Here is a 72,089-nt window from a genome sequence, read left to right as displayed (position 1 = left end):
GAAAATAAGGAAAAACAAGAGTTCAACAGTTCTTCCTTTTTTGTTGTCAGGTATAATTGTCCCATTCATCTAAAAAACAACTCTATCCCTTCTTTGATCTTTCTACTTTCCCTAATCTAGCTCCTTAAAGACATCTTTTTAAAAAGGCTTTTTCGTAAATTTAAGATTATTCTAAACTTTGGTAATCCTGCCACTATTTTATATTAAAACTATAGAGTAATCTTAATTCCACCCTATTTTATACATATTTGCTTCTATCGTTACTAAATTTCTTTTAACAATCAAAATTGGTCCATGCATCATATCAGTCCCCGATAGAGATTTTTTTTCCTTATTAGTGTCATCTCCTGTTATCTTCAGAATTTCATTTTGGAAATTTCAAATTCTTCCTGGACTGACATACTGTACAAAATTTTAACCTTACCTAGCCTTTCTCCTTTTGTTTGCTCTCCCCAATTCCCGGTCATATGCCAGACTATGTCTAGTTTTCTTCTCTATATCCTCTTCCAAATGACTGTTCTGCATATGGGTGAAGCTAACTGTATCCTTTCTAAGCCTTTTGTTTTTGTGGGGGTTAAACATTCCCCCTAATTTATTTACCTGAATAAAGAATATTTTCTAGTTGTTTCACTATCCTGGTCATTCTTTTCTAGATGTGAAAGTTTTTTTCCCACTCAAATCCCCCCCCCCCCAAAAAAATACTCAACACCAAACACAATACTCCAGTTGTCACTGATCCAGATATATTAGAATTTCTTTCATGATTCTCTGTTATGTCCTAAGAAAGAATATAATGAATTTCTTCCTTTTCTTGAACATTTCTCTTTGAGTAAAGAGTATAACAGTATTACTTTTTAAGCTACCACTTTACACTAACTCCTTGAACTTTCATTATATTAAAATTCCCAGATTTTTTTTTTTAAGGGCACTTTCTGTGTAACCTTATCTCTTTCATTCTTTACATAAAGTTGAAAGTTTGTTTGTGTAGAACATCATATTTTTTCCTATTAAATTTCCTTAATATTAGATTCTGCTCAAGCTTCTATTCTGTCCAAATTTGAGAGAGAAATATTGAAGTTTCTTACTTGTATTACTAACTTGGAATCTCTTTCCTATGGTTAATTTTGGCATAATATAATTTCCTTGTTTATCTCTATGTTGTAAATTCTTCTTTTCTTGTTCTTTTTTTTTTTTTTTTTTTTTTTTACTAATTTCAATTCCTGCTTTTAAGATTCATCTGATAACATAGGAAATTCTCTTTCAGCTTTTTTTTTCTTTTGGTCTCTGCTTTTTTAACATTTTTTTTCTTTCAAACAACATTTTGTTGGGCTTTGTTTTCCTATTTAATCTATTACTTTCTTTTGTTTTGCTAATTAATTTTTTTTACTAATGTTTTATTTAAAATTTTTTTTACTAATTAAATGTTTTACTAATTAAAAATTAAATTATGAGAGTGAAATTTGTATTAAGATTGTGCCTAGGGGCTGCTAGGTGGCAACAGCCCTGAAGTCAGGAGGACCTGAGGTCAAATCTGGTCTTAAACATTTGATACTTCCTAGCTGTGTGACCCTGAGCAAGTCACTTAATCCTAATTGCCTCAGCAAAAACAAACAACAAACAAACATACAAACAAAAAACACATTGTGCCTATCCATGATCATTTTCTTTCTCATTTGTCATGCAATCCTCTTTCTAAGTCAATGCCTCTTCACCATTTGGAATGACAATTAATTCTATCAGCTCTGGTTTTTCTTCTACTGATTCAAAATATTGTTCATAGAAATACATTACTCTCCAAGAAAAAGTGAGCAGTCTTCTTGAGCATAAAATTTCTACATATCAGATGTATTGTAATATCTCCATCTTACAAAATCTCTCTTTTACCATGCATGGAAATATTTGTTAGTGGGACTCACTCCTACTACTAAGTTGAGATCTTTCCATTTCATGTCTCCTCTTTAAATCCCTTTGCCATTTCATCTATTTTCTTGTAGCCCCTTGTCCTTCAGAAATGCAACAGAAATTATTTTTCTTTGGTTGTTTATCTTGGATTGATTAAGGTGCATTATATTCTTTACTTGTCCTCTACCACTTAGAGTTGGGAATAGGGAGGACAAAGTTTAATGTCCTCAGTGCTTTAAGCATGATATTTAATGATGTACCACCAACATTTCCCCCATCTCTTTAAGTTCTGCTTTGATCCTTATGTCGCATACTTTTGTGAAGAAAACTATGAATGGTTTCTCTGTTGTTATTTTTCAAATTCATAGATGTATTTGTCTTTCTATTTTTTTTTTGAAATAATCTCTAGAGATGAGTTTATTAATTATTTTATTTCTTGTACTTTCCTTAATTGTTTTATGTATTTCTCCTTCTTCTGTTTCTGCCATTTAAGGTATTTTGAAAATTAATATATTCACATATTTGTTTTATTTTCTTTTAAATAGTAATATTTCAAATGCCTTTCTTTGAACAACCATAGTTGTTATTAGATTAGGTTCAGGTATGCATTTTGGTTTGTATCTTATCTCTTTTGCTTTGCAGAATGTATTATTTCATTCCATTCTGTGGTTTCTGATGGATTCAAAATAGTTTAGTAATATTTTAATCTCCTTTCATTTATATCTGAGTGTATTTATCCTAGTTGCTTGCAAAATTTTTAATTTTTTTCCTTGGAATTAATAAATTTAACTATCTTGAATTCTGAAGTTTAGGTTTTTTATGGAAGTGATATATGTATGCTTTGTTTCCTATATTCAAACATTCAAAAATTCTTTTAAAAAAACTTTAAAATAGCATTTTATTTTTGCAAATACATGCAAAGAGTTTTCAATATCCAGCATTGCAAAATCTTTTGTTTCATATTTTTCTCCCTCTCCCCATCTCCAAGACAGCAAGTTATCCAGTATAGGTTATATATGTGCAATTCTTCTAAACGTATTTCCCTATTCATCATGCTTCCCAAGAAAAATCCACATCCAAGAGGAGAAAAAAACACAAGAAACAAAAGATCCAAGCAAATAAACAACATCACAAGTGAAGATACTATGCTTTTATCCATGTTCAGTCTCCATCGTTGTCTCTCTGGAAACAGATGGCACTTTTCATAGAAGGATATCAGAATTGCCTTGAATCACTTCTTTATTGAAAAGAGCCAAGTCCATATAGTTAATAATAATATTATTTTGCAATGTTCTCTTGGTTGTGCTCAGTTCACTTAGCATCAATTCATGTAAGACTTTCTAGAATTTTCTGAAATCAGCCTGCTCATTATTTCTTATAGAACAATAATATTTTATTACATCCATATCCCATAACTTATTCAGTCATTCTCCAGCTCATCTGCTCAATGTTTAGTTCCTTGCCACTATAAAAAGGGCTGGTACAAATATTTTTGCATATATATGTCCTTTTCTCTGTTTTCTTATCTCTTTGGGATTCAGACCTAATAGAGAAACTATTGGATCATAGGGTATGCATAGTTTTGTAGTCCTTTGGACATAGTTACATATTGCTTTCCAGAATAGTTGGATCAACCAAACATGCATCACTGTCCCACTTTTCTCACATTCCTTCCAATGTTTATCATTATCTTTTTCTATCATCTTAGCCAATCTGAGAGGCATGAAATGGTACCTGAGAGTTGTCTTAATTTATATTTCTCTAATCAATGGTGACTTATAACATTTTTTCATATTACTAAAAATGGTTTCAATTTCTTCATCTGAAAATTATCTATTCCTATCCTTTGACCATTTCATATTCAAACATTCTAAGTAGTTTCATTGCATTATCTCTGGCATTGTAGAATGTATTTTTAAAAGCATATCTTCAGAGAGGTTTGTGATCCTTATATTATCTTATGCACTGTCTTTAAGAGCAATGTGATTTACTTATATAGAAATCATGTGTTCTTTCAATGTTACTCTTCTTTGTTTCTCTTTCTCTAAATCATTTTCCACTTCAGCAAATTAATGCCGCTAAAAAATTGTTTTGTCTTTTACTTCTTTAAAGAGACTCACAATAGATTGAGGTTTCTTTTATTCTTCTAAGTTAAGCTAAAAATTCTACATTTCCCTCTCTTAAATTTTATCAAGATCCTCATTTCTTTCTTGAGCCATTTGGGATTTTTTTTGAAATTCCAGGATCTTTTGGAAAAATTTACTCTTCTGTGTTTCTTCAGATATTGGTTCAATTTCATTTGTCTTGCAATATTTACTTTCTTTTCGATACCTTGCCATCTTCACTTATGTTTCTATCTTATCTATTAATATATCTGCTTGTATTCTAAGTCTTTAAGTAAATTTTATTCAAAATTTTTGGTGATATTTTGGTAGTTTTTAGTCTTTTTCCTCCTTTGATTCCCTTGTCATAAACTTTCTTAATTTTCCCTTTTCCTAGCATGTTTACTCCTGAGGATTGGAATTTATAGTTGATTTAGTCTTTTCTCACATTGAGGTCCATTTTTCATTGATCTCACACCTTACTCCAAGTACTTCTCAGAAGATAGAACTGAACCCAGCAAGATCTTAGTATTTTTTTCCTTCAGACCCAGTTCATCCATGAATGCTGAGTCCCTGATTGAATTCTTGCCATTCACTAGTTCTCTGGCTAAATGACATCACTATAGGCAGAGAATAGTTCTGCTGTTCTATATTCCCCACTTCTCCACAGGTAAATGGGCAGATTTGAGGTCTGCTTCTTATTGTCACAGGACAGTGAAATGAGGTCAGAAAATAGATCAAGAAAATTGTTAGCTAAATACCAGAAAAAGAGTGTATAGAACAGACAATACCCACCAATGAAGCTAGAGAAGTGAAGAAAACATTTAGTTCTATATCTTGTAGATTAAGTGAATTAGTCAGCCTTTTCAAAATGCATTTAATTTCACTAATCTAGACCTCTCTTCATCTTCTATAAGAAATTTCATCAAATACTTTGTTAAAGTCTAGGTAAATTCTTTTTTTTTTTTTTTTTTTTTTTTTTTTTTTATAATAAATTTTATTTTATTTAATAATAATTTCGCATTGACAGAATCCATGCCAGGATAATTTCTACACGACATTATCCCTTGCAATCACTTATGTTTCGTTTTTTCCCCCTCCCTCCCTCCTCCCCCCCCCCAGGATGGCAAGCAGTCCTATATATGCTAAACATGTTGCAGTATATCCTAGATACAATACATATTTGCAGAACCAAACAGTTCTCTTGTTGCACAGGGAGAATTGGATTCAGAAGGTAAAAATAACTCGGGAAGAAAATCAAAAATGCAAATAGTTCACATTCATTTCCCAGTATTCCTTCTTTGGGTGTAGCTGTTTCTGTCCATCATTTCTCCAATGAAACTCAGTTAAGTCTCTTTGTCAGGGAAATCCACTTCCATCAGAATACATCCTCATACAATATCGTTGTCGAAGTGTATAATGATCTCCTGGTTCTGCTCATCTCACTTAGCATCAGTCCATGTAGGTCTCTCCAAGCCTCTCTGTATTCATCCTGCTGGTCATTCCTTACAGAGCAATAATATTCCATAACATTCATATACCACAATTTACCCAGCCATTCTCCAATTGATGGGCATCCATTCATTTTCCAGTTTCTAGCCACTACAAACAGGGCTGCTACAAACATTTTGGCACATACAGGTCCCCTTCCCTTTTTCAGTATCTCTTTGGGGTATAAGCCCAATAGAAACACTGTTGGATCAAAGGGTATGCACAGTTTGATAACTTTTTGGGCATAATTCCAGATCGCTCTCCAGAATGGCTGGATTCGTTCACAACTCCACCAACAATGCATCAATGTCCCCGTTTTCCCGCATCCCCTCCAACATTCATCATTGTTTTTTCCTGTCATCTTAGCCAATCTGACAGGAGTGTAGTGATATCTCAGAGTTGTCTTAATTTGCATTTCTCTGATCAATAGTGATTTGGAACACTCTTTCATGTGAGTGGTAATAGTTTCAATTTCTTCATCTGAAAATTGTCTGTTCATATCCTTTGACCATTTATCAATTGGAGAATGGCTTGATTTTTTATAAATTTGAGTCAGTTCTCTATATATTTTGGAAATGAGGCCTTTATCAGAACCTTTAATTGTAAAGATGTTTTCCCAGTTAGTTACTTCCCTACTAATCTTGTTTGCATTCGTTCTGTTTGTACAAAGGCTTTTTAATTTGATATAATCAAAATTTTCTATTTTGTGATTGGTAATGGTCTCTAGTTCATCTTTGGTCACAAATTTCTTTCTCCTCCACAAGTCTGAGAGATAAACTATCCTGTGTTCCTCTAATTTATTTATAATCTCGTTCTTTATGCCTAGGTCATGGACCCATTTTGATCTTATCTTGGTATGTGGTGTTAAGTGTGGGTCCTTGCCTAATTTCTGCCATACTAATTTCCAGTTATCCCAGCAGTTTTTATCAAATAATGAAATCTTATCCCAAAATTTAGAATCTTTGGGTTTGTCAAACACTAGATTGCTATAGTTGACTATTCTGTCTTGTGAACCTAACCTTTTCCACTGATCAACTAATCTATTTCTAAGCCAATACCAGATGGTTTTGGTGACTGCTGCTTTATAATATAATTTTAGATCAGGTACAGCTAGACCACCTTCATTTGATTTTTTTTTCATTAATTCCCTTGAGATTCTCGACTTTTTATTGTTCCATATGAATTTTGTTGTTATTTTTTCTAAATCATTAAAATATTTTCTTGGAAGTCTGATTGGTATAGCACTAAATAAATAGATTAGTTTAGGGAGTATTGTCATCTTTATTATATTTGCTCGGCCTATCCAAGAGCACTTAATATTTTTCCAATTATTTAAGTCTGACTTTATTTGTGTGAAAACTTTTTTGTAATTTTGCTCATATAATTCCTGACTTTCCTTTGGTAGGTAGATTCCCAAATATTAGTTATTTTGAATGGAATTTCTCTTTGTATCTCTTGCTCTTGGATTTTGTTGGTGGTGTATAAGAATGCTGAGGATTTATGGGGATTTATTTTGTATCCTGCTACTTTGCTAAAATTATGAATTATTTCTAATAGCTTTTTAGTAGAATCTCTGGGGTTTTCTAGGTATACCATCATATCATCTGCAAAGAGTGATAGTTTGGTTTCCTCATTGCCTACTCTAATTCCTTTAATCTCTTTCTCGACTCTTATTGCAGAGGCCAGTGTTTCTAATACAATATTGAATAATAATGGTGATAGTGGGCAACCTTGCTTCACTCCAGATCTTACCGGGAAAGGTTCCAGTTTTTCCCCATTGCATATGATGCTTACTGAAGGTTTAAAATATATGCTCCTAACTATTTTAAGGAAAAGTCCTTTTATTCCTATGCTCTCAAGTGTTTTTATTAGGAATGGCTGTTGGATTTTATCAAATGCTTTTTCTGCATCTATTGAAATGATCATATGGTTTTTGTTTGGTTGGTTGTTGATATAGTCAATTATGTTAATAGTTTTCCTAATATTGAACCAGCCCTGCATTCCTGGTATAAATCCTACTTGGTCATAGTGTATTATCCTGGGGATGATTTTTTGTAATCTTTTTGCTAATATTTTATTTAAGATTTTAGCATCAATATTCATTAGGGAGATTGGTCTATAATTTTCTTTCTCTGTTTTCAGCCTACCTGGTTTAGGTATCAGTACCATATCTGTGTCATAAAAGGAGTTTGGTAGGACTCCTTCAATCCCTACTTCTTCAAATAGTTTATTTAGCATTGGAGTTAATTGATCTTTAAATGTTTGATAGAATTCAGATGTAAATCCATCTGGTCCTGGGGTTTTTTTCTTAGGGAGTTGATTGATAGTTTGTTCTATTTCTTTTTCTGAGATAGGAGTGTTTAGGATATTTACTTCTTCCTCTGTTAGTTTAGGTAAGCTATATTTTTGGAGGTATTCTTCTATTTCATTTAAGTTGTCGAATTTATTGGCGTAAAGTTGGGCAAAGTAACTCCTAATTATTGCTCTAATTTCCTCTTCGTTAGTGGTGAGTTCTCCCTTTTCATTTTTAAGACTAACAATTTGATTTTCCTCTTTCCTTTTTTTAATCAGATTTACTAAGGGTTTGTCTATTTTGTTGGTTTTTTCATAGAACCAACTCTTAGTTTTATTAATCAATTCAATAGTTTTTTTACTTTCAATTTTATTGATCTCTCCTTTTATTTTTTGAATTTCAAGTTTAGTGTTTGATTGGGGGTTTTTAATTTGTTCCTTTTCTAGCATTTTTAGTTGCAAGCCCAATTCATTGACCTTCTCTTTCTCTATTTTATACAAATAGGCCTCTAGAGATATGAGATTTCCCCTTATTACCGCTTTGGCTGCATCCCATACATTTTGGTATGATGTCTCATTATTATCATTTTCTTGGATGAAGTTATTAATTATGTCTATAATTTGCTGTTTCACCCAATCATTCTTTAGTATGAGATTATTTAGTTTCCAATTATTTTTTGGTCTACTTTCCTGTGGCTTTTTATTGAATGTAATTTTCAATGCATCATGGTCTGAAAAGGATGCATTCACTATTTCTGCCTTACTGCATTTGAGTTTGAGGTTTTTATGTCCTAATATATGATCAATTTTTGTATAAGTTCCATGAACTGCTGAAAAGAAGGTGTACTCCTTTCTGTCCCCATTACATTTTCTCCAGAGATCTATCATATCTAATTTTTCTAGTATTCTATTTATCTCTTTGACTTCTTTTTTATTTATTTTGTGGTTTGATTTATCTAATTCTGAGAGTGCAAGGTTGAGATCTCCCACTATTATAGTTTTACTGTCTATTTCTTCTTGCAGCTCTCTTAATTTCTCTTTTAGGAATTTAGATGCTACACTACTTGGTGCATATATATTTAATATAGATACTTCTTCATTATTCATTCTACCCTTTAGCAAGATATAGTGCCCTTCCTTATCTCTTTTGATTAGATCAATTTTTGCTTTAGCTTGATCTGAGATCAGGATAGCTACCCCTGCTTTTTTGGCTTCACCTGAAGCATAGTAGATTTTGCTCCAACCTTTTACCTTTAACCTGCATGTATCACCCCGCTTCAGGTGTGTTTCCTGTATACAACATATTGTAGGATTCTGGCTTTTAATCCATTCTGCTAACCGCTTCCTCTTTATAGAGGAGTTTACCCCGTTCACATTTATGGTTAAAATGACCAATTCTGTATTACTTGCCATCTTGTTAACCCCGGTTTATGCTTTTCTCCCTTCTTACTCCCTTACCCCCTCCCTTACCCCCCTTCCCAGTATTAAGCTTGTGAGCTCCCCTTGCTTCTCACAGCCCTCCCTTTTTCAGTATCCCTCCCCCCCCTTAGAGTTCCCCCCCCCCAACTTACCCCTTTCCCTCCCAGTTACCGTATTCCCTTCCACTTAGCTTATTCCTTCCTTTTTCACTTTTCCCTTCTCACTTTTCAATGAGGTGGGAGAAGTTTCACCATAGATTGAATATGTCTAAAATTCTTCTCTTACTGCCAATTCTGAAAGCAGTAAAATACTCACTATTTTCATTCCTCTCCATTCTTTCTCTCAGATTTACTAGGTTTTCTTTGCCTCTTCATGAAATGTAGTACCCCCACTTTCCCTTTTTTCTAGTACAATGTCCTTTCCACAACTAGTTTCTAGAACAAGGTATACATGTATTCTTTATACATCTTTACAGCCGAAATATAGTTCCCAAGATTAATCTTTACCTTTTTAGATTTCTCTTGAGTTCTGTGCTTGTAGATCAAATTTTTTGTTAAGTTCTGGCTTTTTCATCAGAAATAGATGAAATTCGCTTATTTCGTTGAATGTCCATCTTCTTCCCTGGAAAAAGATGCTCAATCTCGCTGGGTAAGTTATTTTTGGTTGCATACCAAGTTCCTTAGCCTTTCGGAATATCATATTCCAGGCCCTTCGATCCTTTAATGTGGATGCTGCCAGATCCTGGGTGATCCTTATTGTGGCTCCTTGATACTTGAATTGGGTTTTTCTAGCCGCTTGCAGTATTTTTTCCTTTGCCTGAGGGTTCTGGCATTTGGCCACTATATTCCTTGGTGTTTTGATTTTAGGATCCCTTTCAGTAGGGGATCGATGAATTCTTTCAATGTCTATTTTACCTTCTGTTTCTATGACTTCTGGGCAGTTCTCTTTGATAATTTCCTGGAAGATAGTGTTCAGGCTTTTTTTTTCATCATACTTTTCTGGAAGTCCGATGATTCTCAGGTTGTCTCTCCTGGATCTGTTTTCCAGGTCTGTTGTCTTCCCCAGAAGGTATTTCACATCCTTTTCCATTGTTTGATTTTTTTGGATTTGCTTGACTGATTCTTCTTGTCTCCTCGAGTCATTCAATTCCAATTGTTCGACCCTGATTTTCAGTGAGGTATTTTCTTCACTCACTTTTTAAAGATCTTTTTCTAATTGTCCAATTGAGTTCTTTTGTTCTGTGGAATTTTTTTCCATTTCGCCAATTTTGTTTTTTAGAGAGCTGTTTTCTGTTTCCAGTTCACTAATCCTATTTTTCAAGGATTTGGTTTCTTTATCCACTCTCTCTTTAACTGACTTCTCCAGGCTCTTTTGCCAAGCCTCCCTCTCCTTTTTCAGAGCCTCCCTCTCCTTTTCCCATTTTTCTTCTAGCTCCCTTGTGAGAGCCTTTTTAATTTCCTCCATGAGATTCATCTGTGCTGAGGGACATAAGGTCTCTTCCTTCGGGGATTCACCTGGGGACTGTTTGTTTTTAGTCTCCTCAGGGTTTGGAGTCTGCTCTTTATCTGTATAAAAGCTGTCCAGGGTTAAATTCTTTTTCAGTTTCTTGCTCATTCTGTCTATTTATCAAAGACAAACTATCAAAGAAACAGAATGAAAAAAAACCCCTTGAATGGAGGCTGCTTTCTTTGGGGGAGGGGCAGGGTATTCGTGAGGCACAAGTCCTACTGTGCTATGGCGCCTGCGCACTGAGATCCGAGCGCTCTGAGATCCAAGCGGGCTAAGACACTGTGGGGGAGGGGTGGCCAGGTCCCGAGAAACTCCAGCTGTTTGGGGTTTTATTCTTCACCCCGGTGTTTTTAGCTTCTCTGCTGGGCTGCTGACTTGCTCCTATAGCAAAGCTCTCACCGCAGAGACGGCTGCGATCGCGCCCTGCCCCCACTCCGCTCCACCCGGTTCTGAGCTGCTATCTGTGCTCTGGTTGCCGCTGCTGCCCGCAGACTGCTTCCAAATACCGTCCCCGCCCTCGCGCAAAAACAGACCTTTCTTGACGAGTCTCAAGGATGGTTTCTCTTGGTAAGTAATTGTATGGTTTTTTTTTCAGTCGAGCATTAATTCAGAGGCATGAAATGAAATGAATAGTGAGAGAAAAACACGGAGATTACACAGAAGTGTATTTCCTCTCCGCCATCTTGGCCGGAAGTCCGTCTAGGTAAATTCTTACTCTAGAAATCCTTATCTGAAAACTAATTTAGGTTTTGGAGGATTTTAAAAAATAGATTTGCAAGCTTATTGGAATATGAAATTTCCAATGAGAAAACTCCCCTTCCCTATAGATTAACAATTATTTTGCAACTTGTAGTCTTAGAGAATTTCCTATAGGCAATGAGAGTTTAAGGTACTTGTTCAGGGTCATACACCATTATGTTTCAGAGACAAAATTCAACCCATCTCTTTGTTGTGTGCTTCCTACTGTAATCTGTCAACAGAAAACTAGAGGAAATAGGGCTTCTAGCCTTAAAAATAATAATTAATAATAGTAATATATACTATAGTAATATCAACTACTAACATTTATATAGCAAAATGCTTTACAATGTTTTATATTTTATCCTCTTAACAACCTAGGAAGTAGGGACTGTTATTATCCCCACTTAACAGAAAAGGAAACTGACAATACAAAAGAACTTAAATGACTTGCCCAGGGTCACACAACTACTATATAAGGACAAATTTGAATTCAAGTTTTCCTGAATCCAGGTTTAGTGCTCTATCCTCTGTCCCTATTATATGTATCCTACCTTTTATTTTTATGAGAATTTTGACAATATCTTTAATTTGTGTCACAAAATTTAGCAATCTATTATTTTCTCTGAAAAGTTTTATCATGTGTCATTTGCATTAGTTTGTTTTCCCCAAATGGATTATAAACTCCTGAGGGAAGGACAATGCCTTAGACTTCCCCATTTGTCATGGTGGCTGCCAGAGAAGGCTGAGGAATGAATAGTTTTTAGTTTTTTATATTTAGGTCAATTTTATAGGTCTTTATAGCATAAAGTATTTAGAATTTTCCAGTTGTAGATTTGGGGGCATGGAAAATTGCCTTGGTATGTGTTGGCTTTTTGTCTAATAAATGGTTGTTAGTTGATTACAGGAAAATTGGAGCTTGTGCTATCCTTTACACTAAAGAAATGTTTTGGTACAACAGGTGGAAAGAAGCATAATTTGTTATTATTGGTTACTGGTAAAATTGATCTGGATCAGCCAAACCTTTAAGCAAGGAGATACTGAAATTTAGGATTTCTATAGAATGTCTAAAAAGTCTTAGTGAAGATTTAATTGTTTTAATATGGATATGAGTTTTAATCTACTAAACATTAGAAAAGACTAGACTATGGAAAACTAAGATATAACTATACCTTTATATTGGGACAAGTCTGACCATTGGCAATGGCCTTAGGGATTTAGTACACTCTTAACTCATTATTCATGGTGATCCTGGTGACCCTAGAAGTTTTAATGGGGTCTCAGAACTCCTAAAAGTTTGAATTTCCCTATAGTAAACCTTGAAATGCTAAATATGGAGCCAAAATTCCAGTCTCTCTCAATATTCAAACCCCAAGTGTAATAGATATAGCTGAAAAGCCTGATTAGCTGCTGAGTACATATACTCATCTATGGGATCTATTCTGAGGTTTGCAATGGTTTCTGTTCTATCCATTGTCTGTTGCTACTTCTGATTACTTAAAAATTTTTAACCTTTAAAGTCTCATGAATCTTTTGGGCAGTCTGGTGAAGTGTAAATAGATATATCTGAAAAGCCTGATTGGCTGCTGAATACATATACTCATCTATGGGATCTATTCTGAGCTTTGCAATGATTTCTGCTCTATCCATTGTCTGTTGCTACTTTTGATTACTTATTAAAGTTTTTTAACCTTTAAAGTCTCATGAATCTTTTGGGCAGTCTGGTGAAGTACCCTATTCAAAATAATGCTTTCCAATGCATAAAATAAAATATATAGAATCACAAAGGAAAACAATTATATTTAAATACAATTTTAAAAATATTTTTTAAAAGTTTACAAATGCCAAGTTAAGAATTCCTCCATAGAATATACACCCTTCTTCCCAGTAAAAGGAAATAAGTGATTTAACAGAACTTTTTTTTTTCACTGAATGAATTACTTATTTCAGTGAATATACTAAATTGACTGTCTGTAGTTATCCTGAGATTTTTCTCTAAGAACATTTCCTTCTCTCCCTCCTAATTTCTTATTACTTCTTACCAGGATGGTCTGTATGCCACTGCTATTTGCTATTGGCTCCCTGCTACATCTGTCACACTTTTGGTACACTGAATTCATTGAGGGATAACTTTGGTTACATTTGATTTATGGATCATCTCAAATTAAAAACTATCATATCCAGTTATATCCCACTGTGAAAACCACATTTATAAAACAGAATTATACATAACTAAATTCCCTTAGTATTATTTGTAGCTATTTTTCCTAGGATATCCTTCCAGTGTTTATAGAGAAATAGCCAGCATTAGAAATTGCCTCCATTTGAATAATCCTCCTACTTAGCTTTATTTTTTTTTAAATGGAGATATCTCACAGAAGTCTTGAAAAGAGTCACACTTCTCTATGCCATAGCAATCCATAGCACAATAGTAAGTTGGTCAATAAATCTTTATTAAGAAATCTTTGTATTATAAAATAATTTAGGAACATGGGATTTTGAAATAAAAAGAAATCCGTCCTTTTTATGAATAAGGAAACCGAGGCTCACAGAGAAGCAATTTGTTCTGTCACAGAGGTAATAGTAGAACAAAGAGTTGACTAGGCTTGCTTCATAAGTAATTTTTGTTTTTGTGTAGTTAATAGCTAAATAGCATTTACATATTGCTTAGAGTTTATCCTAGTTATTTATCTCCCATTTTACAGATAAGAAAATTGAGGCTGAGAGAAGTTGATCAATTTGCCTTGTCTAACAAGGTAGTAAACGATTTAATCATGATGTGAAGCCAGGCCTTCCTTTTGCTGAGCCCAGTGTTTTAATCATTATGCCATGTAGGTGACTAGCTAATGTAGAATGCATTTTACAATCTAACCAACATGACCTTCATGATATTCCATTTCCTACTCCTATGACTTTACATAGATTGCCCCTAATTTCTGGAATGAAATCCCTTCTCACTGCTGGCTCTAAGAATTCCCTAGGTGCCTTCAAATCCAGGTCACACAATGTTTCTTATGAATTCTATCCTGATACTCTCAAGTTTTAAGTGCCATCCCACTAAATATTACTTTTTATTCAATACACACACACACACACACATACACACACACTACATTTACTTATGTGGAGGATAGGAACTGTTTTGTCTTTGTAGTCTCTAATACCTAATAGAGTGCTTGGCATATAGCTAATGCTTGATAAATGTTTAGTGAATGAATGAATAATGCCATATATTTCAGCTACTCTTTGTTGCTTCTACATATTAAGTGTTCAAATGAAGGTTAAATGATCATTTGTTGGGATGTCTTAAATGAAACATACTTTGTGTATGAATTGGAAATGAAACTTTGATCTAAATGTTAGCTCTCACATTTTATGATTAGATAATAGGATAAAGAGAAAAAGAGCATCCCTTCTAAAAAAAGATTTATCATAGTCCTCATCTTGAAACACTACAAATTGTTAGAGCACTTACTTCATTCCCTCACCTCAGACCAGCTTTGTTGGTTTTAAAACTTTTTCCCTCAATGAATAATAATCTACTTTTCTCCCTTTCCACCACCACACTGAAAAGGAAAGAAAAAGAAAATCCTTGCAACAAAGATATATACACACATGTATATGGGTATATACACATATATACTTACAAACAAAAATATAAATTCCTGAATTTCCAAGTCCAAATACATATTTGTCTCCATCTTCACACTTTGTCCATCACCCTACTGTCAGGGTGTGGATAGTATTTTTTTATAATGCATTTTTGAAATTGTGGCTGCATTGCAATTGTGACTGTTTGCCATTACAATAATATTGCTATCACATAAAATGTTTTCCTTATTCTGCTCACTTTACTCTACTACATCACTTCATACAATTCTTCCCAGGTTTCTCTGAAATTGTCTCCTTTATCATTTATTACTAGACAATAATATGCCACAGATATCTAAATGATGTAGCACATAAATCACTGAACCTCGAGACAGGAATAGACACTTGCTAACTGTATGATCTTGGGCCAGTCATTTAACCTCTGTCTGGCCCATTTGTAAAATGAGTACTATAATAGTATCTTCCTAACAGGGTTATTGTGAAAATTAAATAAAATAATACTTGTAAAGTCCTTACATGCTATAACCTTAACATACATGATAATGATGATCATAATTATAATGATTATGGACTAGACCACTCCTTAATTTCAAGGTCTCTGCCACCACAAAAATAGCTGCTAAAATATTTCTGTACAAATGGATATTTTTTTCTTTCATTGGTGTCTTTGAATTATGGACTTAGTAGTTTCATTACTAGGTAAAAGGATATATGTTGCTGGATAATCTATTGGGCATAATGCAAAACTGGAATGACTGAATAAGTTCATAGTTCCCCCAAAAGCACATTAATATATCTGGTTTTTTTTTCAGCCGCTCCAGTATTTGTCATTTTCCTTTTCTTGGCAAGTTTGTTAATCTGAAGGGAACGAAGCTGAAATTCAGAATTTCCTCAATTTTCATTCTTTAATTATTAATGATTTAGAAGATTTTTTTTCCCCTCATGGCTATTGATAGCTTGGGTCTAATTTCTTAAAATTGCCTTCCCATACCCTTTGCCCACCTATTGATTAGGTACAGGTTTCTCATTTTTAGTTTGGTCTTTCTTTATTCCTATACCAATTGTTATTTCTAGATGTAAATTTCTTCTTTTCCAACCCTTGTGTACCATATCCATGACAATTTTGTAAAAACCTTGCCACAAATGGTTCTAGTTATTCACCATCAATTTTTAATAATTGGTGATATTTGTGCATATACTTCTTTTCATATGCTATTATTTTATATATCCCCATAAAATTTTTGTGAACTAAATTGTACAAGTATTTTTTATCCCTAATTTACAGATGAGGAAACTAAGGTTCAGAAGAGATGACAAAGCATAATCATACATCTGTCAAGGTATCAGAGGTATGATTCAAACCCAGGTCTCTTATCTCTGTCTCTAGTGTTCTTGTTCATTTTTATACTCTTAAAAAAGCTTATCCTTTTTTTTTATCCTGATGAGATTATACCATGCTTTAATTAGAAGCTAATGACAAACTCAGAATCTTAAATTGGACTAATTTAGTAACAAAAAAACCAACCAATAAACAAAAGTATCAAAAAAAGCAGGATTTAGGTGTCAACCCAATGTCACACAATTAGTTTGATTGATTTATTTTGCTAAATTGATCTGTAGTCTTGGCTAATTTAAATCCCACTGAATTTATCACTAAGTAAAAAGGGGAAATCAGCATCCACCTACACACCATTTCTATTGGTTTTGCCAGAGGAAAGGGGGACTCTAAAAATTCTTTTGTTTTCCTTATTTAAAAAATAGCATGTTGGCAGTAATTCAACCCCCACCCCCACCACTTTGTAACCCCCACATCCCCAAAGTACAGAAGTAAAAGTCATTCTCTTGCTTACCTCACATGACCCCCCAGTCTCAAGTCCCAAACTGCTATTCCCTACATAAAAAGAGCCATTTTAGAATTTTCTCTAAGAATCATCATAATAGTTTCATTCTATATAATTCTATGTCTTCTGAGAGCTGGTCAGAACTTTCCTTCAGAGGGAAAATAAATGAAGTGCCTTGAACCATCAAATAACTACTATGTTTTTTTTTTCCATTTCTTTCTATTAGAGGATCTCTTACTGGAGCAAGGAGATTTTGGAAATGGGAAAACATCATTTCATTGATGTTTATTTTTCTAGGTATATCAAAAGAATTTTCTTTTCCAGGTATAGCAAAGATGCAAGAAACTTTTATTTCCCACTAATATCAGTTGATTTGGAGCTTCAGGGGCCACTAAATTAAACATAAAAATCACTGAGGGCTATATGTTGGCTTAGAAAACCACTTTTAACATTATCTATATCTTTATATTTTTATTTATTTTGTTAAATATTTCCCAATTACATTTTAATCCCCTCAGCACCCTAAAAAATATTGTAGCCTGCTAGCTTACATCTCTATTCCATAGTTTTATGCACATCCTGGGAAGCATAGCTAAGGGTTCTAAAATGAACACAGGACAAGGAAACAGTTGTGATAAGGTTGATGCTGAAAAAAGCTACTTATATTGATATCTAAAGTGCAGAAATTATGGCTTGGGTGTGTTGGAACTATACAGGATGTGAATTATTAATTGTATTGTTTGCATTTTCTGATTTTAGATAATGTGTTTATAAACCACTCACATCCTCAGAACCACCAAATCTCTGAGTTAGAAGCAACCTCCAAAATATTCTAATCTAGCGGGCACCTAAACAGGAATCGTTTCTACCATATTTGGTCCAGGTGCCTGACCTATCTTTTATGATTGGGATTTACTTTATTTAGATTCAGTGGTTTAAGATCTCACCACAGAAAAATAATTTCACTTGTTTCAATCATGTCTGACTCTTCGTGACCCAGTTTGGGTTTTCTTCGCAAAGACACTGTAATGGTTTGCCAATTTCTCCTCTACTTCATATTTTTTAAAATGAGGGAACTGAGGCAAATAAGATTAAATGACTTGCCCAATGTCACACAGCTAGTGAGTGTCTACTGTGTCCACCAGCTATCTACATTATACAATGGGAAAGAGTCATTACAATGGAATAAGGATCCCCATTCTGGTAATGCTAAAACAAGCAAGACTTTGACCTAGTAATTTCCAGAACCTTAAGGGACATTCATACAAATGCTTAATTGACCACAGAATAAGTACCTTTTATACAGCCAAACAAAACCAAACAAAAAGAAATAAAATTGGAATAGAGATATATTAATCATTTATGAGTCTTGACATGGCAAGATCAAAGCCATTCTACCACCTCAATCCCTATCCTGGGCACTTACTTAATGTGTTGAATGACTAGAATCAAAGATATTGTTGAAATAACCATCAAAAAATCCCAAATGACCAAAAAAACCCACCACCAAATAGTGTTTAACAGCTGGGATGTCAGTCATGTCATGAGCTAAGGACCTTCTAAAAATGTTTATATAATATGTTGCCCCTTTCTTCTCCTGAGATGGGGCTTCCCTAGCAGCCATTCCACTTCAGAGATGTTACTTACCCTCTATAATACAAGGGAAGTTTTAAGTAAATAGGAAAGAAATTTTTACTACCATCTCATTCTTTACCACCCAACTCTCTGACCTTGTGTATAGTAATAGCACTGGCTTTAGTTGAAAATTGTCTTATTTCTCAAGCAAATTATCATCTCCCTTAATATCCAGATGCTTAAACTCCCCAGTCATAAAATTTTCTCTTGTGGTATTAAATAGGGATTTTATATATGTAAACTCCTATACTTTTAATCTCCTTCCTTGCAGGATTTTTCTTTTAGTTTCCAATCCTCCCACAGTCTAAACATGAAAATGAAAAAAAAGAAAAAGAAAAAAAAACTAAGATCAGTGTATCTATTCTATTCAATCTCTGAGAACTGGTGAGAATAATGAGTTTAGGACAGGTGTAAGTGAGGACAGGCATGTTTTCTACTAGAAAATCCTAAAGAAACTTCTAAATCTTCATTTCTTTAAAGACACAGGATAAAGTCAGATCAAATTCAACACAAGGAATTTCTGCATTGTTCTGACCTCTGGATATGCTTTCTTTTCCTCCCAGCCACTCAAAGGGCTGAAGCCTACCCAGGAGAAGGCTGAATCTCTTGGAGTATGATCAGTCCCATGAGCTTTGGTAAATTCCACATCCCTGACTTTTTTACGGTAACACTTCTCTTCTTCAATCTCATCCTTTTATCTTCTGCTTCATGTTCCCACAAGTTATTTCAACCTTAAGGTCAGGACAAAACTCTCCAATAGATCTCTGTGGATCACTGGAGAATATTTGCCCAAATGTACAATCATTTTTCTCTTGGTATCTAATGTTCCTGTCAATACTTTCAGAAGTCATGGCCATACTAGTCTCAAAAAAGAAAGTTTAAACTTCAAAACGTATTTTCTACTGAGGAAAATAACATATTTTTATAAAAGTACATTGAAATCATTGCAATTTTATTTATTTATACTCATGTATATATTCTTTCTATTTGTTTTTGAAGGCATTAACATGATTTCGGGATCCCCCCGAAGAAGGAATCTTTGGCGTCATGTAGTTTGAATTTTGATTTTCCAGATGAGAAGACTGTGGCCCAGAAGTGAAATGAAGAGATTTGATACACTTCCTGATTCTGAATGTATCTCCTGTAGTAGTTCAGATGAACTAACTTCATCACTCTATAGTTGAATTGATCACAGTTTTAAAAGTTTAACATCACTACCACAAAGATGATAGCATTCACTTCTATATTACTGTGCATGATTTTTACTATTAATGATCAAGACCTATACAAGACAGGTAGGCATAGCAGAATAGGTTATAATCTATTATATTAGAGGGGACATAAGGATGAGATCACAGTTTCACTGGAGTTTTTGAGTACTAAATGTGGTCAATATTTATGTATTACTATGTCAACCTATGTATGAAATCACAAAATATAATGTGTATATATTGTAGAGAGAATTCCTTAAAATAGTAATGGCTTTATTCCCCAATTGATAAATGGTCATCTGAAAATGAAGAAATGGAAACTATTTCTAGCCATATGAAAAGATGCTCCAAATCATTATTGATGAGAGAAATGAAAATTAAGACAACTGTGAGATACCACTATATACTTCTCAGATTGACCAGGATGACAGGAAAAGATAATGATGAATGTTGGAGGGGATGTGGGAAAGCTGGGACACTGATGCATTGTTGGTGGAGTTGTGAATGCATCTGACTATTCTGGACAGCAATTTGAAAGTATGTTCAAAGGGTTATCAAACTGTGCATACCCTTTGATCTATCGGTGTTACTACTGGGCTTATATCCCAAAGAGGCCTTAAAGAAGGGAAAGGGACCTGTATGTGCAAAAATGTTTGTGGTAGCCCTTTTTGTAGTGTCTAGAAACTGGAAATTGAATGGACGCCTATCAATTGGAGATTATAGCTTATAAATTGAATATATTCAATTATATATTGGCTGAATAAATTGTGGTATATGAATGTTATGGAATATTATTGTTCTGTAAGAAATGACCAGCGGGATGAATACAGAGAGGCCTGGAGAGACTTTACATGAACTGATGCTGAGTGAAATGAGCAGAACCAGGAGATCATTATACACTTCAACAACAATACTATATGATGATCAATTCTAATGGACATGGCTTTCAACATGAGATGAACCAAATCAGTTCCAATTGTTCAATAATGAAGAGAACCAGTTACACACAGCTAAAGAACTCTGAGAAATGAGTGTAAACCACAACATAGCATTTCCACTCCTTCTGTTTTTGTCCACTTGCATTTTTGTTTTCCTTCTTAGGTATTTTTACCTTATTTTTAAGTCCGATTTTTCTTGTGCAGCAAAATAACTGTATGGATAGGTATACATATATTGTGTTTAACATATACTTTAATATATTTAACATGTATTGGTCTACCTGCCAATGGTGGGGGGAAGAAGGGGAAGAATTGGAACAGAAGGTTTTGTAAGGGTCAGTGCTAAAAAATTACCCATGCATATATCTTGTAAATAAAAAGCTATAATAAAAAATACTTATTAAAAAAACAACCCCCAACCATAGTAATGGCTTTGCAGATTTCTTATCTTATTTTTCCAAGTATAATACTAACAACATATTTTTAATGCTTTAAAATTTCCAAAGCACTTCATATACATTATCTCTTTTCAGAATAAGAACACACTTTTGGTCTTGATGTTTTTTTGAGAGACAATGCAGTTAAGCTGCTTTCCTGAAGTCACTCAGCCAATAAGTGTCAAGATTCTGAAGGTGAATTTGAATTCAAGTCCTCCTGATACCTGGATTGGTGTCAAAAGATAGTTTGAAGGGGGGACTATAGGGAAGGTAATTTTACAGATAAGGACACTAAGGCTAAGAGATATAAAGTTGGCTTGACTACAATTATACAGCAAGAAAGTAGGTATCATTGAACATGGAATAATAGACTCTCATCTAGAAAAGAACTTAGAAGTCATACAGTGTATCCTTCCTCTCCCCCATTCTATACATAAGAAAACTGAGATTGAATGTTTAAATTATGTATTGAAGGTCATATAGCTATTGAGATTGAAAGCAGTATTCAGATCTGAGTTTTCCTGAAACTAATTCCAGCATTCTATTGTTCAGTTATTTTCAGTTGTGTCTGGCTCTCCATGACCCCAGATGATTTTTATTTGTTTTGTCCAAGATACTGGAATGATTTGCTATTTCCTTTTCCTCTTCATCTTAGAGAAGTCTTACTTAGGCAAACAGGATTAAGTTACTTGCTTTAGAGCCACACAGATAGTATCTGAGGTTGCATTTGACAAGAAGAGGACTCTTCCTAACTCTAGGCTTGGTACTCTATCCACTGTGCTATCTAGCTGCCCCATATAAATTCTAATTGTTGTAAACTTGCTATACTGATGCTACTTTCCAAATACCATCTCATCTTATCTTCATAACATCCCTGGGAGGTAAATGCTATAGAATAATTTTAAAATAGTGAAGATAGAACCATGGGTGGAAAGGTCATGATATTTTCTTCCTAGTATGAATTCAGTATTTTTATCTTCAAAATAACTCTAGAAGGTAGGTGCTATTATTACTTTTAGTAGTAGCTGCACAGTAGCAACTAGCATTTATATTTTCACTGCTAACATTTAATTTTGGAATGGAAAGTCATTTAGAACTTGTCATATTTCATACAAAACCTGCAGCACTTTGCTACTATGGACAAAAATGTTTATCATATGACATCATTGTTAAAGCCAAAAAAGAGACCAAGAGGGCATTCTCCACATAGATATCTTGACCCAGCAAACCACCACCACCAACTTTCTCCCTTCCAAGATTACAGAGTAAGCCCTTAATTCAATCTAACTACTTAAACATATGTGAGCAGATAACAGGAGGACAAAGAACTATGTTTCCCATTCCTTGGAGTTCACAGTCTGAGGATGAACACTTGTCAGCTATGAAGTTGAGAAGATGCCTGAAGATCTAAGGTTGGAGGAGATGGTACCTTTTTTTTTTCTAAGATTCAGTGGTTCTGAGAAAGTTTGGGTGATCCACAGCAAGCCCATCTTCACTATCAGAAAAGGAACTCCAAAAAATACTAGACTTTTTAAAACTTATTTTTAGCTTTACAGACTATATAGTCATTTTGTCTATATAGTTCCAACACACTCCACACACAATTTTTGCATACTTTTGGTCCTTATGTAAATATCATTTTTTTTAGCATCAGCTTTGTCACAACTTTTTCTTGCTCTGTGTACATTTTTTATATTTAATTTTTTTTGTTTATTAAAAAAGAGAAAAGAAAAAAGAAAGACAGAAAAGGAAAATAAAATAAAACAAAACATAAGATTTTTCATGTACCCAACCCAAAATCAGGGAGGATTCAGAATATATAACAATAAATTTCCAGTTCAGGAAAGGATTTATAATAGTAAAATAAATTATATTCCTGTGTGTACATCTTTGCTTCCTTGCAGTTTCTTTTTTTTTTTTTTTTGTTCTTTGCTGTGCACTTTTTAAACTTTATTCTTTCCCCCCTTTTCATCCCTCCTGTGTTCGCCAAGCAGGCTATACTTAAGCACAGATATATTTAGAAATACATATATAAATACATACACATACATGCACATATGCATCTCAAAACCCACATATACTCTCTCTCTCTCTCTCTCTCTCTCTCTCTCTCTCTCTCTCTCTTTCTCACACACACATCCACATATATATTTATACCCAACCACAGACCCATGCTGTTATGCATATATCTCTGTACACATAAATGTATAGCAAAATGCATACATATCTACATATGCTCAAATACACACATACATACACACCTATTTACCCAATATGTAAACATGCAGCTAAACTAATATTAGTATAGCTGATGTAAAATGTATATTTCCCTCGATTGACTTTTTCTGAGATTAATCACTAGCCCTTTCTTTTTCTAATAAGTTCTATACCTGACCTTGTAGTTTATGTAGATATCTTCTTTCCTATCTCTGCTAACTCTTCTACTTTTTCTGTTCCTTAACTTGTCTTGCTATTACTTAACCTCCTCCCATAGATTCCTCCTTTCTCTTCTTCCTCCACCCTTATTTCTTTATGAATTCATTTGAATAACATAATTATTTTTACCTTTTCCTATGCAATATTGCTTTTTTAGAGTCATATTCAACTCTGCCCCAATCTTTCTTTTGAGCTACCCAACTGCTAATGCCAATTTTAAATATATGGTATATATCTCCATGTAAAAAACCAAAAAATTTGCCCATGTTAAGCACCTTGAAATTTATCTTTGATATTGACTTTTATATTATAATATTTTCATTTGGTTTTCTGGAGGTCTTGGAGCAGCTTTTGTTTCAGTTCAGGAATTACCACAAGAATAGCCAGGTGTTAAAGTCCAGTCTTTATTTTTTCCTTCACAATCTAGTTTCTTTGCCTAAGGCCTGGGCTAGCTTTCTTAGAGGCTTTCTGGAGTCTTGGTTTCAGTGGAGAAGAGAAGGAGGAGAGCCCTGCACCACATTGGTGTGAGATGGGATGAATGAATCTCTCTCCTTGGCTCTGAGAGCATGAGCTCCCACCTCCAGTCCTTTGTCTTCTCTGGCTCTGATTCTGGCTGAGTTTGTCTGAGCTTATAGTATGATCTCTTATAATTATATTATCATAGGTGTGAATCTTGTAGAACTCCATTAAGTACTAAGTACATGAACTGAACTAGAGAACTATTAAACACCATGCTAACTATTAACTAACTATTATAACTAACTATTAAACACCATGTATTTATCAATTCCACTGACTTAACACTTTGTAAGAATCCTTGTTTCAGAGTTCTGGCCCATAACATTATATATTAAATTTTTCATAGAATTCAGGTTTAGTTGAAAGAGTTGAAAATTTGCAAGTTTATTGAACATCCTTTTTTGCATTCAATATTATGGATAACTTTCTTAGATATGATATTTTTGGCCACAGATCTAGTTCTTTTGATTCCTGCTTTATATGATTCCAGGAGCTGTGGTCTTTTATTATGGCTGCTGATATGTCCTATATAATTCTAACTGTAGTTCCAGCACATTTGAATTGTTTTTTTTTTCTTGTTTCTTACACATTTTCTCTTTGATCTGGTGGTTTTGAATTTTGACAATAATATCCCCATGAGTTTTACACAAAGGATCTCTTTTGAGTTGGTGATCCATGGATTTTTTCCTATTCTACTTTCCCCTATTGTTCTATCAGATAATGTTCTTGGATTATTTTTTATATTATTGTGTCAAAGTTCTTTTTTTTTTTTTTTTTTTTTTTTTTGGTCATAGCATTCAGGTCATTGAATAGTCTTATATTTTCTCTTCTTGATCTGTTCTCCAGATAAATTGTTTTATGTTTCACATTCTATTCTATTTTTTCATTGTTTATATTTTGTTTTGTTATTTCTTGGTCTCTTGTGGCTTCACTGGTTTCTCCTTGCCTAATTCTAATTTTCAAAGAGTTATTTTTTTAACTCTGTATGTCTCTTTCTACTTGGTTAAATTTCCCCCATAATCTTATTGTTTTTCTTGAATGGTTTTTATTTTTTAATTTATTTTTATTGTTTCCTCAATATCTCTCAATTGGTTTTTTGAATTCTTTCTTGAATTTTTCTATAAATTCTATCTGGGCAGAAAGCCATTTAACATTATTCTTTGAAGTAGAAAAAGCCTTTTTTTACTTCAGTGTCCTCCTCTGAATATGAACCCTGGTTTTTCCTATTCCTATAGTAGGGTTCTTTCTTCTTTGCCAATTCATTTTTTTTTTTAATGAGAAGTATTAGTGTAAACACCTCTAATCCTGGAATTGGAGATGGTGCCTCTAGCTTCACTTCAGTTCTCCCTTCTGACCTGGAACCTCAAGCTAAATGTTGTACTCTTCTGTTAGTGCACAGCCAGCAGCTCTACTCTACTTCCTCTTTACTCATCAGCTATGCTGGTTCATTGTCACCCAGAGCTGCATCTCTGCAGCACAATTGGGCCGGGCATTCCTAATCTCTCAGTCTGCCTGGACTCAAACCGCTTTACTCTGCCCCCCATCTCTCAGATGAAAGGTTAAACCTAGCTTGCACTGGGGTTCCCCACTTGCTGTTTCTTTGGAACTATCCCGGAGGTATCTAAACTTTACACTATCTAATCCTTAGGCTTGGATCTTACTTCAAATCTTTTTGGCTTGTACCAGGAGGGATTATTCAGTAATCTATGTTTACCCTGAAGCACAAAGTTGTTCTGTCTGTAGGGGAAATTTATAGAGCTTGAAATTTACTGACCTACTTTGCCATCTTCCCAGAATACTCCTCTCCTGTGTTCATTTTAGTGTTGTTACTTTTTGTTCCCAGGATGTGCATGATGCTATGGAACAGAGATGTCAGTTAGCAATCTGCAATAGTTCCTAGGGTACTGAAGGGGATTAAACTGCAATTGGGAAACATTTACAAAAATAAATGAAAATATAATAAAATATAAATAATTTTAATATGAAAGTTTATAAGATGATATACAGCCCTTGTATTTGGGGTTTCAATTACACTTGGACAAAAGAAAAATAACAAAAATAGTTCAGGCAATTCTAAATGTATGCATCCCTAATATTGTTCACAGAGAATCAGGTATTTGCTTTATATGTAACTTATTGGTCCAGTAGCTGCTCATTTATATTGAGGGCCTATAATTATCCTTTATTTTCCTTGAATTAAGTTATCTTTGTTATCAAAGAAATGTAGACATTTATTCATACAGTGAAAATTGATTCTCATAAGCTATGGAGGTGGTGATGATGGAAGGAAGGAAAAGGCAATTGAAATGACTTTATGTCAGGCACAATGCTAAATACTGGAGATAAAAATACAAAAGCAAAAAGAATCTCTGTCCCAAGCCCACACTCCAGGAATTTTTGAGGAAGACAGCACACATAGAAGAAAGGCAGCCAGCAAAGGGCACTTCGGCCAGAAAAGCTACTGGGATGTTAAGTGTGGTCATAGAGAAGTATGTTCATGAATAAGAGCAGAAATGACTTGGTAGTGGTGCCAAAACTGGAGTGGATGGAAGGGAAGGGATTGCCAGTTGAGGAAGTCACCAACTAGGTATAGTAGTGTAACTATTTTTAAGAAGGTGAGACAATGTCTTGGAGCAGCCAAGCAGGTTGCTCCAAGAATGCTAGAAGTAGGGGCATGACAACTTGAAAAAAACTTACTTCAGCTCTCTGTGTGAACTTGGCCAAAACATTTTATTTCTTTTAGCCATAGCTTCATCACATCTAAATGTGGCTAATAATAGCACCGATTTCAAAGGGTTGTGATGAAAATCAAATAAGGTATATATGGAAATCAATTTGCAAACCTTAAAGCTCTATATGATAATGATAACTATCATAGAAGCATCCCCTTCTGTTTCCCTTAAAAAAAATATCTATGGCATTTTAATCAGATGGATTTATGTAGAAGTCTCAAGCAAAATAAGTTGCCTGGGGCTTTTTTGGTAGATGAAGGAAGTAGGGAAAGAGAGAGGGGGAGGGAGAATGGAAGGAAGAAAGTAGGAAAGAGGAAGAGGGAATGAGGAAGAGGAGAAGAAAAGAAGGAAGGAAGGAAAGAAGGAAGGAAGGAAGGAAGGAAGGAAGGAAGGAAGGAAGGAAGGAAGGAAGGAAGGAAGGAAGGAAGGAAGGAAGGAAAGGAGGGAAAGAAAAGAAGGAAGGAGGGAGAGGAGGAAAGAAGATACAAGAAAGCAGAAGAGAAGAGAAGAGAAGAGAAGAAAAGAGAAGAGAAGAGAAGAGAAGAGAAGAAAAAAGAAGAAAAGAGAAGAGGAGAGAGAGGAAGGATACCAAACCTATTTTCTAAAGCTGCCTTCCTTGATAATCAATTACAGAGATCTTTTAAAACTTTGGTTCTTTACCCTAATCTTTTCCTATTTAAGTTGGAATGCATCTCAATTTCTAATCCCTATGCCTCATTAGAAGCTTCTCAACACACTTTTCCTGCTTCCCCTGGCATTCCCTCCTTTGATTATGAGATCTAAAACCTTTAATCAGCTCATTTTCAGCTTTTCAGACTGCTCCAAAAAGATTATGAGATTAATGGAAGATCAAGAGCTATTTGAAATATGCTTAAGGCTCAGTTGGCATATAACAACAAAAATAAGTATATCTTTCTTCTTGAAAATGAAAATAAACCTCTAAAGTGCTATTCTTTTCCTCAGGTTGATAATACTAAACAAGGGGCCATCAGTTGATAAATTCATTCACAAGCATAGTAAAATTTATTCTTTTACAAAAAGTTAGTATTTCTTTAATACTTACTATGTGTCAGGCATTGTGCTAAATGCTTTACAAATATTATCTCCTTTGATTCTCACATCAATTCTGAAAGGTAGGTACTATTTTTATCCCCATTTACACTTGAGGAAATGGAAGTTAAATGACTTGCTTAAGGTCATACAGATAGTGAGTGAGGTCACTGAACTGAAGTCTTCTAGACTCCAAGCCTACCACTCTATTCAGTGATGCTCTCATGAAATGAAACCATCTTCTGATTATTATACATGCACACACATATTATTAGTTTATTTTTTTTACTATACTGCAGAGATGACTGGAAAGCTAATGGAATGAATAGATTATTTTATACTTAACCAACTGCTCAATAATCAATAAATTAGAGTATATATTTATTCAGTTTTATAAAACCATTTGTAACTTTGCATTTTCCCATAGATGGTAGTTAATTGTCAATTCATACATTAATTTTCACATTTCTGTTTTTTCCCCTATTGACCCTATGAAGGAAACAAAATATAACTATATAAAGGGCTCAATGACTGGCTAGTTTTGTAATAAAATATATTGTATTTCATTTGAAATTTTGCACAAGATTGGAGGAAATAATTGTCTGTAAAAATCTAGACCCACATTATAGAAAGTCAGACACATTAAGACACTTAGCTATAATTAGGGAGAGCTGGAAGATGATAAGTATAGTTAGGTAGATTTTTTTTCATTTTAGGGGTTCGTGGGCTAGTGGTTTTAGCTCGCAATAATTATTAGTGGAAGAAGTCAGCATGATAGAACTAGTAGTGGCCCTGATAGGGAGTCTACTGAGAAGGAACTATTATAGTCATAGCCTAGGTCAGAGTTGTGATAGAGAAGGGTTAAGCTCCAGATGCTAATTAGGAAGCTATGTGTAGTAGTGTTAACTCATACTCAGGGTTTTTTGGAATATCATGTTAGTGGGATAAGCATGAAAGTTGCTGTGAGGATTTTTAGCATTGTAGTAGGTTAAGGTTTTGGCTGTAGTCATTACCATGAGTAGTGGAGATTTAGACTAGTAGTGAGAGGCCAATTCCTGCTTCACAAGCTGAAAAAACTAGTAAGATTAAAGGGATTATGGATATTGAGAATATGTGGAAGTCAGTAATTAGGAGAGTTATAAGGATGAATAGAGACAACATTATGCCCTCCCAGAAGCTGTAAATTGCTCCAATAATTTTGGAAAATAATTTGGAATTTTGCAAGAAAAGTCATCCAACTAAATAAATTGGGGTTTGTTTGTTTGTTTTTTAAGGAAAAATAGTTGTCTATGCCAAAATATTCACTATAGCATTTTTGAGCCACAACTAGAAAGCCTGGCACTTGAATCAATTACAATTGATAGGGTTTGGGAGTGCCTGTGAAATTACACTAATTCTGGATATAAATCATTCTAAGAGAGGGAGCATCCTGTCACCTTTTCCTATTGACTAAATCAGTTTTGGTCTATGTCCCAACTTCTCTCTCTCTACTGGGCTTTGGAGAAACAGGCCATAAGGACCTCAAAACAGTAGAAATGATAGTCTCTAAAGTGCTATAAAAAGGTATTATGCCCCCCAGTATGTCAGTACCTGGATCAAAGATTTATTCATTTCAATTTGGATGTTCCTGGTAGCACTTTTATGATAGTAAAATATCTCAAAACAAAGTATATGTCTATTAATTAGATAATGATCAAATAAATTATGGCATATGACATACAATAAGAAATGTTGAAAATGGGGAGAGGAATTTATCGAAAAATGAGAAGATGTATATGAATTAATGAAGAGTTAAGAAAGAGGAACCAAAAGAATAAGATACACAATGGCTTAAATAATGTAAAATAATAATAATAATAATAAAAAACTCAGACAAATTAGAGTATTCATTTTTGGCTCAAGAGAACAGAAGGAAAGGATGAGAAAAAGTATTTATATAGTGCCTAATATATGCTAGGCATTCTGCTAAGTGCTTTACAAATATCATCTTACTTTATCTTCACAATAATCCTGTAAGGCATGTATTTATTATCCCTGTTTTATAGTAGAGAAACTGAAGTAAATACAGGTTAAGTGACTTGCTCAGGATCACACATTTAGTATTTCAGATCTTCTTAACTCCAAGTTAAGTGTTCTATCCACTGTGCTTCCTGGCTGCTCCTAGAATAGATATTTTAATACAAGTCCTTCCTTTGAATTGAAAAATAGTGGACTATTTACAGAATAATGAATCAGTGGACTGATTACAGAATAATGAATATGCTCTCAGTTGTAGTAATGATTTAGGTCAGTTGTTCTTAATTAGTTTTCTTTATTACAAGAAAAAGTTTATATGATATAAGGGTTAAAAATTAGGGAGAAATTACTATGGAGGAAAAAAAAATGACATTGAATAAAACTCTTTTTTAAAAAAATTAGACCAAAGAATTCCACTATAAGATTTGGCTAATTATAATCATTTGATAGATGACAGATTTATAATCTCAATGATATGAGTATTCATTCCATTGGTAGAGATTTTAACTGACCCTTGCTCTCTCATCCTATGTCAAAGCACACATGTTATCCTAAATTCTCCACAGTGAATCTATTCAATGCTCAGGAGGTTTTTGCAATGCAGCATTTGTGCTATACACTTGCTTCATTTACTCGCATTATATGGCTATTAAAGGGATTTACTGGCATATATGTCCTGATAATATTTACACTAATTTTCATTCTTGAAGTATCATTGGCAATATGCTACAATAACCTATTTGAGTTTCTTTCTATATGCGTGTTTCCATTGTCCTTTAGTTCATTTGCACATGTGGTAGCTCTATTTCCATTAGTGGTAAAAAATACTTCACTTAAAGAAACGGTAATAGCTTTATTTCATTTGATGTCCTGTTCATTTGATGTCCTCCTTTCAATTTCATGTAAAGGCTTTTGGTATGATTAGATTCACCTGGGTCTCCTGTCAAGTTTTCAGAAAGCTCATTTTTTTCAACATGCTTATGTTTTTTTTTGTTGTTGTTGTTGGAGTCAAACTCCTCATAATGCTCTGCCGTCTTTTATGATGCTTCACAAATGAGATTGCACCATTAGCTTGTCTTGCCATTGACTGTTATGTCTCTCTACTTGGCAAGGAAATGAAGTATTTGCAGTTTGAAATAATTTCTGGGCTTTTAGAGGCTTCTTACTTGGTATTTGTTTCACATTGATTAATCTTTTTTTTTTCTATTTCACATCTTCCAAAGCATATTAACCAGGTGAACAAGCCTATTGAGGTTTCATTGTGTTCCAATAAAACGTTGCTGGAAACGATTATATAAGGGACTTACAAGGAACTACCAATCATCAAAGCAGTGATATTCATTCAGTCCCTAGCAATTCCCTCCAAAGCCCAGATTTTTTATTATTTGAACTATGGTAGATCCCTTAGATATAACTAAATGGAAATGCACTCTAGTAGCTTGAAGCACCAGCAAGCCATGAATGACTCAGAGTCCTCTCATCAGGTGGGAGGTTTTCAAACTCCTCAGGGGTTATGTGGAAAATTACTGACACACTTATTTTTTTTTTCACTTAGACTAGTTCTCACAGCATGGAGGAGTACAGTCACCTCTATGACCCTGAGTTTAGGACTTAATATCTACTTCAAAATGGAATCCTTCCTACTAATTCTTACTCAGGGCATCTACAGAAAGGGAGGAGACATGAGTTTAGTGCAAGCATTTCTGATCTTTCTTTTCTTTAGTGGGAAAGATAGGAGCTGATTAGCTAGTTCTTAAGAAATAAAAACTTAAGCAGAAGAGCTGAATTTAAGTGTACCCAGATAGAATATTTATTTCATATAGTACATAATGAATCCGTCCCCCATCCTTAAGTTTAACTAGAGTTTATTATCTTATAGCTTAATTCATAGTAAGTATCAGTTTTGAGATAATTTATTTCTAGAGTAACTTGCCAGTAATGGGCCAAAGTTCTCATATTACTAGTACCATCAATAAATTAACATTTTATGTAATATAAAAAATATATTATTCTTAGTATTTTTTTGCCTCATTGCCCTTCATTTTGCCACCAGCACTAGGAAAATTGAAAGAGGATGGAAAGAGTTGAGAGCCATTTTGTTATTTCTATTTGCTTTTTAGGTCACCATAGCCCCAAATTTATTATCCATAAGCTAAACTTTTCAAAAGAATCCGCTCAGGTCTACTCAAGCAATCCATTAAGATTGTCAGTTTCAACACCACTACTGATCGACATTAGTAGGGAGAATTACCTACACCCTTAAATAACAGGTTTGGTTAAAAACAATAAAACCATATTTACTTCCAGACCATGATGCTTCACTGAATGAAATGCTTGAGGAGGCAGACCATTTATATACATCAAAAATTAGAGTAATGTTTAGCAATTGTGATTTTAAACCATTATAAGCAACTGATTTTAAAATATTTCAGATCAACAAATATTCTTCAGTACTTACTTTGTGAAAATTACGTTATTTACTGAGAGGAAATGCAAAACTCAAAGAGGTGCTTATTTAAGGTTTGAAAGGATCTTTAGCTCCTAGTGTCCAACCTTTTCTTTTTACATTGTAAGAAATTGAGATGTTAAAATGGGTCCATACCTCATTTAAGGTGACACAGATAGTAAGTTGTCAAAATAGGATATAAATCAAGGTTCTCTCAGGTTGAACCTAGCACTCTTCACATTGCCTGCTGTGGCTTCTTCACTGAGGTCCCTCAAAACTAGGACTTTTGTATAGAATATAAAATTGGAATAATGGTAGTTTCCTAGCGTGAAAATCTGTACCTTAAAAATGCCTAATGTTTTCTTGTGGCATTAAGCTTTTCATTTTTTAGAAAATTCTAATTTCAGTAAAACTTGACCATCCACTCATACTGAAGCCCTAGAGACACTGACCATCATATTCTGCCCTGATTACTGAAAGTATCAAAGTGTTTTGAAATCATTACTAATGATACAAAATAAAGGTCAATAGCTCATTTGCTTGGAACCCCTAGCTGAGAAAACAGAACTCTCCAAAGGAAATGCATTTTATTTTCTTTTTTTCACTCATTCTATTATTATTTCAGTCTTAAAAGAAAAAAAAAATAAGGGGAGGGAAGGTTGGGAAAGAAACTCGGTTAAATGACAAAAGTTTATTCCAAGAATTGTTTCAATCATTTATGAATAGACACTCCTGGTTAAGTTTTGCTAAAAACATTACAATTGAGACACACTTCAGACAGCATCTAAGTGGATTTACTACATGAATTACATTAACAATGAGAAATATTACAATATAGATCCTGAAGAATTGATATAAATACTTGGTTTGGGATCATGTGGATGAATATTTCTCAAATCAGTGGTCAAATGTCGTCATGGCATGATGGAATGATGGATCTGGAAAATGCCCTACAAAACATGTCTTCTAATTTTCCTTCATATTACTGACCATACAGTGTGGCTCAATGCTTTCATAAAGTGTCTGACCATAAAGCTATTCACTTGACCTTGGATTTTGATTGCTATTGCCAGGACTTGAACATAATTCTCTTGAGCCTCAATCTAGAGGTAATTGGCTATACATATGCAAATATGCCACTGTTTCCAAAGTTCACTTTCCCCATTAAAAAAAAAAAGACTACATAGATGATTTCATCATGTGTATCTGTTTACTTAGTTCAGTTATTCAGTCTTGACAGAAATCCAAGTTTAGAACATTAGACTCAAGTTATCACAAATAAGCAAAATCTCATGCCTACTCTGATCTACTCTCACAAATGACTGATAGAATTGAATTTTAATGACCATCTCGCTAATTTTGGATTCTGTATTTTTTAGCCATTTTGAGATGGACATATAGCTTTTCTTTAATATTATGTTTGTCAAATGACTTTTTTTATATTTTACTTTAAGCATGGTAAAATGGTTACTGATTTGGACTTTGTCAGGAAGACTTAAATTCTGAGTTCAAATTCTACATTGGATACATAATGGTTGTTTTGATTCTAGGCAAAGCACTTAATGTCTCAGGGCTCTAGGAACCTCTCTAAAACTATAAATTATATTGGAGGTGCCAATTTACATTGATAGAAAATGTTTTCTTACTTGAGAATGGAATTAAAGGTCTAGCTCCTCTCCCCCCCTTTAATCTTTTTTCCTGCTCTCTACTCCTATTTCCCTAGTTTGGGTTCTTTCCTGATGCCTTTTCATCTTATTGAAATGATTCTGGGTTTTCAAAACCAATGTCAGTAGATTGCCTTGATAGGTCTTATCATCTGAACTTTGAATTCAGGAACAATATTGGACTATATAACTTTCATTTGAATACCAGCCCTGCAAAAAATATTTTCACCTGTAAGTTGGTCAGTGGATAGTATGTTTTGTTTTTCCCACAGCAGCTTATGAAGACTACTACTGTTAGGGAGAGAGAGTAGAGGTAGGTGAATAGGGGGAAGAAAGGGTAGTCTAATCTGTGTGATTGAAGACAAGAATCTGAAATACTGGAATATATTAGTAGAAGAAAATTTGAAAGCTAGAAGGAATCTTAACAACTATTCCACTCCAATCTTTTCAATTTTATAAGTAAGAAAATTGAGAGTAAAAATAATAATGTGCACCAGGAGTTGCCTATATCTATGGAATAATAGGTCTGATTTTAAAAAAAATCATATTTATGATAAATATCAGAAGTTTGTGGAATTGTGAATTGATCCAACCATTCTGGAGAGCAATTTGGAACTATGACCAAATGGCTATCAAAATGCATACCTTTTAATCCAGCGGTGTCTTTACTCAGTCTGCGTGCCAAAGAGATCATAAAAAAGGGAAAGAGACCAACATGTGCAAAAATATTTGTAGCAGCCCTTTTTTTAGTGGCAAGGAACTGGAAACTGAGTTGTATGTTCATCACTTAGAGAATGATTGAATAAATTATGGTATATGAATATAATGAAATAGTATTGTTCTCTAAGAAATGATCAGCAGGCTGATCTCAGAAAGGCCTGAAGAGCCTGACATGAGCTGATGCTAAATGTGAGTAGAACAAAGAAAACATTATGTGATAATCAACTGGGATAGAATTGCCTTCTCAACAATGAAGTGATTCACTCCTATTCCGATGGAATTGTGATGAAGAGAGCTATCTTCCTACAGAGAAAGGACTATGGGGACTGAATGTGGATCACAACAACAACACCTTTATGTTGTTGTTTGCTTGCCTTTTTCTCATTTTTTATCTGATTTTTCTTGTACAGCATGATAAATGTGGAAATATATTTAGAATTGCATATGTTTAATCTATATTGGATTACTTTCTGTCTAGAAGAGGGAAGAGGTGGAGAGGGAAGGAGAAAAATTTGGAATACAAGGTTTTGCAAGAGTGAATGTTGAAAACTTTCTTTGAATGTATTTTGAAAATTAAAATGCTATAATTATAAAAATAATTTATATTTATGTTCTACATATATAAATATATATATATATATATCTGATGATGATTTTCTTGTCCTCTTTGTTTTGTCTGAAAATTTAGAAATTAATCTCTTTCTTGAACTAGAACATTTATATTCAATTCTACAAACATTTATAACATTTCAGACTCTGTTAATGCTAAGGATGGAAAGACAGAAAAATACTACTTGACCTCTAGGATTTCATACTCCAGTATGAAAAGGTCCAGCCTGTATACTGATACATAAATGCAATATTCATACAAAGCAGATAGAAAATAATGTCAGGTTTGGGAGAAATGCACTATGAAATATGGTAATCATGAATGAGCTGGAGGAAGCACTTAGGCTGAGTCTTGAAGGCAACTAGGAATTTCAAGAGGCATCTTCCAAGATGGTAGAGACAGCCTATGCAAAAATAAAGAAATATGAGAAAAAAGGTCAAGAATAGGAAATGGGTAAGTAGGCCAGTATAGTTAGTATTACTGGAATAAAAAGTCTTTGATGGGAAATTTTGGGAAATCAGACTGAAGAAGACATGTTGGAATTATACAATGAAAGCCTTCAAAAGTTTTTTTTTAATTTTTATTTAATAATTACTTTATATTGACACTTGTTTCTGTTCCGATTTTTTTCCCTCCCTCCCTCCACCCCCTCCCCTAGATGGCAAGCAGTCCTTTATATGTTGGATATGTTGCAGTATATCCTAGATACAATATATGTTTGCAGAACCGAACAGTTCTCTTGTTGCATAGGGAGAATTGGATTCAGAAGGTATAAATAACCTGGGAAGAAAAACAAAAATGCAGATAGTTCACATTCGTTTCCCAGTGTTCTTTCTTTGGGTGTAGCTGCTTTTGTCCGTCATTTATCAATTGAAACTCAGGTCTCTTTGTCAAAGAAATCCCCTTCCATCAAAATATGTCCTCATACAATATCGTTGTCGAAGTGTATAATGATCTCCTGGTTCTGCTCATTTCACTTAGCATCAGTTCATGTAAGTCTCGCCAGTCCTCTCTGTATTCATCCTGCTGGTCATTTCTTACAGAACAATAATATTCCATAACATTCATATACCACAATTTACCGAGCCATTCTCCAATTGATGGGCATCCATTCATTTTCCAGTTTCTAGCCACTACAAACAGGGCTGCTACAAACATTTTGGCACATACAGGTCCCTTTCCCTTCTTTAGTATTTCTTTGGGATATAAGCCCAATAGAAACACTGCTGGATCAAAGGGTATGCACAATTTGATAATTTTTTGGGCATAATTCCAGATTGCTCTCCAGAATGGTTGGATTCGTTCACAACTCCACCAACAATGCAATAGTGTTCCAGTTTTCCCGCATCCCCTCCAACATTCATCATTATTTTTTCCTGTCATCTTAGCCAATCTGACAGGTGTGTAGTGGTATCTCAGAGTTGTCTTAATTTGCATTTCTCTGATCAATAATGATTTGGAACACTCTTTTATATGAGTGGTAATAGTTTCAATTTCATCCTCTGAAAATTGTCTGTTCATATCCTTTGACCATTTATCAATTGGAGAATGGCTTGATTTCTTATAAATTTGAGTCAGTTCTCTATATATTTTGGAAATGAGGCCTTTATCAGAACCTTTAACTGTGAAAATGTTTTCCCAGTTTGTTGCTTCCCTTCTAATCTTGTTTGCATTAGTTTTATTTGTACAAAGGCTTTTTAATTTGATGTAATCGAAATTTTCTATTTTGTGATCAATAATGGTCTCTAGTTCATCTTTGGTCACAAATTTCTTTCTCCTCCACAAGTCTGAGAGATAAACTATTCTATGTTCCTCTAATTTATTTATAATCTCGTTCTTTATGCCTAGGTCATAGACCCATTTTGATCTTATCTTGGTATATGGTGTTAAGTGTGGGTCCATGCCTAATTTCTGCCATACTAATTTCCAATTATCCCAGCAGTTTTTATCAAATAATGAATTCTTTTCCCAGAAGTTAGGGGCTTTGGGTTTGTCAAACACTAGATTGCTATAATTGACTATTCTGTCTTGTGAACCTAGCCTTTTCCACTGATCCACTAATCTATTTCTTAGCCAATACCAAATGGTTTTGGTGACTGCTGCTTTATAATATAATTTTAGATCAGGTACAGCTAGGCCACCTTCATTTGATTTTTTTTTCATTAATTCCCTTGAGATTCTCGACTTTTTATTGTTCCATATGAATTTTGTTGTTATTTTTTCTAGATCAATAAAATATTTTCTTGGAAGTCTGATTGGTATAGCACTAAATAAATAGATTAGTTTAGGGAGTATTGTCATCTTTATTATGTTCGCTCGGCCGATCCAAGAGCACTTAATATTTTTCCAATTATTTAAGTCTGACTTTATTTGTGTGGAGACTTTTTTATAATTTTGCTCATATAATTCCTGACTTTCCTTTGGTAGATAGATTCCCAAATATTTTATGGTATCAACAGTTATTCTGAATGGAATTTCTCTTTGTATCTCTTGCTGTTGGGTTTTGTTGGTGATGTATAAAAATGCTGAGGATTTATGGGGATTTATTTTGTAGCCAGCTACTTTGCTAAAATTATGAATTATTTCCAATAGCTTTTTAGTAGAATCTCTGGGGTTCTCTAGGTATACCATCATATCATCTGCAAAGAGTGATAGTTTGGTTTCCTCATTGCCTACTCTAATTCCTTTAATTTCTTTCTCGACTCTTATTGCCGAGGCTAGTGTTTCTAATACGATATTAAATAATAATGGTGATAGTGGGCAACCTTGCTTCACTCCAGATCTTACTGGGAAAGGTTCCAGTTTTTCCCCATTGCATATGATGAAAGCCTTCAAAAGTTAACAGCATTTGAGCCATCAGAGTTTCTTGAGGAGATAGTGACCTGTAATGTCTGGACTAACTCTCTGGAGGGCCTCAGGATCAGTCAGAGTCAGGATCAGTCAAAGTTTTTGGTCTTTAGGAGGAGAAGTAAAGAAGGAAGGCAAGCTGCCATGCAGCTTGTCAAAAATGGATTCTGGACTCTAGAGTCTGGAGCTTGAAGTCTTCCCTGTTGAGCATGTTGCAATAAAGAAATTTTGACTCCCCCTCAACCGTCCAGACTTTCCCTATGATTACCTCAACACACCACATTCAGCAGGTGTCAATCTTGAGGAGAGCCATCACATCACCCTATCATCAAGTATAAGTTTATAGAACCATTATCTCACATTGAGTACTCTGCTGTTCTGGATTCAAGTACACCTTTTCAGAGTTCCAGCGTTCTTCAGTGACATGGTAAAATCTGTACTATAAGACTATCAATACGTAGCTTTGTGGAGAATAAATTGAAGAGAGAAGGACTAGAAGCAGTGCGGATCTTTATAAGGCAGTAATCATGATGAGACGTAAAGAAGAAAGAGTTAAGTAAAAGATATGAGAAATGTTATGAAGGTTGAGGCAGCATAACTTAATAAGTGGATTCAATGTGAAAGGTTGGGAAATGGAAATAATGAATAATAATGATGGGGGTGAACTCTGAAACTGTGTCTCCTTTAATCTGTAAAATAATCACTCTGAAACTGTGTCCCCTTTGATCTGTAAAAGACGGAGATTCAAGGTCTCAGACTCCCAGTTTGGGTGGGAGTATATTTTCCAGACAAGTCTTTTCTAAGTCAACCCTTCCCCCATTAATCTTTTAGGTAGCCAGATTCCCCCATTTCCAAATTCTGGAAAAAGCCTTCAAAGTGATTTCATTCAATTGGGATATTTTGGTCTGATAATCAGCTCAAACTGCCCCCAGACCCCAAGATCTGCTCATAAAATAGGTTTTTGTTAACACATTCTTTGCAAATCTCCTCATTAAAAGATTTGTCTACTAAGAAAGAGCTACTTAGCAAAAAAAATAAAACTTTTTTTTTTACCATTCAGATTTCATTTTGTGAATTCTTTTCACATTGGACCTGTAGCTCTGACCAAAGAGGGGGTTCCCATATCAATTCTCTACCACTAGAACTCCATCATCAAAATTGCAAGCCTGAGTAACTGGAGATGCCATCAACAGAAATAAGGAAGTAAAAGAGAAGTATGGGGTTAAGGTAAAGGATCATGAATTATATTTTTGGATATGTGACACATGAAATATCTTTGATATATTAATTGGAAATATTCAGAAGGCAGTTGCTAATATAGAGCTAGAGATGAGTGGAGACATAATAGCTAGATATCATGTAGTAACTCTGCATTTGGAGTACAAGGACCTAGGTTCAAGTGAATTTTTGTCCATGAGGTTTTCTTGACAAAGGTAGTGTAGTTATTTGACATTTCTTTCTTAACAATGTCATCAACAACAAAAGAGGGATGATTATTGGACATGGTGTAGTAGAAAAATCCTGCATTTGGAGTCCAAGGACATAGATTCAAATCTTGCTTCAACTACCTATATAAATGTGGAGAAATCATTGCATTTTCCTTAGCCTCAGTCCTCCATCTATGAAATGAGAGGACTGATAATCTGTAATTCCGAGCCTTCCAATTCTGAGTCCTATAATTTTTTTTTTGGTTCTCCTGAACATAGAACTACCATTTCATTGTTAAACAATGCTTGATCAAAGCTAGAACATCTTTGCCTGATTTTTAGTCAAAGTCTATCCATTACTATAAATTGTTTTTTAAGAATAGTAAAAGGAAGAAGGTAAACCTTTGGAGTTTTTTACCTTGATGCATATATCAGAACTTCCCATCCTTCCTCTAACTCTTGGTCAAATCTGCTGGTGTGTTCTATTTACCAGATTGTGTTGTAACAGTGAGCCCAGAAATACTGGTGAAACTTGATAATTGTAAAGATAGATTTGCTATTTATTTTAACCAAAAATCACAGTTAAAGTAGTTTTCTCTTGCAGAATGCATGGTCACACAGTCTGAGTGCTTCATGAAGAAAAAGTCAGTTTGCTTTTCTTAATTGCAGATGAAAAAAAGTGGTACAAATTTAGTGTTTCTGAGTTCAAACAAGATCTTGATATGAGTTTTTGTTGTTCTTATTCTTGTTTGAGGCATATCCAAAGATATTCTGTTTCATCATTTTTTTCTTTTCCTATATGTTTACGATAATGGTATCACTGATACATGTTTACCAATAATAGCATTAATATAATTCAATAACTAATTAAATAGCTACTAATTGTGCATGTATGTGGTACTTTCAGTTTTAAAAAGCTTTTGCTTCAAAACAACATTGGTACAGGAGGGTGGAAACAAATTAAGCCTTATTATCTCCATTTTATAGATGAAGAAAGTAAAATCAAAGAGATTTTTGAGTGGCTTGTCATTATTGCCTATATAGCTAGCAAGTGCTGGAACCAGAATTACAATCAAGGATTCTTAACTTTAAGCCCAGAACTCTTTCCAACATGACATACTGCTTCTTTAGTGCCATTTGCATAGGTTAATGAATTTAGGAGCCAGAATAACAACCCAGCTTTCCTGAGTGACTTTCCTGTGTTTCTTCCACAACCATTACTTAATAAATAAAATAATTTAGGACTTTTAGAAGTAGTATAGTAGGATAGTAGTTGCAAAAATAGTGAGTGGAATTGTGTTGTTTCAAATTAAATTGTTATACAATATATTTGCAAAGATTATATTAAACCAAACAAATTAGAAAATAAAGTATTGTATTTGAAAAATAGAGGAATTTTATTTTTTCATTTCTTTCTATAAATAAAGCATATACCTGAGTTCCTAAAATGATAAAGTTTTTCCAAGTATATCAAATAAAATTTAAAAAAAGAGAAAAAGGATGCAAATAAGTGAAATGACATATAAATCATAATTAAAATCTACTTAGTAGTTTTTAATTTTTCTTTATTATGATGATCTCAGAGGATTGATCAGCTTTAAATTTATTAAACTTTCTTATTGAATTAAATGATTAAATACAAAATCTATTCCTGTGATGACCACGTATTTAAAATCAGCCAGAGTCAGGAATTCAGGTTAAGGGGAAAACCTTCAGTCTTTACTCTGAGTAGAGGTGAAGAAAGCAATATGGGTAGTTGGGACAGGAAGCCAGCTAGCAGAGGGGGATCGGAGGTCAAGGGTGGTCAAGATAGCAATGCGAGCAGCTATGAGAAGATGCCAGCCAGCAGTCTCTCTTTCCACTTCCTTTTTCACTCCCCTGCCTCCACCCACCAAAAACATCATTTCCTATACAACGCATTAGGACTTGCACAAAGAGTGGGCAGGGGCCATTCTTTCTCCAACCATATATATTAATAGAGTATGGTCCAATTACTATTTTGCCTCATGTGCTTGGGACCTCAGTGCATCAACTCAAGCCTCAGCCCATTATATATTCCTAAATGTGTCCCTTATTTATTAAAGTTAGAGTGTTATATATGTTATTTTCTAGTAATGTCTAACTTTCCTTGACCCCTTTAGGGGTTCCATGGCAAAGATATTGGAGTGGTTTACCATTTTCTTCTCCAACTCTTTTTATAGATGAGAAAACTTAGGCAAACAGAGTGATGAGTTACCTGAAGTTGCAAAGCTAGTATCTGAGGCTGGATTTGAATGTAGGTTTTCCTCACTCTAGAGATGGTACTCTATCCATTGTGCCACCTAGTAAAGTAGGCATTGGAGAGCAGGTTAGGCCTGTTGTAAAGACACAGAGACACAACATGGAATATTGTGTATGAGGAAAGCCAGGTAGCATAGTTGAGATGAAATATAGACTATAAAAGGGAGGAAAAGAGTAATACATCTGGAAAGAGAGGCAGGAATTAGATTGTGAAGGGCTTTAAATGGCAGAGGGATTTATTTTTTATGGAACCATGGAACAACTGAAGCCTTTGAAGGAAGGAACTAGCATAGTAGACCCAAATTCTAAAAATATCAATATAGCAGTTATGTGGAAGTTGGATTGCAGGAGGCAGAAACTGGAGACAAGGAGACTGATTTGAGGCTTTTGAAATAATGGGTAAGAGGTGAATAAAGTCTGATAGTAACAAGATCATGGAAATAGAGGGAATGACTGAGATGTGAGAAACAGTTCAGAGATATTTTATATACTGTATTATGGATTTTTGACTTTGGCTTGTCCACCCACATTTTAAGAAGTGAAATGACAAGCAGGATTGTGTCTAGAGGAGGAAGACCAGGATGGTAAAAGGCCTAGAGACCATGAGAAATAATGAAATTAACTACATGCATCTAATTTGAGGAGAATAAAAAGAAATTGACCAATAAGTGTTTGTTAAACACTTACTATGTCTCAGGTCCTGTGCTGTGTGGGGAAGAAAAGAAAAAGGTAAAGATCATTTTTAGTTTCTACTCTCAAAGGATACACATAATACAGGAAACATAAATCAGTAGGTACATGCAAGATTCAAGCTAATATGACATGAGGGCATATTTAATAGGCATTTTCAGTTAATGTTTCTGTTGGGTAGGTACTAGGAATGAAAGCAACAAACATATAGTAAGCACCTACTATGTGCTGGTCCCTGTGCTAAGCTATTGAGACACAAATACAAGCCAAACAAAATAAACAAAATAGTCTCTACTCTTCCCCCCTCCACTTACTAGTATTTTTCCATTTACATGTAAAGAGAATTTTCAACATTCATTTTGTAAGATTTTGAGTTCCAAATTTATCCCTCTTCCTCCTGGCCCTCTTCCTTCCCTAAGACAGAAAGCAATCTGTATAGGTTATGTATGTACAGCCATATTACACATATTTCTACATTAGTCATATTGTGAAAGAAAAAACAGAGTGAAAATAAAAAACATGAGAAGGAACAAACAACATTAAAATAGTATGTTTAGATTCCATAGTTCTTTCTCTGGATGTGGGTAGCATTTTTCTTAATGAGTCTTTGATACAATGATATTGCCGAGAAGAGCTGTCTATCATAGTTGATCATCATACACAATTTACTGTATACAATGTTTTCCTGATTCTTCTCACTTCCCTCAGCATCAGTTCATGTAAATCTTTTCAGATTATTCAGAATATCATGTGCTCATCATTTCTTATAAAACATAGTATTTCCTTACATGCTATACCAATATTCCACATTCCATTACATCATAATTTATTCAGCCATAGCCCAAATGATGGGCATCCCCTCAATTTACAATTCTTTGCTACCATAAAAAGAACTTATAAATATTTTTGTACATGTGGGTTGTTTTCTTTCTTTCTTTTTTTTTTTTTAATGAGCTTTCTGAGATCCAGACCTAGTAGTTTTATTACACGTTGGGTATGGTTCCAATTTGCTCTTTAGAATGGTTGGATTAATTCACAACTCCACCATAATGCATTAATGTTCCAGTTTTGCCATATCTTCTCCAATATTTATCATTTTCTTTTTCTGTAATTTTAGTAAATCTGATAGCTGTGAGGTAGTACCTCAGAGTTGTTTTAATTTGCTTTCCCCAATAATGGCTTAGATCAGTGCTTCTTAATTTTTTTCCACTCATGAGTCCTTTATGTTTGAGAAATTTTTATGGGACTCTGGCTATACAGATATATAAATCAAACATGTTCTGAGAATAAATCATAAATAAATTTATTTCTAAAAGTTTTTAGGATTCATATAATTTTATCATTCATTAAAGATGAAGACAAATTTGCACACTAATGAGATGAATTTTTTTTTGTTTTTACATAAAGAATAAAATGTTGATGGAATATTTGACGTCTTTTACTTATTGCCAATTTTTATGATTCCCACATTCAGTGACATGACCCCACTTGGGGTTGCAACCAAGAGTGTAAGAAGCTTCTTTGATTTAGAGAATTCTTTCATATGACTATAGATAGCTTTAATTTCTTCATCTGAAAATTACCTATTCATATATTTTGGACAAATTCGACTTTTAAGGAGCTATATGCCTATCAGGATATATTTACTATCATTAGTTTAATTGTTTCACATCTGTTTTTAACCCACATTCATTCATTGTCTCTCTGTACTCTTTTAACTTAAAAATTAATATTGTTTGAGTTCAGCTATATCTGAAATAGCTGAGTAACAAGTGAATAGTTTAGTCAATTATTTCACTCAGGTTGTTTGGTTTAACTTTAAAAAGCTTTATGCTTAAGCAAGTTTAGTGTTTATTAGGGAAATAAGAAAAAAGTAGAAAGAACTCTGACAGAATAAACATTCATTGTCCTTTGCATTATTAATTTAACAGTAAGTATACATTTCTGTTATATGAATATCCAAGGCTTTGTTCCTACATAAGGAGAGGTGTTTGTTTTAGGAATATTTTGTGGTGTACCACAGAGCGCTGACTTTGGCCTTATCCATTTCACTCTTTTATCAAAGGCTTGGAGATGACATGTTCATTTAATTTGCAGAAGGCACAATAATAGGAATAAGATAAATAAACATGCTGAAAAGCAGCTCTCAAAAGTATCATGAGATATTCTGGGATAAAAGAATCTGATTGAACTTTTTTATTTTGAGATAATATCAATGTAAAATCCTGCATTAAGGTTCAAAAAAATAATTATATAATTAAAGGATTCTCCATAAAACTTCAGTAATATTATGTTGTGATGGGGAGATGAGCCTGAGTTCACAAAAGTTAAGTGAGCTGAGTGAAGGTACTGTAATATATTGTATATTGAAAAGGATTCAAATATTAGCTTAGCAATAAATCTAGATACTTGACCTAAGGACAGAGTTTTATCAGCATTAGGCTGATGAACATGTGATACATTCTTTATACATGATAATCTATGAAAAAAGAAAAGTGAAAAATGGCACATCACAGTGGTTCCCTGTTTTGTCAGATAACATATTGAAATATGGTGACTACAAGAGTAATAATTGTTACAAGGTTTTGGATTTTGACCTAGCAAAGTAAAAACTTTTCTGAGAAATGAAGATGCCCATCAATAAAATAAATTGCTTCATCAGGTGATAAGCTCCATTTGGGAAAAGATACATTCAGGTAGAATCTGGAGGGCAATACATGAAGAATGTATTAGAGTGATCTCTCATGCTGAGAGGAAAATTGGATTAATGAACTCTGAGTTCCATTCCAACTTTCAGATTCAATGGTGCTATGAAACATGTCTTTATAATTTGATTTAGAAAATGACTTTCATCACATTCTATCACCCACAGATGGATGCCTGTAAATGTTTTTGTTGATAAAAATAAGCAATATTTATATAAACTGGTAAGCAAAATAATACTTGAAACCACCATAATTGAGCTGTCTCAACTCATTGAGATACATGTGTTGATTAGCAGATTTTCCTACATACAGAGCCAAGAACTGTTTTAAAACAACGGGGTGATAGATCTGTTTTATCTCATTCCATCAACGGACACTTAAGATTTCCCAATAGTTTTCTGTCACCAACCTAGTGATAAGTTGATAATTGTCTTAAGAAAAGTATGCTCTGAATACAGGTCTTGGGGTTCCATAAAATGAGCCACAATAAAATGAATAATATTTAAGGATAATAGTGATATTGATTGATGATTCTGTTACAGTTCATTTCTACAAAGATATGAATTCTGTCACATAATAAAGATGTCTGATTTAATGGTGGACTAGCAAATAAAAGTCATAAATTAGTCAATGAAAACCTAGAATAGTGTTTGTGTGTATGTACATGTGTATGTACCTATAAACAAAGACTCTTATTATCCACAGCATAAAAAGTAGTTTAAAAATGTTTGAATTCAGAAAAACAACCAAATAGTAATAATTTATCTACTCATTGTAAAGCTTTATTTCAAAATAACATTTTAACTAAATTTAACCTCTTAGAAATGGCATTTACACACAAGTATGGACATCTTAGATAAAAATATTGTGTTTCATGGGAAAGTGTAGTTAAATTCCCAAACAAGCAAGGATAATGGGAATTTTCTACAGTTAGTAAACATCTAAGGCAAGATTCAAACCTGAGCTATTTTTACTCCACTCACAACAATAATATTGTTAAAGCCAAATAGAAATGAGAGCCACTGATGCATACATAAGGATTCTTTAAGAGTACATGTTGACTTACTTTTAAAATGTAATATCATCTCTGTTTGAAAGTATTTTTATTTTGTTAAATTTTTTCAATTTCATTTTAGTCTGTTTTGGGCTATAGTTACAAGTGTTGTGGACTCCATGGATCCATAGGACATGTGTTTAATTATCACCTTTACCCTATATCATTACCTTTATACACTTTATACACTGCCTTTATACACTATTGATGATTCATTTTTCTACAAGAAGAAACTTTCTTGACTCTTTGATACTTAATTATTGAATAATTAAAATACTTGTTCATCTGTTCATTCTGAATTAAAGTAGAAGTGGATTGGACTGCCCAAGAATATTGTTTTTGTGAAAGGTTGACTTAATGACCATAATTTAGTATCTGCACAGTATACCTTGAATATATTCTCTAGGAAACTAAATATTATCAAGTTTTTAAAAATGAGACATGTAAATGTTATTAAAGCATTATGATTCACATTAGAACTTTCTTTCTGAATAGATAGTAATAATAAGAGATGTAGATAACATGAACTTAACATATATGTATGAATATACAATCAATATCTTCTGCCTAAGATATATCTGGATATATTATCTAGAAAATCAAATTCAATATTTCAAAAACTTGTCATGCCTAATAATTGTAATTATTCTGAAAATGTAAACACCAGTCTTAGTTCTAAAGAAATCTACTTTTAGATGTTATAGATTTTGTATTGGCAAATGAAAAGTACAACACAGAAAAGCAATTAGAAGATAATTTGGAGGAGAAGGGGATAAGTAGAGGGATATAGGAAGAAGAAATAAAAATTAAGGGAAGTTATAGCTTTTAAGAGGCAAAGTTCAGTAAAGAGTATATGTATGGGTAATAATCTGTGAGACATTGAAGTGGAAAGTGCAGTCTGAATGTCTAGAACAGATTGTAAATAATATTGACTGGAAGATAAAATTTGTAAATAGTAAGAATATAAGTAAGTAAAACAAATTGACCTAGATTTTATCTAGAAATATTTTACAGATGGGCGTATGATAGTGTGAATAGGCTATGTGATTTGTTCAAATTTAATTAGTTAAAGAGTGACACATGCAAAATTAGAGCCCAGAGTTTCAAGTATTTCTAAGGTAAACACAAAATCTATTCTAATTCTCATTCATAAAATCTCCCTTATTAAAGTTGAAAGCATCCCCTTTATCAATCTAAATATTATGCAATGCAATGCAAAATTCTAATGCTATATAATCCTATCCATGGTTGATATTGTTACTATTATTATTTTACTGTACTTAATCATTAGAAAGAATGTTAGCTATCCTGTAGTTCAACTAATATTTACACAAAAACCCCTTTACAACTTACAGTATTTAAAATCTTGCATGGAATATTAATTATTATTATTATATGAGAGGTAACATGAAATACTGAATTGTGATACAAAATTAGACCGGAATCCCTGGGTTCAAGATTTGCCTTATCTACATTCTAGCAATGATACCTCAGTAAAGTTATTCAGTTTCTTAATACTCTGGCAGCTCTTTCAGATTATATATCACAGGCAATTGTTCATCTACATGACACGAGACATGTCCCTAAACCAATGAAATCATAGATCAAAAGCAAAATTATTTAAAATATATTATATGTAACTGATGAAAATCATGGTAATAATATTGATGTTATTCATAAATGGCATGCTATTCTGATGAGTTCAACTTTGAAAGGTATGATCATTTCAATCAAGGTATATGTTGACATGTTTGAATCTCAGAACATCTGAAATATAGGGAGGATCAATGAATGTCTATTGATAGGGCCTAAATGAAATTTTTAATGCCTTCCAAAAACAAAGAAGGGAAAGAATGGATGAGAATTCTTTTGTTTTTCCCAAATATGCGTATAATGGGTTTTGTTGTCTCTTAAGATTATAAAAAAGGCATCTATCTACAAAATTTATTTAAAAGAGGCATCTATTTATATCTATCTCTCTACAAAAGTGAAGTTGATTATAGTTATATACTCACATAAAATATACAATATGAATTCAGTTAAAAATATAAATTTTCTATTTTTTTGTCTGCATAATACTTAATAATCAGTGGATCTGCATTTTAACTTCTTGTCACCACAGCTGTAGTGAGAATGGCCAAAAGAAAAGATGTACATTTCTCTGTTCATCTAAATTTAACTAGGAATCAATTATATAATTGTCATGAATATTTTCAAAAAACAAACACTTTATTTCACATCTCACAATGGGTTAACATTTCGCTGTCTCTTTAGAAAAATTGTGTTATTAATGAATTGCATTGGAGTATGACTATAGCCAAACATGTCTATTTTACTAAAATTGCATTTCTGGTTGATTTTTTCAAATAGTCATTAATTTGAAACAATTATCATGTCTAGATGTGACTATAAGTGGCCCTACTAAAGTAAGCCTGTTAGCTTGCTCAAACCAAAACAAAAAAACTTTGTTTTGACTAACAATCTATCAAGACCATTAAAAACCCAATCTAATCTTTCCTAGTGAAAGCAGACTACAATACTTGATTCATTCAAAGTGGCCTTTTTAGAAGACAATGTCAAAAATAAGAAGACTAAAAATAAAGTTTCAGAATTGTTTTCTTGGTACAAAAACAACTTTACTAAAGGCAATTGTTAGCTTTTCTATATCGCATATAGGCTACAACATCCTTTTCTTCTTGCCAAACCTAAATCTAATTAAGCTACTGTTACTTTCAGAACAGACATTCCCCTTTCTCTTATCTTGGCTAATACAATTTTCAGTGTGCATTTTGAAAATCATGAAATGGCAATGAATACAGCTGTTCTTGGTTTCATGTCTCATACTGTATATTGGTTCTCCATAGCTAGAGTTGACTTTGTTATATGCTTCTAATTACATTGATTACAAAACATTATTATAATATAACAGACATGCTATACAATCAATTATAAATATAATAGACATGCTACACAATCAATTTTAGTAATTGACTTGACTGCCAATATTCTTCTTGCCCTTTTAAGTCAGTTATCTCCAAGTGAGTGATTGAATTGAATAAGAGAGAGTTTTTATAGGGATCTGACATTTTACATCATAAGACAGAGTTAAATCATTGATTTTATCCTTTCATTCTTGCAATATGAGTAGGCATTTACCATTACTAAGAAGTTCAAGTTTCTTGTGTTTAATTGAAACCTTCATTTGGAAAGACAAGTAAAGACCTTGTCTCTACCCACAAACCTATGTTTTCTGATATAATTGAAAGACTAATTGAATTTTAAAAAACTTTCAATAGTATCTTCATGGGACAAAGTAACTAATATTATTGAATTTTTTCACTTTTGAAATTTTTCCTGCTTGCCTAGACATAGAACATGTACAATGGCCTGGGGAACAATCTGGAACCAGTCAGGAATCCAAGAGACCTAGCTTTTTTGGAAAAACCACCTGACCTTTCCCAGTCCAAACGGCTTGATTTATTTCATTTACTAAGCAGTTACTTGGTCATTCAAATACTCATTTTTATTGAGAACAATGTTCAGGTGAACTTGATATTTTTCTCTTCACTAACTACCATTACAACACTTTTTGAAAATGTTTTAATGTATCTAACATGCGAGACAGACAGAATGATTTTTCCAGTTTTATACTTAGGCAAAATGTATTTAAGTTATATTTTATTCTGCTCACCAGATCAATGTTTGGGATATAACTTGAGATTTGTTTTAGGTTGCTGGTTTTTTGGTCCTTATTTATTGGGTATATAAAGCTAATAGTTTACCTTGTACTCAATGCTCAATTACAATCTCTTTCTTTTGAATATAGTGGGGTAGGACATGGTAGGAGGGCAAATGAAAAGACACAATTTTAAGTTTAATCAGAATTATTAACATTTTCTTAAGACTAGAAAAATATACAAAATAATGAACCAAGTCCTGATTTGTAGCATTTGCTGATTTCTGAGATATATTCACTTTGCAAATTTAACAATCAACTCTCTCCAGTCATTAAAATAATGTCCTGCACAATCCTGATGTCTGATCATTTCACTTTTAAATAACTTTAATTATTAGAAAATGTGAATTTACATCAAGCCAGAACTTGCCTCTCAAGAACTTTAGTAGCTCTGTATCTTGGGGCTTAATATTATTTCCATATGGCATCTTTTCACATATTTGAAGGCAGTGATCTTATTCACCCTGAATTTTCCTTTTCCTAAATTCCTTCAACTAATCCAAGCTCCTTCACCTAATGGAGCCTCATACTTCATTCAATTATCTTGTCTCTGCTCATTGTCCTAATCTTCTTTACCTTCTAGAAATGCTCCAGTTTGTGATTGTTCTTCAAAAGAAATGTCCAGAACTGAATCAAGAACTGAGACCATATAATTTTCCTTAATTGGCATTTAATATGTGTTTGTTGACTTCAATCATGCCTAAGACAACCTTCCACTCTAAAAAAGCTCATGTATTTGTTATGTGCTTTACATGATTTTTGTATTCTTATCCCTTTCCCCTTAACTAATGATAAGGTGCTCCTCCCACCCCACTCCATCCCCAAATGTGGAGAGTTACAGGATCTTTTTTTTTCCCTTTCCCACTAAGTGGTTTGTTTTTGTTTCCTTGTGTCACATTTTCCATACCAGCTTATCCTCAATTACCACTGAGCTAAAAATAAATAAATAAAGCATATTTCCTAAATTGCCATAATTAGTAATGCCATTTCATAATGAATTCAGCTGCTTTAGTAAACATCTCTCTGATTTAAATACTGTGAGGCACACTGAACAAAAGAACATAATGACAACAATGATTCATCAGTGAAGGTGTTTTGCTTTTGATAGGTAGGCCAGGTCAGACAAAAGGCAACTACTACCTATGTTGTGTTGTTTGGAATTCTTCCTCATCAACCTCCCTCCTCACTTTTATACTGGTATTCTGCTGAGAACCAATAAGGTGTTAATCCTGAGAGGAAAGGAAGTGATTTTGTCTGCCTAATAAAATGTCTTCTATTAATAAAACATCCCCTTTTATCATATCTTTCACCACATGATTATCAGTACATTTAAAAAAAATTATTTCTGTGGAGAGAAAAGGGAAGATCCATGAAGCAAATTTCAACTTGGACTCTCAGGTCATGTCTCCCCCTATCAAGGTAATATTTAATTAGAATCTAAGCTCATTAAGGGTATGGTTCTGTTCCATTTTTACCTAGATCCATATACTTAAAAAATAGAAGCCAGTTTTTTTCCTTCTTGATCTGATTTTTCTTATGCAGCAAGATAACTGTGTAAATATGTATACATATATTGGATTTAACATATATTTAAACATATTTAACATGTATTGGATTACCTGCCATCTAAGGGAGGAGATGGAAGGAAGGAGAGGAAAATTTTGAACACAAGGTTTTACAAGGGTCAATGTTGAAAAATTAGTCATGCATATGTTTTGTAAACAAAAAGCTCTAGTAAAAAAGATTAATTGCATATTAAAAAAATAGGAAAAGCTCTAAGTTGGATAGGAGCTAAGAAGTGGAGCAGTGAACAGAATGTGAAGGCTGGAGTCAGGAAGACTCATTTTCATAAATTCAAATCCAGTCTCAGACACTAACTGGACATGTCACATCCTAGTTTTCTTCAATTTCCCCATCTGTAAAAGGAACTGGAGGTAGAAGTAGCAAACTACTCTAGTATCTTTATCAAGAAAACCCCAAATGGAGTCACAAAGAATCAGACATGACTTAAAAGACCAAACAATAACAACTAAATTGGACAGAATTGTAACTATCATTTTCAGTCAGAAAGACCTGGAAAGACTTACATGAAATAGGAAATATGTTTACAGATGAGGTCCTTATCAGAAAGTTCATATACTATTAATAATATAAATATATTTCAGGAGTCCATGAACTTGGATGAGAAAAAAAATCTTGATTTTTCATTCCTTTATAGCTGAAATTTCCCATTTCTTTCAATAACTTTAAAGCTTATTTTGAGATGAGATTCACAGAAGAGGCAGGTTTCACCTGCCAAAAAGATCTGTCACACACACACACACACACACACACACACACACACACACACAGAATTCCTTAGTCAAGTAATATAAACATTGCTATTTCTTTGTATCCCCTGTACTCAGCATGGTATCTAGTACATAGAAAATGTTTTTAACAAATACTTGTTGACCTATTAATCAGGGATGCTTATCTCCATGGGAGAAGACTCTAGCATACACCAAAGCTAGTAAACTCACTTGGCTTATAATAATCAAAGTGGGAAAGTGGGCCTTCTGGTACCTTCTTGTTTTAATGAATATTTTTGCCAACTACTTTGTAAACCTAACCATTTTTCTGCTATGCAAAAGATGTTTTAGTATATCCTAATTTTCTAGCTCATAGAACAAAGCTACAGTTGATCTATCACAGGTATATTTTAGAATTGAGATCCAATATACCCGGTCATTGATCTGAAATATTGAATTCTTAGGAAAAGAGAAAAATTTGTATAGCTGATAATGCTACCAAATGTAAGAAATAGAAGAGAAATGATTTCTGCCCCAAAGGAGTATTTCTTTTTTTTGCTCAAAAAATGGAAAAAAATGTGAACTGATCCAACCATTCTGGAGAGCAGTTTGAAACTATGCCCAAAAGTACTATCAAAGTGTATAACCTTTAATACAGCACTTTCTCTACTGGGTCTGTACTGCAAAGAGACCTTAAAAAAGGGAAAAGGATCCATATGTGCAAAAATGTTTGTAGCAGCCTTTTTTTTAATGGCAAGGAACTAGAAACTGAGTGGATGTCCATCAGTTGGGGAATGGCTGAATAAATTATGACACACAAATGTAATGAAATATTATTGTTTTATAAGAAATGATTAGCAAGATGATTTCAGAAAGACCTGGAAAGACTTACATGAAATGAGGCTGAGTGAAATGAGTGGAACCAAAAGAACATTGTGCATAGCAACAGCAAGTTATGTGATGATCAACTATGATTGACTTGGCTCTTTTTGACAATGAGGTGATTCAGGCCAATTTCAATAGGGTTGGGATGGAGAGAGCCATCTGCAATCATAAAGAAGACTATGGGAATTGGATGTGGATCACAACATAGTATTTTCATCTTTTTTGTTGCTGTTTGCTTTTTTTTCCCTTTCTCATTTTTTAATCTAATTTTTTTGTGTGCAGCATGATAAATGTGGAAAAATTAGAAGAATTGCATATGTTTAACCTATAATGAATTACTTGCTATTTGGAGGAGAAAAGAAAGGGAAGGGAGGGAGAAAAATTTAGAACATAAGGTTTTGCAAAGATGAATGTTGAAAAACTACCTTTGCATGCATTTTGAAAATAAAAAGCTATTATTAAAAAAAATTAAATCACCAAAGTCAGGAGATAGAGTTTTTCTCAAGAAATCTCCCTTCTCACCCTGAGCCTACTACTCTTTCTACACTTGCATGCAGGAAAATATTTTTCTTTTATTAGAGTTTGGAGATTATTGTGCTAGGAAATGCCATTCCATGGAAAAGGAAGTAAATTTTAGTTTACATTTAAGGAAGAAAGAGTTATATGAACATAAAAACATAGTTTTTCAGCTTTAAGGGACCTAGAATCTATCAAGTTATTGAAGTCACCTATTTTACAGATGAAGAAACTGATTCCCATAGGAGTGAAAAAAATAAGTTTCTATGTCAGGAATTGAACCCACTTTTTTCTGATTCTAAGTTCAGTGCCATACCTACTATGTTACGGTTTTTCAAAAACTAAAAAGTCACACCATCAGGACTCTGCTAAATTTCAATTAAAGTTTAGTAAGAATGAAGGTGTAATTTTTCCCTATTCAAGTTCATGGATCAACTAAAAACAAGGACCCCCAAGATAGTGGGTGAGTGGTATTCATGGAATCTAGGGTAAGATGTCCTGTTATAGAGAGAACACAGAGCCATTTGATTTTATCATGTTTAAACATGTGACTTAGTAGAATTATACTCACAACTATTTAAGGAATAGTTTGGACAAGGTGAGAGATTGGAGTCACAAAATTTAATTTGGAAGCTGTTGAAGTAGTTCCAGATAAAAGCAATGAGAACCCAAAATGATGTAGGGATAATGTGAATAGAGAGAAGAGGATAGAACCAAGAGAAGTTTCACAAGTTTAAACACTATTACTTTATGATGGATTGAATCCATATTATTTCCATTATGACTGGGTAATTATGGGAAGTCACATGAAGTTTCCATCTATTATTATTGCCATCTAGGTATATCATTTCTTTTCAGTTGTGGTGATAAAATTTATTTCTCACTGATCCCCCAAACAAACTCTCTTTTTCAATCATTCTTTTCTGTTTGTTATTGCTCTTACTAGCTTGTCACTTCTATGTCTTGTATACAACATTCTTTCAACATTGAACTGTACTTTTTGCCAACTCATCTCCTTTACTCATTTTAAAAAGCTATTTAAACTCACTTCTTTGAATTCAATTATGCTAATTGCTTCTTTTTGTGTATCCTCTACTTCAATTCAGTAAGCATTGTTAAGTTCATATGACTGAGAAATTTATAGGCATGAAAACCTTAGGGCTTAGAGTCATACTTTTATCTAAAAGTGTTATATTTTCTCTTTTAATAAAATATAAATTCCTTTAAGATAAGGACTTTTTTCTTTTTTGCTTTAGTGTTTCCAGAACTAAGTAGTAGGCACTTAAAATGTATGTTACTTAATTGAACTTTTTAATTTTAAAACATTTCCTTTTCTTGTATGTGCATTAATTCACATTTCCCACTATCATGCAGCACTCAATTCAACCTAATGTTATTGTTTCCCATAATATTGTCATAATATATATAATATAATATAATATTGTCTCCCATTTTGTAAAATGATGTGCTTCATACAATGAAGAAATTTTAATGACCTCTTTTCTCAAGAAACTAGCAGTTTATCTCCAAATATACTATTTTCTTTTAAGGACCTACTAATTCAAACAAAATAATTTAAAGAAAAAATTTTTAAAATGTGTTTCATTTGTTTTTCTCTACAAAGACTTGGTTTCCTTCAAGATACAACTCAAGTATCATTTCCTTATCCTTCACCAAGCTAAGTTGCTCTTCTTCCCTCTTGAAATTATTTTGCATTACTTTCTAAACACTTTGCACATATTTATCTCTTTGTGTTGTATTATCATAGTAGAATATAAACTCTTTGATGAAAGGAATTGTTGATTTCATTTTTGTATCTCTAGAGCTTTCCACATGATTAAATACTTAATAAATGTTTTCCCATTTGATTTTTATATTTGTTGAAAAAGATATGCTGTTTGCCCTTTATTCTCAAAGAGGACCAATGATATTATGAGACTGATGTCTCAGGATGGTCATGAATTGGATTTAAGTGAAGTAGAGAGCTATGAAAAATAATCAGCTCCACTCTTTCCTCCAGAATCACGAAAGTTGAGACAAAACAAGAGTCGAGATGACTGGTTGGCCTAGAATGCAGTAGGTGACTTTGGCCTTTCTAAATTAAGAGTTTTTAATAGGCCTCAGTTTGTTTGAATGCCTCTTACAGAAAGTAGAAAGGAAGCTAGATAAGACAATCCACAGCTAGTTTCAGCCTTTGCACTGACTTTGCCTTTCTGAGATGCTCTTCTTCCTAGTAAGGTCTATGTAGAGCTTATGTGTCCATTTCTCTCTTTTGCTTCTTCCTCCCAGGAAAGCACTATCTGTTCCACAGGACACCATTACAATACTTTAATGACTTTTCCTTTATCTAGACTCTCTAAATGGAGCTGCATGACATGTGTTTACTTCTAATTCTGAAGAAAAAGATGATGCAAGTCTGTTTACCTTTAAAGAGTAAATTAAGTCAAAGATGCTGAGTGATTTTGCTTTCAATCAAATGGTTTTCTCTTGACCAAGCTCCACATAATACAGTTAACACATTCTTCTATGGGGAAATGGAAGGAAGTTCATATTTTGGAGAGAAAAACTGAATATACTTGTTAACAATATCTAATAGTCATTAACAACAGTATATATTGCTTATGTAATGGTGTAGATCATTTTACTAGGCATAGCAGGGAGAATATAAAGTAAATGGGACACTCTGTACCGAACTTCAAAGAGTTTACAGTATAACTTGGGAGAAAAATCATCTTATAATTTATTGGCTCAAAAATAATTACACAACAACATTAAAAATTCAACCTCCTATTGTATAAACTGAGTGGCTGAAGATGTCATTAAGAGAAAAAGAAGGCCAATCTGTAGAAAACAAAAATTAACCAAAGCTTTATTTCTAAAAACAACAGAAACAAATTGTAAACACCCCATATGTTTAGGAAATGACTGAATAAATTATGATATATCAGCATAATGGACCACTCTTGCATGAAAATCAATGAAATATATGAACACACAAATATGTAAATACTTATATAAAATGGTCAACTGAGTTCCATGTCCATTCCATTTTAAAGAATAATTTTAATTGATATATTTCTTTTTAGATCACCTATATGTCCTCCTACTCCCTTCTAGAGATCTTCTTAAATAAAGAGGAAAATGAATACATCCACAAAGTCCAACTTTATTTGCAATGTTCCATGCCCTTGGTTCCCCTACAAAGCAGTAGGAGGTAAGGAGTGGGAAGTGAGAGGATATAAGACTGTATCTTCTCATGCTACTAAGGTGAATAGTAGATACAGTACTAGACTTGAGTTAGGAAGACTTGAGTTCAAATTATCCCTTAGTTACTCACCAGCTATGTGACCCTCAGCAAATCACTTCACTTTTCTCAGCCTTTCTTATTCATATAGTGGGAATAAGTGTACTACCTACTTCACAGGCTTGTAAGGATCAAATGAGGTAATATATGTAAAATGCTATTTAAATGCCAGCCATTGTTGTTGTCACCGTTGCTACTGTTATTCTCATATTTCTTCCTTGAGGTGAACCTTATTCATTATAATTTTGCTGCAGTTGACCTTTGATTTTGCTCTTCTTTTTATTTATGTTGTTGAAGTCATCAGGCATATTGTTCTTTGCTATCCCAAAAGTGCTGAAATAATTATTTCTATGTGTATATCGATTTTTTTTTCATTGACTTTCTTGTTTTTTATGTCCCGAAGTGGTATTCTATGGGCTTAAAATGTATGGATATTTTTTGATTAATTCCAAATTGTTTTCTATATTAGAGCAATTCAATGATCTATCAACAATATATTAATATATATCATTGAACAGCCCTTCCAATATTGACCACTCCTATCTTTAGTCACTTTTGCCAAATTTTAAAAATCTACCCCATTTTTAATATCTCTTTATAAGTGATATCATATCACTTATATGTCATATATCTTATATAAGTCAATATCTCTTTATTAGTGATATTGACTCTGTATAATTCTATTCAAGAAATCTGATTTCACATTGAAGGTGCTATTTCCAGTGCCCTGAAAGCATGGAAATTTCTGTTCCTTTAATATAAAGTCAGTGTGAGTCAGTTCATAGGATTAACCAGCTAGGGATGAATAATTAAAAAAAAACAAACCCTAAAGGAACCTTCTTGTGTCTGTATTGTATTCACCAAAAACTGGTTCATTACTTTTGTCCCAGAAGTCAAGCAATAGTTTGAAATACTTCTCTTTTTTAAAAAATGCATTGAATATCCAGGAGCAAGTACTAAGGGAACTTAACTTCTGATCCTTAGGTTTACATCAGTCAGGAAGATAATGGAGTAAATTCTCCAACATATGGGTCAAAGTAAAGATATTTTCCATTTCTTACCTTCATCTCCAAAAGACATATGCTTAGACTGAACATCAAAAGAGTTACATTTTTGCCATATCACAATGACTCTCTAAGTACATTTAATCAGCTATGTGATGTAGTATAAAGAGCTTTGGATTAGGGAATCAAGAAAATGTGAATCTTATTGTCTAAGTTATTTATTTGCTATTTGGCCCTGGTCAAGTTATTTTGCCTCGGCTTGCCTTAATTTCCTCAATGTTCAAATGTGGATAATAATAGCATCTGTATCTGAGAGTTGTTCTAAGTCAGTCTCTCAATTGGTGTACTTGTCAGATACGGGGCTAAGCATTGGAGATTCAAAGAAAAGCAAAAGATGTATCTGGCTCCCAAGGAACTCATACTCTGAAGAGGAAGGCAACACAAATAACATATAAAAAAACTGTATACAGAAAAAAATTAGAAGTAATCAATTTGAAAACTTTAAAGAGCTATATAAATTCTAGCAGTGTAGGAAAAGTTCTCTATCTACACTAATTGAGATTTAAGAGAGGAAGTAAACTCTAATTAACCCAAGTAATAGAAGAGACTCCAACTCTTCCACAACTCCAACTCCAACTCAATATGGGATTCCATCTTAGGCCTCCTTATTATAGTTAGACAATATCATCTCTCCTGGTAGAATTGCCAGGATTTAAACTCAGAAACTCTGCAATGTGGCACTCTTCCACTTTCTATTTGTATTGTCTTGGCCAAGTATTCTAGAGCCTCTGGACATTGTTTTCATACTGTATAGGAATGGAGAAATGATTTTTTGCAGCGTCTTTTTCACATAGTAACTTTAGCTAAGTTGCAGGATACAAAATAAATCCATATAAATCCTCAGCATTTTTATACATTACCAACAAAATCCAATAGCAAGAGATACAAAGAGAAATTCAATTTAAAATAACTGTCAGTAGGATAAAATATTTGGGAATATCTGCTAAGGGAGGGTCAGGAATTATATGAGCAAAACTACAAAACACTTTCCATACAAATAAAGTCATATCTAAGCAATTAGGAAAAATATCAAGTGCTCTTGGATAGGTTGAGAGAATATAATAAAGAATTCATTCTAAAGAATGAATGAGTGAAACAGAAAATCATAGACACAATCAATAATTTCATCCAAGAAAATGACAATAATGAGACAACATATCATATTTTGTGGGATGCAGCCAAAGTGGTAAAAAGAGGAAATTTTATTTCTCCAGATGCTTACTTGAATAAAATAAAGAAAGAGAAAATCAATGAATTGGGCTTGCAACTAAAAAGGTCAGAAAAAGAACAAATTAAAACTCCTCAATCAAAGCCCAAACTTGAAATTCTAAAAATAAAAGGAGAAATCAATAAAATTGAAACTTTAAAAATCTATTGAATTCATAAAACTGAGACTTGTTTTATGAAAAAAAATAGATAAACTTTCAGTTAATTTGATTAGAAAAAGGAAAGAGGAAAATCAAATTGTTAGTCCCAAAAATGAAAAGGGAGAACTTTCCATCAATGAAAAGAAAATTAGAGCAATAATTAGAAGTAATTATGACCAACTTTATGCCAATTAAGTTGACAATCTAAGTTAAATGAAGGAATACCTACAAAAATATAGATTGCCCAGATTAACAGAAGAAATAAATTGCTTAAATAGACTCATTTTAGAAAAAGAAATAGAACAAGCTATTAATCAATTCCCTAAGAAAAAAATCTCCAAAGCCAGATGGATTTACCTGTGAATTCTACCAAACATTTAAAAAACAATTCCAGTACTATATAAACAATTTGAAAAAATAGGAAATGAAGGACTCCTACTAAATTCCTTTTATGACACAAATGTGGTACTGATACCTAAACCAGGCAGGATGAAAACAGAGAAAGAAAAATTATAGACCAATCTCCCTAATGAATATCGATGCAAAAATCTTAAATAAAATATTAGCAAAAAATCATCCCCAGGATAATACACCATGACCAAGTATGATTTATACCAGGAATGCAGGACTGGTTCAATATTAGGAAAACTATTAATATAATTTACTATATACATAACCAAATTAGCAAAAATCATATGATTATCTCAATAGATGCAGAAAAAAACTTTTGATAAAATTCAACAACCATTCCTATTAAAAACACTAGAGAGTATAAGAATATAGGACTTTTACTTAAAGCAGCCAGTAACATCTATTTAAAACCATCAGCAAGCATCACACGTAATGGGGAGAAACTGGAAATATTCCCAATAAGATCAGGGGTGAAAAATGGTTGTGGTTGTCACCATTAATATTCAATATTGTTTATCTTTGACAGTAAGAGAATAAAAAGAGATGAAAAGAATTAGAGTTGGTAATGAGGAAACCAAATTATCACTCTTTGCAGGTGATGTGATGGTATACTTAGAGAAACCTAGAGAATCAACCAAAAAAAACTATTAGAAGCAATCCACAACTTTAGCAAAGTTGCAGGATACAAAATAAATCCATATAAATCCTCAGAATTTTTATACATTACCAACAAAATCCAATAGCAAGAGATACAAAGAGAAATTCAATTTAAAATAACTGTCAGTAGGATAAAATATTTGGGAATATCTGCTAAGGGAGGGTCAGGAATTATATGAGCAAAACTACAAAACACTTTCCATACAAATAAAGTCATATCTAAGCAATTAGGAAAAATATCAAGTGCTCTTGGATAGGTCGAGAGAATATAATAAAGATAACAATACTATCGCAACTAATCTATTTGATAGATATCAATTTATTTGAGGGAAAGAAAGAAGGTTGATGAACATTGTGTGAATCTTACTCCCATCAGATTTGGCTCAAAGAAAGAATAACAGACATATTTGATTTCACCAAAAAATTCTCTCATTATAGAAAAGCAGAGTAGGCTAAATAGAAGGGAAAAGAGAAATAGTAGAGGAAAGGTATAAAAAGGGGAGGGGCTCTAAAGGGGGAAAACTCCAATAAAACTCCCAAGAAACTATTCCACAGACCTAGAAGAAATAACAATTCTTCTGTTATTCATCTGTAACATCTGTTAGATTCATCTGTAAGAACAGAAGGTCAAGAATTTCAAGGTAATTAATGAAAAAAAAAAAAAGGAAATGAATGTAGCCTACCTGTACCTGATCTAAAACTACATTATAAAGCAGCAGTCATCAAAATCATTTGGTACTGGCTAAGAAATAGAGCCGTTGAACAGTGGAATAGGTTACGTTCACAGAACAAAATAGTCAATGGCTATAATAATCTAGTATTTAACAAATCCAAATATCCCAGCTTTGGGGATAAAAATTCACTATTTGACAAAAACTTCTGGGAAAATTGCAACCTAGTATGGTAGAAATTAGGCACTAACCCATACCTAACACCAAGATAAGGTTGAATTGGGTTCATGATCTAGACATAAAGAATGATATTATAAACAAATCAGAAGAACATAGTATAGTTTATCTTTCAGATCTGTGGAGGAGGAAGGAATTTGCAACTAAAGAAGAACTAGAGATCTTTACTGATCATAAAATATATAACTGATTATATTAAGTTAAAAAGTTTTTGTACAAACAAAACTAATGCAGACAAGATTAGAAGGGAAGCAATAAACTGGGAAAACATTTTTATGTTCAAAGGTTCTGATAAAGGTCTCATTTTTAAAATATATAGAGAATTGACTCAAATTTGTAATAGTTCAAGCCATTCTCCAATTGATAAATGGTCAAAGGATATGAACAGACAATTTTCAGATGAAGAAATTGAAACTATTTGTCGTCATATGAAAAGGTACTCCAAATCACCATTGATCAGAAAAATGCAAATTAAGACATCTTTGAGATACCACTACACACTTGTCAGATTGGCTAAAATGACAGAAATGATAATGATCAATGTTGGAGGATATGTGGGAAAATTGGGACTCTGTTGTCCACCACATTGTTGGTGGAACTGTGAACAGATCCAACCATTTTGGAAAGCAATTTGGAATTTAATCAAAAGTTATCAAACTGCGCATACCCTTTGATCCAGCAGTGATTCTACTGGAGTTATATCCCAAAGAGATTTTAAAGGAGGGGAAAAGACTAATATGTGCAAAAATGTTTGTGGCAATCCTTTTTGTAGTGGCAAGAAACTGAAAACTGAGTGGATGCCCACCAGTTGAATGGCTGAATAAATTATGGTATATGAATGTTATGGAATATTATTGTTCTGTAAGAAATGATCACCAGGATGATTTCAGAGAGACCTGGAGATACTTACATTAAGTAATGCTAAGTGAAATTAGCAGAACCAGGAGATCATTTTACATGGCAACAACAAGACTATCCAACAATCAATTCTGATAGACATGGCTCTCTTCAACAATGAGATGATTCAAACCAGTGCCACTGGTTCAGGGATGAAGAGAGTTATCTATACTCAGAGAGAGGACCATGGGAACTGAGTGTGGACCACAACATAGCATTCTCTCTCTCTGGGTTGTTTGCTTGCATTTTGTTTTATTTCTCAATTTTTTCTTCCTTCTTGATCTGATTTTTCTTGTGCAGAAAGATAAATATATAAATATGTATACATATATTGGATTTAACTTATATTTTAACATATTTAACATATTAAATATTAAACCGGCCAGCTAGGGAAAGAGGTGGGGGAAGGAGGGGAAATTTTGGAACAAAAGGTTTTGCAAGGGTCAGTGTTGAAAAATTACCCATGCATATGTTTTGTAAATAAAAAAAGCTTGAACAAAAAAAAATAATTTAATTAAAAAAAGGAAAAAAATAATTACTTCAATTATTTAGGTCTGAGGTTATTTGTATAAAAAGTGTTTTATATTTATGTTCATATAGTTCCTCTGTCCAATTTGGCAGTTATTCTTTAGAATATTTTATACAGTCTAGATATTTTCAATTTTCTAAAACAGTATTGAATATTTCTGACATATAATGTAGTTTCTCTAAATTTCACTTTTAATGAAATCTATTCTAACTTTACTTTGTCTGAGATCACAATTACCATCCTTGCTTTTTTAAAAAAAAATACTAAACTCTACTTCTATCATTTATTTTATCTTTGTGTGTTTCTATCAGTTTTATAATAATGTTTCCTGAAAACATCATATTGTTGAATTCAAAATTTTAATCTACTTCCATTTTATAGGTGAATTTATTCCATTCACATCCTAAGCTACAATTATTTTTTGTGTATTTCCTCCTTCCCATTTTCCCTCAATATTCTTTTCATGCTGTTTACTCTATCTTTCCTTACTCCTCTGCTTTACTTCTATCCATTCTCTTGCTCTCCTATTCCTTAGCCTACTCACCTCTCTAAGAAACCCTCCCTTATGATCTCCCCCTACCATATTTTTGACTTCTTACTTTTTTGAATTTTTCTAAATATATTTCCTTTTGTGCTTCATTTGTATGAGATAATTACTCCTTGGTATCTCTCCATACAGTTTTATTTTTTCAGAATCACCCTATCATACTTGTCAGCCTACTCTTTTCTTTCAAACTACCCAAATAATGATGACAATAATAAGATTACTGTTAACATTTTCACATATACAAAGTAAATAGTTTGACTTTGTTGATTCTCTTTCAGTTGTCTTTAGCATTTACTTTATATTTCTCATGGATGTTATATGTCAAATTTTCCCTTAAGTTCTGGGTGGTTTTGTCATAAAAATTTGAGATTGTTAAATATATATTTTTTCCTTTCAGGATTATATTTAATTTTACTGGATAAATTACTGTTAATTGTAATCCCAACTCTTTTGCTTTATAGCATACAGCATTTCAAGACCTGTGATCCTTCAACATAGAAGCCACCTGAAAGATCTCTAGTAAGGAGTACCCATTTTCTCCTAAAGTAGCCCCCTCTACTAATGAGTAGCACAGATTGTAACAAAATTTTGTTTTTCCTGATATGATATGAATTTTGTTTGCTGGTGCCTATCTTTTATTTTTTGTTTTACTATAGTTCTTTTTCATAAGAATTTGGGAATTTCATCTTTTTTCTCTGTAATTGGAATTTAATAATTCTGGTAACTGGAAAGAGTAAGAAAGTATTTTGATACTTATTGCATATGTAGAGCTGTTTAGCATTTAGCTCTCTCCAAGTTAACATTCTTTCTCCAAGGAAATTAGATATGACAAGTGTATTTTATTCCAAGTTTAATTAATAGAATCGTGGGACTTGTAGCTAAAAGGTAGTTAGAGATTGTTGAATAAAATTGCCATATTTGTAGATAAAGGAACTCAATCCCTAAGAGTTTTAAAGACTTCTTTAAGATTGTAACAATAATAAAATGAATGGCAGACTGGAATTTAAACACAGAACTGGCTATAAAAGCAGTGTTCCTTCAAGTGAACTATATTATTTGTCTGATTTTTCTGTTTTTATTTTATTTCTATTTTAACAAATGATGAAAATAAATCCTTCTCTTCCTGAGGCATGGTGTGCAATCATAGAATCTTAGAGTAAGAAAATACCTGAGAGACTGTCTGGTCCAACGTTCATATGAGACTGAATCTCCTTTGCATGTTGAATATCCCCAACTGGGGATTATCCTACTTCTGAAACTCAATTACATCCCAAACCAGCTCATTCCGTTTTGTAATATCTTTAATTGTTAGGAAATTTTTCGTGGTACTGAGATGAAAACTGCTTCCCTGTATTCCCACTCATTGTTTCTAAATCTGCCCTCTGGGAGTCAAGCAAAACAAATTTAAGCCCTCTTCCATATAACTCTTCAAATATCTGAAGATAATAATTCTACCACACCACTAACTACCAAAATCTTTTCTAGGCTAAATAGCTCCAGTATTTTCACTGAATCCCAATTGGGCATGACTTTGAGACTCCTCAATACTTTGGTTGTTATGATGATTAAAGATTTAAACTTTCTAACATCTTGAATAATCTGAATCTAAGAAAAACCTGACCCATGATTCTGTAATCTTATTATTTATAGGAAGTAAATATGATGTTATCAGAGAAACTATGAAAATATTTCTACTATTCTATCCATAAACCTTTGTATATGTGTGCGGAAGGACATATAGCTATATTTTAAGGATTAATGACTGATTGCCTCAATGAGATTAAAGAAAGAAGGTGGGGGGAGTATCACTATTAATCATTTATTAAAGACTTGCTATATTTGCTAAGTACTGAAGATATGAAAAAGGAAAAAAAAAAGGAAGGCAAAATCAAAACCCCTGATCTCAAGGTGTATACAGTATAATGGGAGAGACAACATGTAAACTATTTGGAAACTGAGGTGGGAGGATTTGATTGCTTTGTCCAGTATCACAAAGTAATAGGAAATAGATTTAATCTTTTGATTCTAAAGCAAGACCTTTTAATTCAACTGATGAAGGAACTCTGAATTTATAGTTAGAGGGTACAGGTTTGAGTTCTGGCTTTTTTTTATTACCAATATGCATTGGGTCAAGTCCTTAACTTCTCTAGGACTTAATTTTCCTCATTTTCAAAATTAAAATGTTAAACTAAGTTCCCTTTCAGATCTAAATCCTATGATTCTAAATTCAAGTAGATTTAAAATATTCCATGTTTTTGAATTTGCCATGTACAGTTGACACAATTAACATAAATTCTCAGGGCAGTCAACAATACATAATAACCAAGAAACACACTAAAAAATGATTCTCTAATAGAAAGTGCTTTGGCAGATTTCAAGAGATAAGCCTTATCTTTAGGAGCGAGGAGGACAGTATTATTTCTGAGATATACATGCTCGACATAATGGAGAACCTTTCAATCTTTGTCAACTTGGCTATTGCCAGTCTCTAATTCCTGGGTATTCATGTGGTTACAAATAATACTATCATAAATAAACTAGAATGCATTGCTAAACAATGCTAAACAAAGAAGTTTTAGTTAAGAAACTGAAGACCATAAAGGTACAGGTAGCATTTTACCACCACTTTCAAAAGAAAGCAAGAGCGTGACTTGGAAAATATGAATATAGGCACGGTGACTTTGGATCAGAGATTAAGTGCAAGAGTTAATAAAAATGCATTTATCTAGGTTCTAGTAAACATAATAAAAATGATTTAATAAGAATGAATAGGAAAGGAGAGAGAGAGAAAGAGAGGCAGGGGCAGGACATCTTGCAACTATCAAAGTGGATATACAAAGAATTGTTAAATTGAAGAGAAAAAAATTATAATGGTGCTTAAAAAGTTACTGGAGACAAATATCTAAAAAATGAGTCAGACTCTAGTGTCTTTACAAAAAGAGACACAAGAAGTATTGCAAACTACCTGAATGAGAACATAAAACAAGGAGGCAAATTTTACTTCAAATTTCACTGACTTAATAAAAAAGGATTTATGATCAGACTATGGATATAGAAGGATACACTTGAGTACCTTATGGATATTCATTCCATCCATGACTACTGATTACAAGCCATCCATGTGATATAATGAAAATGCCTTAATATAATGATCATTCTAGATCACTCTAGATATAATTTCTCTTAACAATATTACTGAGTTCTAAAATTATAATGCCAAATTTCTGCAGAATTTTGGCTTTATATTGGGAAGAAAGAAAAGGAAAAGTAATAAGTATTTATTAAATGCCTATTCTGCACTAAGCACTGTGCTAAACCCTTTCCAGATGTGACTTCATTAGGCCTTCACAACCAACTATTATGGTTGGTTATTATGTGAGGTAAGTACTATTATGATCCCCATCTTACCATTGAGGAAACTCAGGCAGATAAAGATTAAATGACTTTTCCAGTCACCTAATTAGTGTTTGAAGTCAAATTTGAACTCAGATTTTTCTAACTTTAGGCCTAGTGCTCTATCTACTGTGCCTCCTAGCTGTCTTTTTATGATAACAGGAAGAATTATTGAAGCAATAAGGACAAATGGTGGATATTGTTTGTTTAGATACTCAAATGACTAAAATCCATAATTTTCATTTTAATATTTTTTTTGCACTTTAAGCATTTTCCTCCAATAGGCCTGGAACTTTTCTTATATGACAATATCATAATATTTCACACGTAACATCAAGGTATCTGATAAAGAGATAGAAAAATGTAGGTTATTAATTTAGTCCTCTATTTGTTTGAAGAGGACTGTGTGGTGATCTAGTTCAGATGGATCTGAATCGGTCCCTGTTCGGGCGCCAAAATGTGGTGATCTTTTTCTTCTCAAAAAGCAGCCAGGTGATAAAAGTTCAGATCTTTTATTATCTCCAATATATCCCGGTTAGCTTAGAGGCCTATCTCTCTGCTTGGTTCCAAGAGCTCTCTCCAAATGTCTTTAAATCCAAAGGTCTGGTCCTTCAGCCTCTGCCTCTGCTTTCTTCAGCCTCCAGCCAGCTCCAGTCTTCATGTCATTCCGGTGAAATCTCGACTTGTAGCGTCTTCCTCTGAAGAACCTTTCGACTGGCCCATTGGCCTATTTATGCTCCTTCCAGAGAGAGGGATTCTGGGTTTTCTCCCATAGTACTCTCTGGCCCAAAGAGCTTCAAGGGAGGTATGAACTCATTGAACTCCAATGAGTAAAGGTGTGAACACAAGCCTTGTATTGATTAGTTCTACTTAGTACCTAGTTTCAGGTTCTGGCCAAAACATCTTCTTGTAAGATTAGATCAACTCTAATTAGTTAGCAGTTAGTAAGGATTCCAACATCTCCCCCTTTCTTTTGTTTTAAAACATAGGGGGTTTCTGAGGGGGTACACATAAATCCATCAATATGGGCCAGAACTTTGTAACAGATATACATGGTATACATAAATCCATCAATATGGGAGGCATTATACATAATTTACAAAAGCACACAGCAATATAACACAGGCTAGTGGTAATGTAACAAATAACATGAATCAACATGAAAATTTAACTACTGCAAAAGTCTCATCAACAATCTTTCATCTCAAGAAATCCAATGATTCTTGCAATTGCTTAAAATACATAAGCACATAGTAATATAACACAGGCTAGTAGTAATGTAACAACATAAATCGACCTGAAAATTTACAAATGTCCATAAGTCCTAGAAATAGTCCATAAGGAATCCATTGTCCATTAGTTCATGCGCCAGGAATCTAATAATTCCTGTAAACTCTGAAGTACTGCAAAAAGTCTCATCAACAATTTTTCATCTCAGGGAATCCAGTGATTCTTGCTGGTTTTTCAGGAACTGAAAGCTGAAGATTTTAAAGTTCTTTTGACAGTCTCATTGTTAGCCATCTGATTCCTTTTCCACCTGTGGATATATAAGCAGATCCTCTTCCCCAAGCAGTTAACCTATCTAATTCTCTTCTATTTACCACTTTTGGGATTTCTCCTCATCATCTGGTAATTACATTGGAGCTGTTTGCATTGGATATTGTCTTGTTGTCTTAAAAGGCCTGTATTCTTCCCAACTGTAATCCTGATTGCTTTTCTGTTGGTTGATGACATCAGAATCCTGAATTTCTAAAGTCTCTCTGGGTGTAACCTCAGTTGCTATCATGCCCCACCTGTCCTTTGATTGATACTTTAGAGCTGGGCCCTGCCTCTCATTCCTCTGGGTCAATATACATTTAGAGGCCCAGTGAAAGCCTCTGTTACATTTTGGACATGGGGTTTTGGGTTTTCTCTCACCCTGTCTTCTCACTCTATCTCCATATCTACAATGAGCTCTCAAATGTCCAATTTTTCCGCACTGAAAACATCGACGAGTTTCTCTAGAATTCCTCTGCCAAGAAGGACCTTGTCTTTCCATGTTCATCATAGTCTGGGCATAATAAGCATTTGTGCCCACTGTGGCACAGCATCTTATGATTTCTTCTAAAGGAGCATCTTTGTCTAGCCCCCATATAATTCTTTTGCAAACCTCATTGGCATTTTCCTTAGCCAAATGTTTAGTCATTATTTCTGTTGCTGCATTGTCTCCAATGGTTCTTATTACAGCTGTTTGTAAACGTCCCACAAAATCTGCAAAAGGTTCATTGGGACCTTGCTCTATTTTTGTGAAAGCATTATTTCCATCTTTCTGTCCAGGGAGAGAATTCCAAGCTTTTATTGCAGCCTTAGAAATTTGCTCATACACTGTTATGGGATAATAAATCTGTTCTGAACTCTCTGCATACTGACCTTCTCCAGTTAGTTGGTCAAAAGCAACTTGTACAATAGCTCCTGTTTGCCTATTGCGTTGGGCTTGAATCCTACATAATTCATGAAACTCTGAAAGCCACAATAAATTTTGTCCTGGTTCTAGACAAGTTTTTGTTATGGATTTCCAGTCATTCGGGGTTAGGATTTCATAAGACAAATTATCTAGTAACATCTTCACATAAGATGATGTAGCCCCATAAAGAGTGCAACCCTTTTTCAAATCTTTAATTTTTTCCAAATTAAAAGGAGTGTATCTTCTCCTTTTTTGACCTGAGGAGTTGAGCTCTTCAATCACAGGATATGCATTTATAAAATCAGATATATCTTCTCCTTCATTTTTTGCTTTAATTAATGCTTTTTCTAATCTTGTCAAATTCTGCTTTACAGGAGAAGCTGACTGTGTTTCTGTCTCTCTCCCTCCCCCTTGTTCTACCCATGAAGAGTTAATTGCGGGGGGAGGGTCATGAGATGTGGAATCACCTAATTCCTCCTGCTGTGAAGTATCATACTCAGAATTGTAATTAACTCCATTCTCATCTGATTTGTTCTCCTTTTCACCTAGTAAAGTTGGCACTTCCTCCTGTACTTTCCTTTTCATCATTCTATCACTTAAATAACTTCTTATAGCCAATTGTATTACATTATATGTATTAATTATTGAGTTAGGCCCATTTTTATCATAGAATTGACAAAGATCCTCTCCAACCAATTTCCATTCATTTAGATCTAATTCCTTATCAAGAGAGAAACAAGGGCATATGTCCTTTATAGTTTGTAAAAGTTCAGTGATTTGCTGTAAACTTATAATTAAACCTTGGCTTTCCATAACTTTGACAATACTCTCTAAACATTTTCCTTGAACAGAAACAGGCTGTTTTCTAAATATCTGTCCCATCTTAGCTGAAATTCTACTTTAACTCTTCTAACAAAATTTCTTTGTTGCACTCACCCTAATTTCTGGGTTGAAGTCTTTTCCACTGGATCAGGATCAGAGGCTTTTCCACTTGAATCAGGATCGGGGCTTTTCCACTTGAATCAGGATCGGAGCTTTTCCACTGAAATCCACTGAGGGGTCTGTTTGTCCCACGTTCAGGGCACCAAAATGTGGTGAGCTTTTTCTTCTCAAAACGCAAGATGGATCTGAATCGGTCCCTGTTCGGGCGCCAAAATGTGGTGATCTTTTTCTTCTCAAAAAGCAGCCAGGTGATAAAAGTTCAGATCTTTTATTATCTCCAATATATCCCGGTTAGCTTAGAGGCCTATCTCTCTGCTTGGTTCCAAGAGCTCTCTCCAAATGTCTTTAAATCCAAAGGTCTGGTCCTTCAGCCTCTGCCTCTGCTTTCTTCAGCCTCCAGCCAGCTCCAGTCTTCATGTCATTCCGGTGAAATCTCGACTTGTAGCGTCTTCCTCTGAAGAACCTTTCGACTGGCCCATTGGCCTATTTATGCTCCTTCCAGAGAGAGGGATTCTGGGTTTTCTCCCATAGTACTCTCTGGCCCAAAGAGCTTCAAGGGAGGTATGAACTCATTGAACTCCAATGAGTAAAGGTGTGAACACAAGCCTTGTATTGATTAGTTCTACTTAGTACCTAGTTTCAGGTTCTGGCCAAAACATCTTCTTGTAAGATTAGATCAACTCTAATTAGTTAGCAGTTAGTAAGGATTCCAACAGGACTGTACAAGGCAAATATAATAGTTTATGTTGGCTTCTCTGGATGAATGGCATGGTGAGTTGAATGGGGTAATGTTAATAGAAGATTGGAGTCATTTTTGCTACTCAATTCTGATAAACCATAGTATAACATAAAGTTGAAAGACAGACTTTAAAGGGTTGCTCTAAACACCCAATTTTTTAGGTGAAAAAAGTGAGACCTATATAATTAATTGAAGTTATTCCCCATAATTTACTGAACAAGAGTTAGAAATTCTGCTATGTACTTCCCTGATCAGGTCACATATCATTTATTTTTTATTATAGCTTTTTATTTACAAGATATATGCATGGGTAATTTTTCAGCATCGACCCTTGCAAAACTTTCTGTTCCAACTTTTCTTCTCCTTCCCTCCACCCCTTCCCCTAGAGAAGGCAGGTAGACCAATACATGTTAAATATGTTAAAGTATATGTTAAATACAATGTATGTGTACATATCCATACAGTTATTTTGCTGCTCAAGAAGAATCAGTCTTTGAAATAAAGCAAAATTAATCTGAGAAGGAAATAAAAAATGCAAGCGCATAAAAACAGAGAGATTGGAAATGCTATGTAGTTATTCACACTCATTTCCCAGAGTTGTTTCACTGGTTGTAGCCGGTTCTATTCATTATTGAACAATGGAACTGATTTGGTTCATTTCATTGTTGAAGAGAGCCACATCGATCAGAATTGATCATCATATAGTATTTTTGTTGAAGTACATAATAATCTCCTGGTCCTGCTCATTTCACTCAGCATCAGTTCATGTAAGGCTCTGCAGGCTTTTCTGAAATCATCCTGTTGGTCATTTCTTACAGAACAATAATATTCCATAATATTCATATACCACAATTTATTCAACCATTCTCCAATTGATGGGCATCCATTCAGTTTCTAGTTTCTGGCCACTACAAAGAGGGCTGCAACAAATATTCTTGCACATACAGTTCCCTTTCCCTTCTTTAAGATCACTTTGGGATATAGGCCCAGTAGTAATACTGCTGGATCAAAGGATATGAACAGTTTGATAATGTTTTTTAGCATAGTTCCAAACCGCTCTCCAAAATGGCTGGATGTATTCACAATTCCACCAACAATGTATCAATGTCCCAATTTTCCCACATCCCCTCCAACATT

Source organism: Antechinus flavipes, chromosome 4, assembly GCF_016432865.1.
Source record: "Antechinus flavipes isolate AdamAnt ecotype Samford, QLD, Australia chromosome 4, AdamAnt_v2, whole genome shotgun sequence".
Taxonomy (NCBI): domain Eukaryota; kingdom Metazoa; phylum Chordata; class Mammalia; order Dasyuromorphia; family Dasyuridae; genus Antechinus; species Antechinus flavipes.
This window is presented reverse-complemented; position numbering follows the sequence as displayed.